The 72089-nt window shown below is 30.2% G+C and overlaps 1 non-coding gene across 1 annotated transcript; it reads right to left on the bottom strand.

The window, feature by feature from the left end:
* Positions 1-55621: 55621 nt before the first annotated feature.
* TRNAC-GCA (transfer RNA cysteine (anticodon GCA)) lies at positions 55622-55692 on the bottom strand. The gene has a single exon. It is a non-coding gene; the product is annotated as a tRNA-Cys (tRNA).
* Positions 55693-72089: the final 16397 nt, after the last annotated feature.

Below are 72089 nucleotides of genomic sequence, written 5' to 3'. Positions count from 1 at the left end.
AAAAAAAAATTCGAAACTAGTCAACTCAAGTCAACCATGGTTAAATCTGGTCATCTTTTGGTCAAACTTGATCTTTGCGTATGTGAATATGAGCAAATGTGAGTATGAATTCCAACAACAATTTGATGCAAATTCTCATTCAACCTTTCAAAATGAAGAGATGGGGGTCTCTTAAATAGACTTTCTTGGAATTGATCAACGGTTGAGATCGATTTCAATCAGCGGTCAGGATTAAAGGCGAAGTTCAGTCATAAAGAGAGATTTTCAAATTAAAGGGAGTTAACATATTTAATTTGAGTAAAATAAGCAGTTAACTGATTCAATTTGAGTAGAGAAAGGAGTCAACTGATTTAACTCATTTTTGATCAATAGTGAACTGGAAATTTTCCTTTTTGAACTGAAGAGAGATTTTATTGAGATATTTAATTTAATAAATGGAGATATGCTCTCATAATTACTTTTTCTATTTAATTAAATAATCTTTAATTAATTAGATACACTTTTCTTATTTAATTAAATAACTTCATTTAATTAACTAGGAATGACTTCTCATTCAATTAAATAACATTGTTTAATTAATTAGAAGTAAGTACTCCATTTAATTAAATAATTTCGTTTAATTATTTCAAAAAAAAAATTGAAACTAGTCAACTCAAGTCAATCTTGGTTAAATCTGGTCACATTTTGGTCAAACTTGAACTTTACGTATGTGAATATGAGCAAATGTGAGTATGAATTTCAGCAACAATTCAATGCAAATTCTCATTCAACCTTTCAAAATGAAGAGATGAGGGTCTCTTAAATAGATTTTTCTAAAATTCATCAACGGTTAAGATCGATTTCAATTAACGGTCAGGATTTGAGGTGAAGTTCAGTCATAAAGGGAGATTTCCAAATTAAACAGAGTTAACGGATTTAATTTGAGTAAAATAAGGAGTTACCTAATTCAATTTGAGTAGAAAAAGGAGTTAACTAATTTAACTCATTTTTGATCAATAGTGAACTAAAAATTTCCTTTTTTGAACTGAATAGAGATTTTGTTGAGATATTTAATTTAATAAATTGAGATATGCTCTCATAATTACTTTTTCTATTTAATTAAATAATCTTTAATTAATTAGAGACACTTTTCTTATTTAATTAAATAATTTCATTTAATTACTTAAGAATGGCTTCTCATTTAATTAAATAAATTTGTTTAATTAATTAGAAGTAAGTACTCCATTGAATTAAATAATTTCATTTAATTATTTCAAAATTCTTTTCAAAACTAATCAACTCAAGTCAACCGTGGTTAAATCTAGTGAACTTTTGGTAAAACTTGATCTTTGCGTATGTGAATATGAGCAAATGTGAGTATGAATTCCAACAACAATTCGATGCAAATTCTCATTCAACCTTTCAAAATGAAGAGATGAGGGTCTCTTAAATAGACTTTTCTTGAATTCATCAACGGTTGAGATCGATTTCAATCAACGGCTAGGATTAAAGGTGAAGTTCAGTCATAAATGGAGTTTTCCAAATTAAAAGGAGTTAACAGATTTAATTTGAGTAAAATAAGGAGTTAACTGCTTTAATTTGAGAAGAAATAAGAGTTAACTCATTTAACTCATTTTTGAACAATAGTGAACTGAAATTTTTTCTTTTTGAATTGAAGAGATATTTTTTTGAGATATTTAATTTAATAAAATGAGATAAGCTCTCATAATTACTTTTTCTATTTAATTAAATAATCTTTAATTAATTAGAAATACTTGTCTTATTTAATTAAATAACTTTATTTAATAAATTAGAAGTACTCCATTTAATTAAATAATTTCATTTAACTATTTCAAAATTCTTTTCGAAACTAGTCAACCGTGGTCAAATTTGGTCAACTTTTGGTCAAACTTGATCTTTGCGTATGTGAATATGAGCAAATGTGAGTATGAATTCTAGTAACAATTTGATGCAAATTCTCATTCAACCTTTCAAAATGAAGAGATGAGGGTCTCTTAAATAGACTTTCCTGTAATTCATCAACGGTTGAGATTGATTTCAATCAACGGTCAGGATTAAAGGTGAAGTTCAGTCATAAATGGAAATTTCCAAATTAAAGATAGTTAACGGATTTAATTTCAGTAAAATAAGGAGTTAAATATTTCAATTTGAGTAGAAAAAAGAGTTAACTCATTTAACTCATTTTTTATTAATAGTGAACTGAAAATTTTTCTTTTTGAACTGAAGAGAGATTTTGTTGAGATATTTAATTTAATAAAATGAGATATGCTCTCATAATTACCTTTTCTATTTAATTAAATAATCTTTAATTAATTAGAGACACTTTTCTTATTTAATTAAATAACTTCATTTAATTAATTAGGAATGACTTCTCATTTAATTAAATAACTTTGTTTAATTGATTAGATGTAAGTAATCCATTTAATTAAATAATTTTGTTTAATTATTTCAAAATTCTTTTCGAAACTAGTCAACTCAAGTCAACCGTGGTTGAATTTGGTCAACTTTTGATCAATTTTGATCTTTGCGTATGTGAATATGAGCAAATGTGAGTATGAATTCTAGCAACAATTCGATGCAAATTCTCATTCAACCTTTTAAAATGAAGAGATGAGGGTCTGTTAAAAGGACTTTACTGTAATTCATCAATGGTTGAGATCGATTTCAATCAACAGTCAGGATTAAACATGAAGTTTAGTCATAAAGGGAGATTTCCAAATTAAAGGGAGTTAACGGATTTAATTTGAGTAAAATAAGGAGTTAACTGATTCAATTCGAGTAGAAAAAAGAGTTAACTCATTTAACTCATTTTTTTATCAATAGTGAACAGAAAATTTTCCTTTTTGAACTGAAGAGAGATTTTGTTGAGATATTTAATTTAATAAAAGGAGATATGCTCTCATAATTACTTTTTCTATTTAATTAAATAATCTTTAATTAATTAGAGACACTTTTCTTATTTAATTAAATATCTTCATTTAATTAATTAGGAATGGCTTCTCATTTAATTAAATAACTTTGTTTAATTAATTAGAAGAAAGTACTCCATTTAATTATTTCAAGATTCTTTTCGAAACTAGTCAACTCAAGTCAACCGTGGTTAAATCTGATCAACTTTTGGTCAAACTTGATCTTTGCGTATGTGAATATGAGCAAATGTGAGTATGAATTTCAACAACAATTCGATACAAATTCTCATTCAACCTTTCAAAATGAAGAGATGAGGGTCTCTTAAATAGACTTTCCTGTAATTCATCAACGGTTGAGATCGATTTCAATCAACGGTCAGGATTAAATGTGAATTTCAGTAATAAAGGGAGATTTCCAAATTAAAGGGAGTTAATGGATTTAATTTGAGTAAAATAAGGAATTAACTGATTCAATTTGGGTAGAAAAGGGAGTTAACTAATTTAACTCATTTTTAATCAATAGTGAACTGAAAATTTCCCTTTTTGAACTGAAGAGAGATTTTGTTGAGATATTTAATTTAATAAAATGAGATATGCTCTCATAATTAATTTTTCTATTTAATTAAATGATTTTTAATTAATTAGAGACACTTTTTTTATTTAATTAAATAATTTTATTTAATTAATTAGAAATGGCTTCTCATTTAATTAAATAACTTTGTTTAATTAATTAGAAGTAAGTACTCCATTTAATTCAATAATTTTGTTTAATTATTTCAAAAAAAATTTCGAAACTAGTCAACTCAAGTCAACCGTGGTTAAATCTGGTCAAATTTTGGTCAAACTTGATCTTTGCGTATGTGAATATGAGCAAATGTGAGTATGAATTCCAGTAACAAGTCAACGGTTGAGATCGATTTCAATCAACGGTCAGGATTAAAGGTGAAGTTCAGTCATAAAGGGAAATTTTCAAATTAAAGGGAGTTAATAGATGTAATTTGAGTAAAATAAGCAGTTAACTGATTGAATTTGAGTAGAAAAAAGAGTTAACTAATTTAACTCATTTTTGATCAATAGTGAATTAAAAATTTTCCTTTTCGAACTGAAGAGAAATTTTGTTGAGATATTTAATTTAATAAAATGAGATATGCTCTCATAATTACTTTTTCTATTTAATTAAATAATCTTTAATTAATTAGAGACACTTTTCTTATTTAATTAAATAACTTCATTTAATTAATTAGGAATAACTTCTCATTCAATTAAATAACTTTGTTTAATTAATTAGAAGTAAGTACTCCATTTAATTATATAATTTCATTTAATTATTTCAAAAAAAAATTTGAAACTGGTCAACTCAAGTCAACTGTGGCTAAATCTGATCAACTTTTGGTCAAACTTGATCTTTGCGTATGTGAATATGAGCAAATGTGAGTATGAATTCCAGTAACAATTTGATGCAAATTCTCTTTCAACCTTTCAAAATGAAGAGATGAGTGTCTCTCAAATAGACTTTTTTGGAATTCATCAACGGTTGAGATCGATTTCAATCAACGACCAGGATTAAAGGTGAAGTTTAGTCCTAAAGGGAGATTTTCAAATTAAAAGGAGTTAACAGATTTAATTTGAGTAAAATAAGGAGTTAACTGATTCAATTTGAGTAGAAAAAAGAGTTAACTGATTTAACTCATTTTTTATCAATAATGAACTTAAAATTTTCTTTTTTGAACTGAAGAGAGATTTTGTTGAGATATTTAATTTAATAAAATGAGATATGCTCTCATAATTACTTTTTCTATTTAGTTAAATAATCTTTAATTAACTAGAGACACTTTTCTTTATTAATTAAATAACTTCATTTAATTAATTAGAAGAAAGTACTCCGTTTAATTAAATAATTTCGTTTATTTATTTCAAAAAAAATTTCGAAACTAGTCAACTCAACTCAACCGTGGTTAAATCTGGTCAACTTTTGTTCAAAATTGATCTTTGCGTATGTGAATATGAGCAAATGTGAGTATGAATTCCAGCAACAATTCGATGCAAATTCTCATTCAACCTTTCAAATTGAAGAGATGAGGGTCTCTTAAATAGACTTTCCTGGAATTCATCAACGGTTGAGATCGATTTCAATCAGCGGTCAAGATTAAAGGTGAAGTTCAGTCATAAAGGGAGATTTCCAAATTAAAGGGAGTTAACAGATTTAATTTGAGTAAAATAAGGAGTTAACTGATTCAATTTTTGTAGAAAAAGAAGTTAACTGATTTAACTGATTTTTGATGAATAGTGAACTGGAAATTTTCCTTTTTGAACTGAAGAGAGATTTTGTTGAGATATTTAATTTAATAAAATGAGATATGCTCTCATAATTACTTTTTCTATTTAATTAAATAATCTTTAATTAATTAGAGACACTTTTCTTATTTAATTAAATAATTTCATTTAATTAATCAGGAATGGCTTCTCATTTAATTAAATATCTTTTTTTAATTAATTAGAAGTAAGTACTCCATTTAATTAAATAATTTTGTTTAATTATTTCAAAATTCTTTTCGAAACTAGTCAACTCAAGTCAATCGTGATTAAATCTGGTCAACTTTTGGTCAGACTTGATCTTTGCGTATGTGAATATGAGCAAATGTGAGTATGAATTCTAGCAGCAATTCGATGCAAATTCTCATTCAACCTTTCAAAATGAAGAGATGAGGGTCTCTTAAATAGACTTTCCTGGAATTCATCAACGGTTGAGATCGATTTCAATCAATGGTCACGATTAAAAGAGAAGTTTAGTCATAAAGGGAGATCTCCAAATTAAACGGAGTTAACAGATTTAATTTGAGTAAAATAAGGAGTTAACTGATTCAATTTGAGTAGAAAAAGGAGTTAACTGATTTAACTCATTTTTGATCAATAGTGAATTGGAAATTTCTCTTTTTGAACTGAAGAGAGATTTTGTTGAGATATTTAATTTAACAAAATGAGATATGCTCTCATAATTACTTTTTCTATTTAATTAAATAATCTTTAATTAATTAGAGACACTTTTCTTATTTAATTAAATAACTTCATTTAATTAATTATGAATGGCTTCTCATTTAATTAAATAACTTTGTTTAATTAATTAAAAGTAAGTACTCTATTTAATTAAATATTTTGTTTAATTATTTCAAAATTCTTTTTGAAACTAGTCAACTCACGTAAACCATGGTTAAATCTCGTCAACTTTTGGTCAAACTTAATCTTTGTGTATGTGAATATGAGCAAATGTGAGTATGAATTTCAACAAAAATTTGATGCAAATTCTCGTTCAACCTTTCAAAATGAAGAGATGAGGGTCTCTTAAATAGACTTTCCTGGAATTCATCAATGATTGAGATCGATTTCAATCAACGATCAGGATTAAAGGTGAAGTTCAGTCATAAAGGGAGATTTCCAAATTAAAGGGAGTTAACAGATTTAATTTGCATAAAATAAGTAATTAACTTGAAGATAGTCTTTATGTGGAGAAGCATTGGCTGCCGGCTGGGCTAGGATTTTTCCCCTAGCCTGTTCTTGGTGTTTGATCTTTACTATTTTTCTGTTCTGTTTGGATTGCTAGCTACTGGACATAATTTGCGTCGGTGTTTTTGAAAATCTTCTGCAATCAATTTTGGATTGGGGTTTTATTTTTTGCATGGCAGGGCCTGGGATTTCTTCTACGTTGGTGAGAACAGATGGTTCTTCTCCAACTATGCATGCAATGCGATCTGAATCGTTTTATTCAAGGGAGAGCTCCAAGTTGAAAAAAGTTAATGGTTGTTTTCCGCGTAGCCATGATCACCCTGTTCTGGTTATTCCTCCAACGGCTGTAATGGAGGACATTGATTATTGGACCAAGCATGCTTTGATATGCAAATTTTTTGGAATCCAGATTTCCCTATCCGCTCTTGAGGCATGGATCCGCCGCTCATGGCAGGTGGAAGGTGATATGGAGATTATGTTGGCAGGAAATAGTTATTTTTTTGTTGTATTCTCTTGCATGTCTGATCGGGATCATGTTTTTGAAGGAGACCCTTATTTTTACAACCATGTGGGGTTATTTGTCAAACCTTGGCATTCAGGTTTTAATTCTGCTGAGGATCTCCCTTCAACAGTGCCAGTTTGGGTTCGCTTGCCTCGTCTTCCCTTGGAATTTTGGCGTAAAGACATCCTTCGACAAATTGCTGCTTTGTTGGAGAAGCTGGCTGCAATCGCACATGAATCCCTTGATAAAAAGGTTATTTCTTATGCTAGAATTTGTGTTGAAATTAATTTGAATAACCCATTACCAGATTCTTTGGAAATTTGTATGGGGGATTTTTCTTGGGTGCAGCAGTTAGATTATGAATTTCTCCCTTTCCATTGCCAAATTTTTCATGAGTATGGTCATTTACTGCGTCGGTGCCCCCGTAACTCAAGTTTCAAAAGAGTGGATGGTTCTACAACTGGCAATACTGGTGGTTTGGTAGATACTACAGGGAAAGGACAATCTCAAATGGCTAATACTACCAAGGGGATGAATCCGCAAGATGCTACAGGTAAGGGTAAGGCTCAAATGCAGGATAAGGATGGATTTACCCCTGTTCGCCCTCGTGCTAAGGGCCTTGGTCAAAAGAGGCCTTTGAAAGAAAGATTATCAGATTAAGGTTTTAACCGCTTTGAGGTGTTGGATAGTATGGTTCTAGAGGAGGGTATTCCTCCTCCTATCTCTTCTGATCCAGTTTGCCCAGATGAGAGATCTATTCCTAATGATGCTTATGGGGCATCCCAAGTTGTAGTATATCAAAACTGTGAGGGCCTTGTAGCTCCTGTGACAGAGGCTCTGGTGACTCCTGCAGTGTTGGAGGATAATGATGTTGTTTTAGCTGACTTGGTTAAGGATGTGCTACCATCAGGTAAGGGCAAGGGTTATCCTCTCCCCTTGGGGTTGATGTCTCGACCCTTTAAGCGAGCTTCTTCTACTCCTCCTCTAAGGAGTGGGCACAAAATAGACCAAGAGAAGATTAAACTCACAGGCGATATATTGATTGAGTCTGGTTCAGTGAAACCTTTGGATTCTCATTTTCCCAATTCTACCCAATGATGATTATTCTCTCATGGAATGTAAGGGGGTTGAATAGCATCCCTAGACAAAAGGCTATTCATAACTTGGTGGTTGATCATAGCCCTGATATTTTTTGTATCCAAGAGACTAAGCTCTCTGTGGAGTCTATGGTCCAACATGCCTCTAGTATTTGGTCTCGTGGCCAATGCCAGTGTGTTGGGGCAATAGGCAGTGCAGGTGGTTTAGCTATATTTTGGGATCCTCAAAAAATTTCTCCTCTTGGCTGGATGTCTTCTCGCTCAGCTCTCTCTATGGTAGCTTCTGCTCTAGACTCAGGAGAGGTAATCATGGTTACTAATGTGTATGCACCTATTGATCTTGTGGGAAAGGAGGAACTTTGGGAACATATTCAATATGTTAGAAATTGTCATCCTTATCATCCTTGGGTGTTAGCAGGGGACTTCAATTCAATTTTAAGTCTGGAGGAGAAGCATGGTGGTTTGGCTAGATTGGGGCCTTCTTCTGCTCTTCTTCGACAACATATATCTCTTTTGCATCTCTCTGATGTTAAGCCTTCTAATGGTCTCTATACCTGAAATAATCGCAGGACTAGTGTTGCTACTATCTCAGAACGTCTGGATAGATTTCTTGTTTCTTGCTTCTGGGTTAGTGGCACCCTTACTATCTCTTCAAAAATCCTTGATTGGAGGGGTTCAGATCATTGGCCAATCAAATTTTCCACTATAGGGGCTTATGTTCCAAAGCATCCTCCTTTTAAGTTCCAGTTGATGTGGCTTCGGGACTCCTCTCTTCATGATTGTGTTTTCTATTGGTGGAAAGATGGTGCTCCTGCATATGGTACTGCAATGTTCTCATTTTCTAAAAGGCTTCAATATGTTAAAAGGAAGCTCAAGATATGGAATAGGGAATGCTTTGGGAACCTTCACTTTATGAAAAGGCTTGCTCAAGATGATCTTGATGTCATCACAAGGGAGATTAGAGATCAAGGTTTCTCAGAGGATTTTGGCAAGGCTGAATCCCTTGCTTCTAGAGCTCTAGAAGAATGGGAACTTCGAGAGAAATTTTTTTGGAAGCAAAAGGCTAGAGTTGATTGGCTCCAGGAAGGTGATCGTAACACTGCCTTTTTCCATAAAACAGTGCAATCTTGCCGGAATCAGAGCACTATCTCTTCTTTGGTTAATTCTCAAGGTATCCAATTGAATTCCTTGCCAGCTTTGTTCTAGGAGGCTATTTGGTACTTCTCTACCCTCTTCTCTGAGGACTCTCCTCGTGCTGATAATGAAGAAAATCTTATTTTGTCATGTATTCCTTCCCTTATCACTCAAGAAATGAATGATTATCTCATGCGTCCTATTTCTTTAGAAGAGCTGGAGGAGGTGGTCTTTGGCATGCCTAAGGGGAAGGCTCCTGGTCCTGATGGCTTTTCAGTTGAATTTTTTCAGGAATTTTGGGACTTCATTAATCATGATTTGTTGGAGGTGGTTAAAGAATCCTATGCTAGCAAGCAGATGCTTCGAGCTTTGAACTCTACATTCTTGACTCTTATTCCTAAGAGAGAGGGTGCTAATCAATTGGAGTGTTGTAGACCAATTGCCTTATGTAATGTGTTTTACAAAGTTATTACTAAGTTGATTGTTGAGAGATTGAAAAGGTGGCTTCCCATTATTATCTCAGAAGAACAAGGTGGTTTTGTTGTTGGCAGACAAATTTTGGATGGGGTGGTTATTCCTACTGAGTCTATTCACTCTATAGCTACTTCAAGGGAGAGAGCCATGTTTGTTAAGTTGGATATGGCTAAGGCCTACGATAGAGTTAAATGGAGCTTCCTAAGGAGTATTCTTCTTTCTTTTGGATTTAGCTCTGACTGGGTGAGTTGGATTATGAGTTGTGTTACTTCTGCCTCTTTTTCAGTTCTTATTAATGGTCAACCTTCTCAACTATTTGGTGCTTCTAGAGGCCTCCGCCAGGGTGACCCTCTCTCCCCATATCTATTCATCATCATGGCTGAAGGCTTGGGCAGATTCATTAAGCATCAGGTGTCCCAGAATTCTATTCAAGGTTGGCGGTGGGGTAATGGCTTACCTTCTCTTTCCTATCTTCAATTTGTTGATGATTCTGCTCTTGTTGGTCTTGCTAGGATCAAGGAAGCTAAAGCCTTTCGACATGCTTTGGATGTTTATTTGGTAGCTTCAGGTCAGAAAGTTAGTGAGCACAAATCTTCCATTTACTTTTTTAACACTCCTAATTCTATTCAGCACAGGATTGTTAGTATCCTATGGTTTCAGATAGGATCACTTCCTTTGACTTATCTTGGCATCCCTATTGCTATTTCCAGGAAGCCACATCTCTTCTGGAAAAATTTGATTACCAAGCTTTAGGATAAGGTAAATCATTGGAGTCATAGATGGCTTTCTATTGCTGCCCGGGTTACTCTTCTTCAAGCTATTATCCAAGCTCTTCCTACTTATCGAAGCATGGTTCACGGTGCACCTATTTACTTTCTCAAGGAGTTTGATGCTCTTTCTCGACAATTCCTTTGGAGTGGTAATTTGCGTAGTACTAAATGGAGCTTGGTTAATTGGGCAACTATTTGTAAGCCTAAAAAGGAGGGTGGTCTTGGTCTTTGATCTGCTCTATTGAGTAGTCAAGCTTTGGCTGCTAAACTTTATTGGCAATGGTGCTCTGGACAACATCAACTTTGGGCTTGTATTATCACTCATAAATATTTTCATGGTGTTGATCCTTGCTTTGTTTCTGCACTTCCTCTTGAAGGTCGTGGCTCAATGGTTTGGCATACTTTGAAGACAAGTGCGATGTTGGTAAAGAGGGGTCTGTTTTGGATATGTAAAGGAGGTTCTCAGGCTTTGTTTTGGTTTGATGCTTGGGATGGATTCCCTTCCATTTTATCCATATACCCTCATCTTCAGCCTCTTTGTGACTCTTTTCTTGCCGCTGGATGGGATAAAGTGGCTCATTACAAGACTCCTTATCAATTGGGACCTGTTGTTGGTTACAGATGGAAGCATTCTTCTGATTAGCCTCCTGGAGGTACAGACATGGATCGTCAGGAGCTTTCTCAAATTTTGGCCTCTAGAGAGTGTTCTTCTTTGCTTGGTCCAGATGTTTTGGCTTGGGGCGGTACCTTGTCTGGTAAATATCATGTCTCTACTGGGCATCAGGAGATAAATAGACAATTATTTGGGGATGCTGAGGTCCCTTGGTGGAAGCAAGTTCGGAATAAAGTTTCTTGGTCCAAGTGAAATTTTTTCATGTGGCTAGTGGCTCACAACTGTTGTCTTACCTGGGATAATCTTTGTAAACGTGGATTTCAGGGCCCCTCTTATTGTGTTTTGTGTAGTAATGGAGAGGAGTCTGTCTCCCATCTGTTCTTCCATTGCTCCTATTCTACTCAGATATGGCACCTTTGGTGGAGTGCTTGGGGTTGCTCTTGTCGGCATGCTTCCTCTTTGCCTAAGTTTTGGGCCCACTTGGGTACTGCTCCCTCCAAGTCTTCTTTTCTCCATGCTGCTTGGATTGCTGGCCCATCTTTAATGCTTTGGCATATCTAGTTGGAGAGGAATCATCGCATATTCCAAGATGTTCGGCTTGGTGTTTTGCATCTTTGGTGGAAAATATCACATTCTCTTCAGGAAACTATTCTTGTGAAGTGTGAGCTTGATGGGGGTATGGATCTGGTTGATCTTGCTATCTGTAATCGCCTCAATTTTCATCTGCAGGATGGGGCTGCATCTCATAGGTTTCCTTCTATGTCCAAGCAGCTTCACCATTAGAGGAAGGGTTGGGTTAATCGGGATGGGCACTAGACTCCTCCTTGTGGAGTTCTGAAAATTAACACTGATGGTTCTTCCCGTGGGAATCTTGGTCTGACTGGTATTGGCGGAGTAGCTCGTTGTAGTTCTGGGGATGTTAAATTTTTCTTCTCAGTTCATAAGGGTGATTATACTAACAATCTCATGGAAGCTCAGGCTATTTTATATGCTGTGGAACAGTGCTGCTTGCGGGGATGGAGTAAGATTATCTGTGAGTCTGATTCCCAGGAGGTGGTGACCATGCTTTCTTCGCAAGAAATTGAGGATGTTAGTTGGCAGTTGGCCACTATTGTTAAGCAGATTCTTTTCTTCTCTTCCTCTTTTCAGTTCATTAGGTTCATGTATATTCCTCGTGAATGGAATAGAACTGCTGATTGTTTAGCCAAATGGGCATCTAGTCATGATCCGGGTTGGAATATTAGGGAAGGGAGGCTACTGTCCTTTGAGATGGTGCAAGAATTTGATGATCTTGTTGCTTAGGATCGAGCTCCTTGTTGAGCTCTCCTTGTTGTATTTCTTTCTGTCTTAATAAATATTTACCCCTCTTTTTGCAAAATTAGGAATGGCTTCTCATTTAATTAAATAACTTTGTTTAATTAATTAGAAGTAAGTACTCCATTTAATTAAATAATTTCGTTTAATTATTTCAAAATTCTTTTAAAAACTAGTCAACTCAAGTCAACCGTGGTTAAATTTGGTCAACTTTTGGTCAAACTTGATCTTTGCGTATGTGAATATGAGCAAATGTGAGTATGAATTCTAGCAACAATTCGATGCAAATTCACATTCAACCTTTCAAAATGAAGAGATGAGGGTATGTTAAATAGACTTTCTTGGAATTCATCAACGGTTGAAATCGATTTCAATCAACGGTCAAGATTAAAGGTGAAGTTTAGTCATAAAGGGAGATTTCCAAATTAAAGAGAGTTAACAGATTTAATTTGAGTAAAATAAGGAGTTAACTGATTCAATTTTAGTAAAAAAAGGAGTTAACTGATTTAACTCATTTTTTATCAATAATGAACTGAAAATTTCCCTTTTTGAACTGAAGAGAGATTTTGTTGAGATATTTAATTTAATAAAATGAGATGTGCTCTCATAATTACTTTTTCTATTTAATTAAATAATCTTTAATTAATTAGAGACACTTTTTTTATTTAATTAAATAACTTCATTTAATTAATTAGGAATGGCTTCTCATTTAATTAAATAACTTTGTTTAATTAATTAGAAGTAAATACTCCATTGAATTAAATAATTTCATTTAATTATTTCAAAATTCTTTTCGAAACTAGTCAACTCAAGTCAACCATGGTTAAATCTAGTCAACTTTTGGTCAAACTTGATCTTTGCGTATGTGAATATGAGAAAATGTGAGTATGAATTCCAGCAACAATTCGATGCAAATTCTCATTCAACCTTTCAAAATGAAGAGATGAGGGTCTCTTAAATAGACTTTTCTTGAATTCATCAACGGTTGAGATCGATTTCAATCAACCGCCAGGATTAAGGGTGAAGTTTATTCATAAAGGGAGTTTTCCAAATTAAAAGGAGTTAACGGATTTAATTTGAGTAAAATAAGGAGTTAACTGCTTCAATTTGAGTAGAAAAAAGAGTTAACTGATTTAACTCATTTTTGATCAATAGTGAACTAAAAATTTTCCTTTTCGAACTGAAGAGAGATTTTGTTGAGATATTTAATTTAATAAAATGAGATACGCTCTCATAATTACTTTTTCTATTTAATTAAATAATCTTTAATAAATTAGAGACACTTTTCTTATTTAATTAAATAACTTCATTTAATTAATTAGAATTAAGTACTCCATTTATTAAATAATTTCGTTTAATTATTTCAAATTTTTTTTCGAAACTAGTCAACTCAAGTCAACCATGGTTAAATTTGGTCAACTTTTGGTCAAACTTGATCTTTGCGTATGTGAATATGAGCAAATGTGAGTATGAATTCTAGCAACAATTCGATGCAAATTCTCATTCAACCTTTCAAAATGAAGAGATGAGGGTCTCTTAAATAGACTTTCCTGAAATTCATCAATGGTTGAGATCAATTTCAATCAACGATCAAGATTAAAGGTGAAGTTCAGTCATAAATGGAGATTTCCAAATTAAAGAGAGTTAAAGGATTTAATTTGAGTAAAATAAGGAGTTAAATATTTCAATTTGAGTAGAAAAAAGTGTTAATTGATTTAACTCATTTTTTATCAATAGTGAACTAGAAATTTCTCTTTTTGAACTGAAGAGAGATTTTGTTGAAATATTTAATTTAATAAAATGAGATATGCTCTCATAATTACTTTTTCTATTTAATTAAATAACTTCATTTAATTAATTAGAAATGGCTTCTCATTTAATTAAATAACTTTGTTTAATTAATTAGATGTAAGTACTCCATTTAATTAAATAATTTCATTTAATTATTTCAAAATTCTTTTTCAAACTAGTCAACTCAAGTCAACCGTGGTCAAATCTGGTCAACTTTTGGTCAAACTTGATCTTTGTGTATGTGAATATGAGCAAATGTGAGTATAAATTCCAGCAACAATTCGATGCAAATTCTCATTCAACCTTTCAAAATGAAGAGATGAGGGTCTCTTAAATAGACTTTCTTGGAATTCATCAACGGTTGAGATCGATTTCAATCAACGGTCAGGATTAAAGGTGAAATTCAGTCATAAAGAGAAAATTTCAAATTAAGGGGAGTTAATAGATTTAATTTGAGTAAAATAAGGTGTTAAATGATTCAATTTGAGTAGAAAAAAGAGTTAACTCATTTTTGATCAATAGTGAACTGGAATTTTTTTTTTTTTGAACTGAAGAGAGATTTTGTTGAGATATTTAATTTAATAAAATGAGATATGCTCTCATAATTACTTTTTCTATTTAATTAAATAATCTTTAATTAATTAGAGACACTTTTCTTATTTAATTAAATAACTTCATTTAATTAATTAGGAATGGCTTCTCATTTAATTAAATAACTTTGTTTAATTAATTAGAAGTATGTACTCCATTTAATTATATAATTTTATTTAATTATTTCAAAATTCTTTTTGAAACTAGTCAACTCAAGTCAACCGTGGTTAAATCTGATCAACTTTTGGTCAAACTTGATCTTTGCGTATGTGAATATGAGCAAATGTGAGTATGAATTCCAATAACAATTCGATGCAAATTCTCTTTCAACCTTTCAAAATGAAGAGATGAGTGTCTCTCAAAAAGACTTTCTTGGAATTCATTAACAGTTGAGATCGATTTCAATCAACGACCAGGATTAAAGGTGAAGTTCAGTCCTAAAGGAAGATTTTCAAATTAAAAAGAGTTAACAGATTTAATTTAAGTAAAATAAGGAGTTAACTGATTCAATGTGACTAAAAAAAAAGAGTTAACTGATTTAACTCATTTTTGATCAATAGTGAACTGAAAATTTCCCTTTTTGAACTGAAGAGAGATTTTGTTGAGATATTTAATTTAATAAAATGAGATATGCTCTCATAATTACTTTTTTTATTTAATTAAATAATCTTTAATTAACTAGAGACACTTTTCTTATTTAATTAAATAACTTCATTTAATTAATTAGAAGAAAGTACTCCATTTAATTAAATAATTTCATTTAATTATTTGAAATTTCTTTTTGAAATTAGTCAACTCAAGTGAACCGTGGTTAAATCTGGTCAACTTTTATTCAAACTTGATCTTTGTGTATGTGAATATAAGAAAATGAGTATGAATTTCAGCGACAATTTGATGCAAATTCTCATTCAACCTTTCAAAATGAAGAGACGAGGGTCTCTTAAATAGACTTTCCTGGAATTCATCAACGGTTGAAATCGATTTCAATCAGCGGTCAGAATTAAAGGAGAAGTTCAGTCATAAAAGGAGATTTCCAAATTAAAGGGAGTTAACAGATTTAATTTGAGTTAAATAAGGAGTTAACTGATTCAATTTTTGTAGAAAAAGGAGTTAACTGATTCAACTCATTTTTTATCAATAGTGAACTGGAAATTTCCCTTTTTGAACTGAAGAGAGATTTTGTTGAAATATTTAATTTAATAAAATGAGATATGCTCTCATAATTACTTTTTCTATTTAATTAAATAATCTTTAATTAATTAGAGACACTTTTCTGATTTAATTAAATAATTTTATTTAATTAATTAGGAATGGCTTCTCATTTAATTAAATAACTTTTTTTAATTAATTAGAAGTAAGTACTCCATTTAATTAAATAATTTTATTTAATTATTTCAAAATTCTTTTTGAAACTAGTCAACTCAAGTCAACCGTGGTTAAATCTGGTCAACATTTGGTCAAACTTGATCTTTGCATATGTGAATATGAGCAAATGTGAGTATAAATTCCAGCAACAATTCAATGCAAATTCTCATTCAACCTTTCAAAATGAAGAGATGAGGGTCTCTTAAATAGACTTTCCTGGAATTCATCAACGGTTGAGATCAATTTCAATCAACGGTCACGATTAAAAGTGAAGTTCAGTCATAAAGGGAGATCTCCAAATTAAAGGGACTTAACAGATTTAATTTGAGTAAAATAAGGAGTTAACTGATTCAATTTGAGTAGAAAAAGAAGTTAACTGATTTAACTCATTTTTGATCAATAGTGAACTGGAAATTTCTCTTTTTGAACTAAAGAGAGATTTTGTTGAGATGTTTAATTTAATTACTTTTTCTATTTAATTAAATAATCTTTAATTAATTAGAGACACTTTTGTTATTTAATTAAATAACTTCATTTAATTAATTACGAATGGCTTCTTATTTAGTTAAATAACTTTGTTTAATTAATTAGAAGTAAGTACTCCATTTAATTAAATAATTTCGTTTAATTATTTCAAAATTCTTTTCGAAACTAGTCAACTCAAGTCAACCGTGGTTAAATCTGGTCAACTTTTGGTCAAACTTGATCTTTGCGTATGTGAATATGAGCAAATGTGAGTATGAATTCCAGTAACAATTCGATGCAAATTCTTTTTCAACCTTTCAAAATGAAGAGATGAGTGTCTCTTAAATAGACTTTCTTGGAATTCATCAACGGTTGAGATCGATTTCAATCAACGGTTAGGATTAAAGGTGAAGTTCAGTCCTAAAGGGAGATTTTCAAATTAAAAGGAGTTAACGAATTTAATTTGAGTAAAATAAGGAGTTAATTGATTCAATTTGAGTAGAAAAAAGAGTTAACTGATTTAACTCATTTTTGATCAATAGTGAACTGAAAATTTTCCTTTTTGAACTAAAGAGAGATTTTGTTGAGATATTTATTTTAATAAAATGAGATATGTTGTCATAATTAATTTTTATATTTAATTAAATAATCTTTAATTAATTAGAGACACTTTTCTTATTTAATTAAATAACTTCATTTAATTAATTAGGAATGGCTTCTTATTTAATTAAATAACTTTGTTTAATTAATTAGAAGTAAGTACTCCATTTAATTAAATATTTTCATTTAATTATTTCAAAATTCTTTTCAAAACTAGTCAACTCAAGTCAACCGTGTTTAAATTTGGTCAACTTTTGGTCAAACTTGATATTTGCATATGTGAGTATGAGCAAATGTGAGTATGAATCTCAGCAACAATTCGATGCAAATTCACATTCAGAATTTCAAAATGAAGAGATGAGGGTTTGTTAAATAGACTTTTCTGGAATTCATCAATGGTTGAGATCGATTTCAATCAACGGTCAGGATTAAAGGTGAAGTTCAGTCATAAAGGGAGATTTCCAAATTAAAGAGAGTTAACGGATTTAAATTGAGTAAAATAAAGAGTTAACTGATTCAATTTGAGTAGAAAAAGAAAGGAGTTAACTGATTTAACTCATTTTTTTATCAATAGTGAATTAGAAATTTTCCTTTTTGAACTGAAGAGAGATTTTGGTGAGATATTTAATTTAATAAAATGAGATATGCCCTTATAATTACTTTTTCTATTTAATTAAATAATCTTTAATTAATTAGAGACACTTTTCTTATTTAATTAAATAACTTCATTTAATTAATTAGGAATGGCTTCTCATTTAATTAAATAACTTTGTTTAATTAATTAGAAGTAAGTACTCCATTGAATTAAATAATTTCATTTAATTATTTTAAAATTCTTTTCGAAACTACTGAACTCAAGTCAACCGTGGTTAAATTTGGTCAACTTTTGGTAAAACTTGATCTTTGCGTATGTGAATATGAACAAATGTGAGTATGAATTCCAGGAACAATTCGATGCAAATTCTCATTCAACCTTTCAAAATGAAGAGATGAGGGTCTATTAAATAGACTTTTCTTGAATTCATCAATGGTTGAGATCGATTTCAATCAATGGTCAGGATTAAAGGTGAATTTTAGTCGTAAAGGGAGTTTTCCAAATTAAAAGGAGTTAACGGATTTAATTTGATTAAAATAAGGAGTTAACTGATTCAATTTGAGTAGAAAAAAGAGTTAACTCATTTAACTCATTTTTTATCAATAGTGAATTGAAAATTTTCCTTTTTGAACTAAAGAGAGATTTTGTTGAGATATTTAATTTAATAAAATGAGATACGCTCTCATAATTACTTTTTCTATTTAATTAAATAATCTTTAATTAATTAGAGAGACTTTTCTTATTTAATTAAATAACTTCATTTAATTAATTAGAAGTAGGTACTCCATTTAATTAAATAATTTTGTTTAATTATTTCAAAATTCTTTTCGAAACTAGTCAACTCAAGTCAACTGTGAGGCCTCGCCCCGACCCATCATAGCACAGTGATACATTACTATTATTTTGATATTCACAACTCGAGATGTCAAGACATTATATGATGCTTAGAACATACTTTATTATTTCATGTTGTGTGATGTTATTTTCAGATATATTTGATGATTGTCATTTAATGTTTCATGTATATGTATGTTGATGGAATCAGTAAATGTAGGATTGAGACTTTGATTTAAGAGATTTTAAATGATTAAGAATTAAGTAGGATGAAGAAACCCTGATTGATGTATGTTTTAACTTATGTGAAATTTTGAATATGTATACATTTATGTACATGTGATTTTACGGGACTACTGATGTGTGTAATGGGTGTGCAGATATTTAGCCAAAAAACCCTACGGAGGAACAGAACTGATCCCTTTGTGCTAATTTTAGAAACCTTGTTGTTCGTAATTCACGTATTGTATTGTGAGATATATGTATGTATCTTCTTTGTTCAGTGAATGTTAATGCTCGTAATTATGTTCTTTTAGTGTCGCTTAGGGTTAATTGTTTAACTTTTGGACCAAGTTGGTTTAAGTTAGTGTCATTTTTCTATTAGGTTCTGAATTGAGGTTAGTCATCCCTAATCTGGATTAGTGCTTATTTGCATGTTAGAGTAGTTAGAAGGTGCTATTTTATTCCTAGATTTTATTTGGCTCTAAACCTCTTTCCTAAGGCTTAAATCATGAAATTATTATACCCAAAGGGTATGGTTATGGGTTAGGGGTCTTTTCCAACCCCTAAGCCCCTTTTATTGACTTATGAGGTCACTCAAAAAGTCCTTTTTTGCCTTTGTGCGAAAATTGACCATGGTTATCTTGAGTTACCTCACCTCATCTCCACTTAGGGTTTAACCATGGTGTAGGTTGAGTTAGGAGTTTCTAGAATTGCTAGTGGGTGGTAATAGTTATTGCTCCTTTTGGGTGGTTGAGTTGGAGGCTTATTTAGAGGCCCTTCTTGGACTTGTAGAGGTTGTTACCCAATCTCTACATTTTAGAGAGGAATTCTTGAAGGTTGAAGGAGGAAAAAGGGATACTCTACTCAAACTTGTTCATTTCCATTACCTCTTTGTGAAGGTAGGAAATTCTCATCTCCCTTATTTAGTTTTTATGTTTTGTTTCATGTTCATGTTACCTTGTTGTTTTTCACTGTTTGTATGGTTGTGGGTATGTTGGGAAGATTTAAAAACTATTTTATTTTGGTTGTTTTCCTTTCATGTTTATGTTGCAATTATTTTTGAGTTTTTCCTTGCATGGGTGTTTTGGTATTGCTCACCCTTGGAGAGGGCAGAAGTGACCAATTTTGGGAAAGGTCTGTTTAGTTGGACTCCAACTAGTGTAGAGTCTCTTCTCAGGATGAGAAGAGGGAGAAAGGGTAGGGTGTTATGGGCCCTTACTCATCAACACAAACCTGGTATGAGTATGGCATGTTTAAATGACAGAACATAAGTTCTTGGTTAATAGCCTCGATTGGGCATCTGATTTGGTGTTGTGCTTGACTTCTCCTAGTTGGAAGAATCCACCTTTCCCTAGTGTTGATTCATTGTGAATCTTTTTGTGAAAACCTTGTATGAACATTCATGTTTGGAGGTGTTCTTGGTCATGCTTTTGGGTCACCTGATTAGATTTTGCTTCCTCCTTGGTTCTAGAAATGTATTGCAGAAAACATTATAATCCCTTGATGAGGATCATGGAGAAAATTCTATTAAATTGTTGGGATTTGGGATTGAGATCCTATTGTAAATTGTATTTTAAACTTATTGTAAATGGCAACGAAGCTGGATTTTCTTCCTGATTCTTTCCCGGCTGAGCCTTGAATCAGGTTTGCCAATAAAATTGGTGTTGAGAATAATTTTTTTGTCATGTGAATTATTCGTGGTTTAAATTTAGATGGATGAATCTCAAAAAAAAAAAAAGAGATGGAATTGAGGATGTCAATTTGGTAAAATTTCAAGTTTACCTCTATGTTAAAAATGGAAATTATATCATGGATGTAGATTCAAATTGATTGAGCAAATTTTCAAGTTCTTTACATGTTCCTTATATGTTCATAATGAAAATCAAGTTCAGGAAGGAAAATAACATCTAGGGTTGATACATTGCAATTCAAAATTCGTAGGAGATCATACTAATTATGGTATTATTATACCTCAAACTATTGTACCCATGTTTTAATTCTATTAAAAAAAAAAGAAATTAAAAAATAATAATAATAATATATCATACATTGCCCTTGAAACTCTATACTTAGAATAATTTTCAAAAAAATTACACTCCCAGGAGCAAAATTGCTCACTGGAAATTGTATGGGAGAACTTTTTAATTTGAAGGGGAGCAACAGAGAATATTTCTTTAAAATATTCTTTTCATTTAAATTTTATGGCAAAACAAAATCAGGTTAAGGCAAGATTTACATGATAAAGTTTTAAAAGAAATTCAAATATATATATTTAATCTCATCCTCTCCTCACCTATAAAACTTTATGAGTTATTGCTTGCCATTTGGCCTTGGACATCAATTTTAAAATGAATTAAAAATGTTATTTTTCCTATCTCTATGCAAAGTTGTCTTGATGGGAGAGTGACGTCATCCTGCCACCCTGTCCCATCAAGATCTCCTCCATTTCTAGCGGCCAGTTTGGGAAGGTTCCATATTTATGTTGAAAGTAAGTTAGATAGTTGTCTTTACCTTTTAAGCTCCTTTTTCTTGGTCTTTGCTCACGTGCCACGAATTGGGATGCACTTTCCTTCCTCTTGGGCTGTGTGGGTTGGAGGGAGAGTACTTCCATGTCAGTGTCATGATTTATTTTAGGTCCTTGGTTTAAGTTTAGGAGTTTGTAGTAAAGTTTGCAATGAAATCTTCTTTTAAAACTTCATCTCCTCCATGCTCTTGCGTACCTTTATTTGATGTGAAGGCTTGGGTTTGCGTGGGGCCTAGGAAGAGGTGTAGGGAGAGGTCAAATTGACCTGACTAGTGGCCAAGTGGGTGATAGGGGTAGAGTAGGTGTCTTAGGGTAAGTAGTTGGTAGTTAGTTAGGTTTAATTTATGTTTTTTTTAAAAATGTATTGTTAGTTAATATTACTTTTAAGTTTAGGATTAGTTAATTAATTGGGTTTTAGTTTAATTAGATTTTGTTAGTTAGTTAGTTTATTAGTTTTATTATTATTAAGTTTTGGTTTTAGTAAGTGGTTTTAGTATTTAATTTAAATTAAGTTTAAAACTGTAAACTTGTTAAAGTTATTTTGTTTAAAGTTCATTTATATTTCTTGATTAATATTAGATTTATTTCATGTTTCCATTAGATAGTTTTAATTTTATTTGAATTATAAAGTTAAGTGCTATTTAAAGTTTAGGCATTCAGTTTGTGCACGGTTAGATCGATTTTAGATTCAATTAGTTAGTTGTTAGTAAACTAATTTAGGACTAGTGTAGATATCACATTAATAACCTCTAAATTAAGTTATGGGATTAATGTTTTAAGATCGTCCTAAGTAGATAAAGTATGAAAGGTTAATTGACTATTTGTTATAGGTTTAAACTTGAGTTTATTTGATTGGATTTTGTGAATAATCTAAACCCTTTTTTTTTTTAGATTGTTATTTAAATAATTTTCACATGATTGTTTAAACCATGTAATAACGAATCAAGTAAACATTGATATCAATCTAATAACGAAGTACTTCAAAATCCTGACGATGTATTCCTCTAAAAAAGTTTTAAAACAAGGATGTCGTAGAGAAAATTTTCTTAAACTGTAATCAATCATTTCCAAAATCTAGAGCAAATTAATAAATTTTTTAAAAAATAATATTTGTGTGTTTTTTCCTCGTAGTTTGGGCATGACATTTTGGTATCAGAGCCCATGTTTCAACACTAGGAACCTTAAACCATTGTGCTTCCTAAACTTAACTCAAACTTTTAATTGTGTAGATGTCGCCTGTTACTCGTAGCCGGCGAGGCAGAGGTCGTAGGACTAGGGGTGGTAGAGCGGGACAGGAGGATGGACCACCACCACCTCCACCACATATGTGAATATCAGCAAATGTGAGTATGAATTCCAGCAACAATTCGATGCAAATTCTCATTCAACCTTTCAAAATGAAGAGATGAGGGTCTCTTAAATAGACTTTCCTGGAATTCATCAACGGTTGAAATCGATTTCAATCAACGGTCAGGATTAAAGGTGAAGTTCAGTCATAAAGGGAGATTTCCAAATTAAAGGGAGTTAACAGATTTAATTTGAGTAAAGTAAGCAGTTACTTGATTCAATTTGAGTAGAAAAAAGAGTTAACTGATTTAACTCATTTTTTATTAATAATGAATTGGAAATTTTCCTTTTTCAACTGAAGAGAGATTTTGTTGAGATATTTAATTTAATAAAATGAGATATGCTCTCATAATTAATTTTTCTATTTAACTAAATAATCTTTAATTAATTAGAGACACTTTTCTTATTTAATTAAATAACTCCATTTAATTAATTAGAAATGGCTTCTCATTTAATTAAATAACTTTGTTTAATTAATTAGAAGTAAGTACTCCATTTAATTAAATAATTTCATTTAATTATTTCAAAATTCTTTTCAAAACTAGTCAACTCAAGTCAATCGTGGTTAAATCTGGTCAACTTTTGGTCAAACTTGATCTTTGCGTATGTGAATATGAGCAAATGTGAGCATGAATTCTAGTAACAATTTGATGCAAATTCTAATTCAACCTTTCAAAATGAAGAGATGAGTGTCTCTTAAATAGACTTTCTTGGAATTCATCAACGGTTGAGATCGATTTCAATCAACGGTCAAGATTAAAGGTGAAGTTTAGTCACAAAGGGAGATTTTCAAATTAAAAGGAGTTAACAGATTTAATTTGAGTAAAATAAGGAGTTAACTGATTTTATTTGAGAAAAAAAAGAGTTAACCGATTTAACTCATTTTTTATCAATAGTGAACTGAAAATTTTCTTTTTTAAACTAAAGAGAGATTTTGTTGAGATATTTAATTTAATAAAATGAGATATGCTCTCATAATTACTTTTTCTATTTAATTAAATAATCTTTAATTAACTAGAGATACTTTTCTTATTTAATTAAATAACTTCATTTAATTAATTAGAAGAAAGTACTCTATTTAATTAAATAATTTTGTTTAATTATTTCAAAATTCTTTTCGAAACTAGTCAACTCAAGTCAACCGTGGTTAAATCTGGTCAACTTTTGTTCAAACTTGATCTTTGCGTATGTGAATATGAGCAAATGTGAGTATGAATTCCAGGAACAATTCGATGAAAATTCTCATTCAACCTTTCAAAATGAAGAGATGAGGGTCTCTTAAATAGACTTTCCTGAAATTCATCAACGGTTGAGATCGATTTCAATCAGTGGTCAAGATTAAAGGTGAAGTTCAGTCATAAAGGGAGATTTCCAAATTAAAAGGAGTTAACACATTTAATTTGAGTTAAATAAGGAGTTAACTGATTCAAATTTTTTAGAAAAAATAGTTAACTGATTTAACTCATTTTTTATCAATAGTGAACTGAAAATTTCCCTTTTTGAATTGAAGAGAGATTTTGTTGAGATATTTAATTTAATAAAATGAGATATGCTCTCATAATTACTTTTTCTATTTAATTAAATAATCTTTAATTAATTAGAGACACTTTTCTTATTTAATTAAATAACTTCATTTAATTAATTAAGAATGGCTTCTCATTTAATTAAATAAATTTGTGTAATTAATTAGAAGTAAGTATTCCATTTAATTAAATAATTTTGTTCAATTATTTCAAAATTCTTTCGAAACTAGTCAAGTTAAGTTAACCATGGTTAAATCTGGTCAACTTTTGGTCAAACTTGATCTTTGTGTATGTGAATATGAGCAAATGTGATTATGAATTCTAGCAACAATTCGATGCAAATTCTCATTCAACCTTTCAAAACGAAGAGATGAGGGTCTTTTAAATAGACTTTCTTAGAATTCATCAATGGTTGAGATCGATTTCAATCAACGGTCAGGATTAAAGGTGAAGTTCAATCATAAAGGGAGATTTCCAAATTAAAGAGAGTTAACGGATTTAATTTGAGTAAAATAAGGAGTTAACTGATTCAATTTGAGTAGAAAAAAGAGTTAACTGATTTAACTCATTTTTTATCAATAGTGAACTGAAAATTTTCATTTTTGAACTGAAGAGAGATTTTGTTGAGATATTTAATTTAATAAAATGAGATATGCTCTCATAATTACTTTTTCTATTTAATTAAATAATTTTTAATTAATTAGAGACACTTTTCTTATTTTATTAAATAACTTCATTTAATTAATTAGAAATGGCTTCTCATTTAATTAAATAACTTTGTTTAATTAATTAGATGTAAATAATCCATTTAATTAAATAGTTTTGTTTAATTATTTTACAAAAATTTCAAAACTAGTCAACTCAAGTCAACTATGGTTAAATCTGGTCAACTTTTGGTCAAACTTGATCTTTGCGTATGTGAATATGAGCAAATGTGATTATGAATTCTAGCAACAATTCGATGCAAATTCTCATTCAACCTTTCAAAACAGAAAGATGAGGGTCTCTTAAATAGACTTTCTTGAAATTCATCAACGGTTGAGATTGATTTCAATCAACAGTCAGTATTAAAGGTGAAGTTCAATCATAAAGGGAGATTTCCAAATTAAAGGGAGTTAACAAATTTAATTTGAGTAAAATAAGGAGTTAACTGATTCAATTTGAGTAGAAAAAGGAGTTAACTCATTCAACTCATTTTTTATCAATAGTGAACTAGAAATTTCCCTTTTTGAACTGAAAAGAGATTTTGTTGAGATATTTAATTTAATAAAATGAGATATGCTCTCATAATTACTTTTTCTATTTAATTAAATAATCTTTAATTAATTAGAGACACTTTTCTTATTTAATTAAATAACTTCATTTAATTAATTAGGAATGTCTTCTCATTTAATTAAATAACTTTTTAAAATTAATTAGAAGTAAGTACTCCATTTAATTAAATAATTTCGTTTAATTATTTCAAAATTCTTTTCGAAACTAGTCAACTCAAATCAACCGTGGTTAAATATGGTCAACTTTTGGTCAAACTTGATATTTGCGTATGTGAATATGAGAAAATGTAAGTATGAATTCCAGCAACAATTTCATGCAAATTCTCAATCAATCTTTCAAAACGAAGAGATGAGGGTCTCTTAAACAGACTTTCCTGGAATTCATCAACGGTTGAGATCGATTTCAATCAACGGTCAGGATTAAAGGTGAAGTTCAATCATAAAGGGAGATTTCCAAATTAAAGGGAGTTAACAGATTTAATTTGAGTAAAATAAGGAGTTAATTGATTCAATTTGAGTAGAGAAAAGAGTTAACTCATTTAACTCATTTTTTATCAATAATGAATTGGAAATTTTTCTTTTTGAACTGAAGAGAGATTTTGTTGAGATATTTAATTTAATAAAATGAGATGTGCTCTTATAATTACTTTTTCTATTTAATTAAATAATCTTTAATTAATTAGAGACACTTTTCTTATTTAATTAAATAACTTCATTTAATTAATTAGGAATGGCTTCTCATTTAATTAAATAACTTTGTTTAATTAATTAGAAGTAAGTACTCCATTTAATTAAATAATTTTGTTTAATTATTTCAAAATTATTTTTGAAACTAGTCAACTCAAGTCAACCGTGGTTAAATCTGGTCAACTTTTGGTCAAACTTGATCTTTGCGTATGTGAATATGAGCAAATGTGAGTATGAATTTCAACAAAAATTCAATGCATATTCTCATTCAACCTTTCAAAATGAAGAGATGAGGTTGTCTTAAATAGACTTTCCTAAAATTCATCAACGGTTGAGATCGATTTCAATCAACGGTCAGGATTAAAGGTGAAGTTCAGTCATAAAGAGCTATTTCCAAATTAAAGGGAGTTAACAAATTTAATTTGAGTAAAATAAGGAGTTAACTGATTCAATTTGAGTAGAAAAAGGAGTTAACTCATTTAACTCATTTTTGATCAATAGTGAACTGAAAATTTTCCTTTTTGAACTGAAGAGAGATTTTGTTGAGATATTTAATTTAATAAAATGAGATATGCTCTCATAATTACTTTTTCTATTTAATTAAATAATCTTTAATTAATTAGAGACACTTTTCTTATTTAATAAAATAACTTTATTTAATTAATTAGGAATAGCTTCTCATTTAATTAAATAACTTTGTTTAATTAATTAGAAGTAAGTATTCCATTTAATTAAATAATTTCGTTCAATTATTTCAAAATTCTTTTCGAAACTTGTCAACTTGTAATGCCCCCCAAGAGATCCAAAGAATTTTACTAAGTTTGCCAAAGAATTTTACTTTTTTAAATATGAAAGATAAAACCATTCATAATATTTGTGGAAGCAATAACAACAATTTGAATGAAATTAAACATAACATATATACATAACATGCTACATTCTTTAAAGATCCCTTAACGTTGTATCACATTTAAATTAACTATTCATCTAACATCCCATCCTTATGAAATAACAATGATACATCCAATGTACTTAAACAATATACAAGTGTCTTTTTGTAATTATATTTTAGTTTAGCTCAATCATCCACTGTACATATCACAGGGTATGAAAAGCTTAAAAAAATAAACATCCAAGTAAATAAAGTACATCATCATCATCTAATATTAATCCATGATGCAATAACATAAATGAAACCACATATCATACATGATACATCATCACAAAAGATATAAACATCCATCACAAAAGATAACCATATATCACAAATATAAATAAGTGCACGGTTCCTCCCAACCGTAAATAGCATCATTAGACCATTGTGGATCCTAGCCATCCCTCCGTGCATAACATTCCAAAGCACTAAAGAAACATATAAGAAACATACCAATAAATACATGCATCATAAGGTATATTATCTATCATAATGCTGCAAGAACATAGTGAAGAATAAATACCAACCAAGGATACTCCAGTCATGGTGTCTCGGATGGATCTCAAATGATAAGAGTGAAAATACACTACCACTCGACTACGTGAAACCTAAGTGGTCCACTCCCACCGTGCTGAGGAGATAATCTCAAGTCTCAAATAGGATATCAATTCACGAAACACAAATCTCTATAAGTCCAGGAATCCTAAAAGTATACTAACTCAAAGGTTCCATCACACAAAACCGACATCTAATTCCCAAAGGCACACAAAAATATGTAGGAAACCTACTTTGCAAGCAGGAAAGTGTCATTGCAATTATCACGTACAAGTTACCCTAGTAGTTAGCTAAACTTCACGGGTCCATACTGATCTCATGCGGCCACTAGTATCCTCTCATACTGACGAGGCATACTACGGAATGCACGGTCACAACGATGCGTTCTCACTACTCGCATCCTAGCCTGTACGAGCACTCAAGGCATGGGCGAGAACATCAAAACAATTATCTTCTTAAGTTCATTTAATCCCCATTTAGTGTGTAAATGTTATCACTTATTAACCAAACTTACAATGAGTTACCTTGGCAGCCACTTAAGGCCCCGGCTCCTATTGCAAGCCACTTCCCGACACTACAAGTAGATTACCTACCCTAAGCTCATGGAATCATAAATCTTAAAATCATAAAAGATAATCCATAATAAAATCATCAAATATGCATAAAAGCATTAAATATCCATAATAAGAATCATCAAATCTCCAAGATAAGAATCATCAAATGTCCATGAGTATCTGAAAAAGCATCCATAGAAAATCATGACCACAACAGTTCTCTATTGGCAACTAAAGGCATCACTGATAATCATAAGTATCAATTGGTTCTCAATAACCAAAATATATCTCAAGATAAATGGTTTCCAACAAGCAACCAAGAATATCTCAAAATCATACTGATCGAAGACTCCAAAATGGTTGAGTCAAACATGTCACAGCATGACATCATCAAGAAATAAATCCATATTTTAGTCCCATCATGGCAACTAGAAAATAATCCAAGGATAACTGATCAATGACTCAAAAATGATTAGCTCAAGTGTCTCATATATCTCAGCTTCACACATGAAGACTGATGAATAACAATCAGTAATACAAACATTTGATAGAGCATACGATCACATTACTATGGTTGGGCTTATAAAGATTGAGATCAAGTAAAATCAACATGCCTTCACATCTCATAACTCCGAGCCTCTGGTAACAACTTAGGACTGGTCAACACTAGTTAACCTAAAACCCAAAACAAGAAGCATATAGATTACACGATGCAGACACATGTTTTGGTTTTGCTATCTTACATAGTTGAATCAAGTGTAGGGGTTTCCTCTTTTCTATTTGCAAGTATACTTTCAAGTGTATAAAGTTATCATTTGACCTACAAGTCAACCCATTTGTTCTCCGATAGCATTATTCTTCCATTAATAAAAAATAATACTTTAAGAATAACTTAAAGATAAATATTCACTAAACTGATTATCATTGACTTTTAATTGTTCTCTTGACTTAACTATGATCTATATTCTAATTGATTAACTCTTCTTTAATGTTACTTCAACTTTTCAAGATAATCAAAGATCATTATTCATTATAATATAAGAAAGCCAATTATCAATCTTCGAATAAGTAGAAGACAACTTTATTTATCTCAATCCATTAACATAGGTACACCATCCATGACCTATTAACATTTTATTAGTTTTCAATTAGAAACTTCATTAAGTATTACTAAAGTTTGATTCTTTTAATTTAATCGTTATCATCAATGACAACCATATAATATCTAAAGTCATAATTCAAGTCATAAGACTTATCAACTTTGATATAGATAATTCACAATCTCGTTAAAAAAATTATATCAATTAAATCTCTATTACATAACTTAATTATTAATTAAATCTAATTAACTCTCATTAATTGATTTAATTAATAATTGTATAACCATAGCAACGTTCTAATTAACATCAGTTGACTAATAACTAACTAGAATTCTGTAAGTTAAAAGTCAACTATAATTCAATACTCAAATGATCATATTAATAATTCAATAATAATAACTTGTTAATATTTAATGACAAGCTATATTGGGAATCTTATTATTAAATCTTTAATGATCACATACATCACTCTGCAACAATGTTCTCATTTATATTTTAATAATAACAAGTTATAATAAATCCTCAATACCAAGTATTATTATCTCAATAAGTTTTTTATACGTACTTTGATTCAGTTAACTGATAATCCTCCAAATTATTAACCAATTCAATTTGATTAATATCTTTTACAGTACTTCAATCATTAGCTAATCTCTTCTAGATTAACTCTAATTGTATTAATTGATAACTATTTAAACTATTTATACTATTATGTATTAATAGTTTGTTAAACCCAACAAACATTAATAAATAATAAACTCATCAAAACTATTATTAATCGATCTAGAGAACTTTACATAAGCTTCATTAGTTAATTCTTAATACCATTAAGGTATATCAATAATTATAACGTATTAACAATTCAGATTATAACTAGGTTATTAAATGTTATAACAATGATTTTGACCCTTGTCAATTAAATCCAATATCATTAAAGTCTTCTCATTTAAAAACGTAATATAAAATTACCATTTCTAAATTATTTAATATATATTAAATAGTATTTAATATATATTAAATAGTATTTAATATACATTATAAAAAGTTCACTATATAAACTATATTAAAATCTCTTTTCTTTTAATCCATTTACTTAGATTGACTAATAATTAACTACACTTCTTCTACTATTAACTAATCTTAATTAAATTTGAATTAATTAGATTAGATAATAAACCATATAAAACTAATGCATATTAATAAGATTCTAATAAGGGAAGATTGCAATAATATCTTAATTCATTTCATGCTTAAATATATTATTTTTGTGAAGTTTAAGCATAAAGAACTCTTCGTTATGGGAAATGGAGAAATATCTATTTTTGAATAAAACAGTTTCAGTACGACGGCCATATCTCCCGAATGAACTATTGGATCGGGCTGAAATTTAAATATGTTGAAGAGGGCCAAGTTGTGCCAATTATGACTAGAGCGATCGAATAAATTCGATCATGGTAAAAAGTTATGAATGACTGAGTTCGGATCTATCCAAAGGGCAGCGACAGAACAATCTGTGATGAATTAAGAATTTTTTGTTAAAATAATTGTTCTCTAAATTTAACCATAAAAGGGTTTGTTCATATGCATCTAAAAGTATAATTGATAAAAAGATTACATCTAATCATTTGAATTTTCACCATAAAATTTCTATTTTAATTTCAAATCTTGTCTTTCTAATTTAATATAAATTCGAACCCAAACCCGATTAAAATCTAATTTCTTTCTCATTTGGAACTAGAGTTTTTCTATTGTTTTATTCTCATCTAAATAAAATATCTAGATTTCAATTTCAAATAGTAGATTCAATCACAGAGAGTATTTAGACACTTAAAACAGATATGATGAAGACAGGAAGAGAAAGAGTGCAAAGGGAAAATGAGAATATCACAAGTGCACCTAGACACTGATGCTACTTTGCCATGCTCAGAAGTTTATAGAAAATCCTTTTTTTTCTATCATTCGCAATTCTTTCAAGAATCCAAGCCGATCAAATCTTCCAAGTGATTAGAAGAGCTAGAAGGAGCATAGAAGCAAGTAGAAAATATATGAGCATATGAATCTTCTCTCATGCATATAAGCTTTGAAGCTTCTATTTTAGCTTGTAGCTCGTGGCTTCCATTAAGCTTTTCATTTAAGCTTCTATGAATGCTTGAATATCAAGAGCTCTCAAGAAATTTTTGGAATGCTTCTTGAAACCGCTAAAAGGTGTCACCAACTAAGCATGGGTCTTTTCCAAATTTTTTTGATGAGTTATAGAATTTTAGACACTTTGTGCTTAATTGATGCACTAATCCTCGTATTGTTGACACATGTTAATTCTCATGCAAGCTTATAACTCCAATTTACTTTACTCTTTCCAATTTAATTAATTAATTTATTAAATCTCATGCACTAACTTTAATATTTCCACTTTTCAATCTTAATATATTTATATTTTAATCATATGAGATTTATAATCTTTTAATAATTTAAAATATATTTTCCACTTTTAAATTTCATTTTCTAAAATTTTATTGCTAAAATATTTATTAGCTTTAATAATAATATTATTTAGTCATTTATTTAAAAATGAGCTCCAAATATATATAAATATTGTCACATTTCAAATTTAAACTTTTAACTTTTATTCTCAAATTTAATTATTTTATTTAATTAATTTTTTAATTAATTAAATAAAATAAATATTAAAATATCATATTAATTTTCTATTAAATTAAACCATTAATTAAATTTTTTAATTAGACTTAATTAATAGAAAATACATAAAAGACTCACAAGGTAAAAATATGAAAATTCGTCATAGCCAAAATACATACAAAATCAAACCAAGGGTTAATATCATGAATTATGTCATCCGACATATTCGAAGGGTACTCAACTCGGATACTTGTCTTAATTTTTCAATTAGAACAAATGGCTTAAAGGGTTGAGATTTGGACTTGAGAATTTATCTCTCCTCTCTTATCATTGAGATAGTGTGATAGGGTACGCTCATCTTGGCAATTCAGGGAAGTCGATACCCGATACTTGCAACCTGCATAAAAATCATACATGTACAAGCACAATATATACTAAACTAAACATGCAATGACAGGAAGTGGTGCATCGTGTAGATTTTGACTAGCAGGTGACTACGACTCCCTTCCTTAACCACATCAGACACGCCATACAAAAGCAAACACGCAAGGCAAACACATACACCATACACATGCAAGTATGGGGTAAGTATATATAAGAAAGCATATATGATAATAAATCATCTTACTAATCATCATTAATAATTGAAAGCAATGTAATAATCATCATCAATAATTGTGAACACTAAAAATAATCATCATACATACATGAAATGTAGAGTCTAAGTAATCTCATCACATAATAAACTGAATCCATAGCACAATATCTAATAATCTCAAAAGAATGTTGCTAACCAACAACATAAAACTAGTTCTAAAAGAGTTCAGCAATGATAACAAAATGTGAACTAGGGGCAGGCACTACATACACCCCCCTTGGGATTAGGCTTACTCTTGGAAGCCTACAAGAATGAAAAACTAAGATACTCACTATGTGGGTTCCATTGAACCCTTTCCCTATGTTTCCATTGAGGATATTACAACACCCTTAGAGCAATATGATTCTGGTTTAATGGTAAATCGAAAACCATATCGATCCAACATTCATTCTTTTAACAACTGCTAAAATAGATTCCTTAATTCATTCTAAACAAGAGCAACTTAATGATTGCAAAGATAAACAGAGGTTTACTACCTTACAACATAGATAAAAGATACATGTTTTGCAGCTAGAATAAGGTTTCAATTTTCAATTTTGCCTTCATTTAAGTTTTTAGTAAAATTTTCAATTTTGAAAGCTAAGTGTTGAAGTATGAAAAATATGCAAGTAATAATTTCAAGTTCTGTTTCAGTTCACCTAGTCTTCAAGTTTTTAGTTTGAAAAAGATACACATAATAGTTCAAAGTTTTTGTTTTGTTCAACTAGTTAACAACTAGTGACATTCCAATATACCCAGAGCTCCCAATGTTGAAACTTCGGCTCTAATACAACTCAAATCAACCGTGGTTAAATATGGTCAACTTTTAGTCAAACTTGATCTTCGCGTATGTGAATATGAGCAAAATGTGAATATGAATTCGAGCAACAATTCGATGCAAATTCGCATTCAACCTTTCAAAATGAAGAGATGAGGGTCTCTTAAATAGACTTTCCTGAAATTCATCAACGGTTGAGATCGATTTCAATCAACGGTCAGGATTAACGGTGAAGCCCAGTCATAAAGGGAGATTTCTAAATTAAAGGAAGTTAACAGATTTAATTTTAGTAAAATAATGAGTTAACTGATTCAATTTGAGTAGAAAAAGGAGTTAACTGATTTAACTCATTTTTTATCAAAAATGAACTGAAAATTTCCCTTTTTGAACTGAATAGAGATTTTGTTGAATTATTTAATTTAATAAAATGAGATATGCTCTCATAATTACTTTTTCTATTTAATTAAATAATCTTTAATTAATTAGAGACACTTTTCTTATTTAATTAAATAACTTCATTTAATTAATTAGGAATGGCTTCCCATTTAATCAAATAACTTTGTTTAATTAATTATAAGTAAGTACTCCATTTAATTAAATAATTTCGTTTAATTATTTTAAAAAAAAATTCGAAACTAGTCAACTCAAGTCAACCGTGGTTAAATCTGGTCAACTTTTGGTCAAACTTGATCTTTGCATATGTGAATATGAGCAAATGTGAGTATGAATTTTAGCAACAATTCGCTACAAATTCTCATTCAACCTTTCAAAATGAAGGGATGAGGGTCTGTTAAATAGACTTTTTTGGAATTCATCAACGGTTGAGATCGATTTCAATCAACGGTCAGGATTAAAGGTGAAGTTCAGTAATAAAGGGAAATTTTCAAATTAAAAAGAGTTAACAGATTTAATTTGAGTAAAATAAAGAGTTAACTGATTCAATTTGAGTAGAAAAAGGAGTTAACTCATTTAACTCATTTTTTATCAATAGTGAACTGAAAAATTTCTCTTTCTGAACTGAATAGAGATTTTGTTGAGATATTTAATTTAATAAAATGAGATATGCTATCATAATTACTTTTTCTATTTAATTAAATAATCTTTAATTAATTAGAGACAATTTTCTTATTTAATTAAATAATTTCATCTAATTAATAAAGAATGGCTTCTCATTTAATTAAATAACTTTGTTTAATTAATTAGAAGTAAGTACTCCATTTAATTAAATAATTTCATTTAATTATTTCAAAATTCTTTTCGAAACTAGTCAACTCAAGTCAACCGTGGTTAAATATTGTCAACTTTTGGTCAAACTTGATCTTTGCGTATGTGAATATGACCAAATATGAGTATGAATTCTAGTAACAATTTGATGCAAATTCTCATTCAACCTTTCAAAATGAAGAGACGAGTGTCTCTTAAATAGACTTTCCTGAAATTCATCAACGGTTGACATCGATTTCAATCAATGGCCAGGATTAAAGGTGAAGTTTAGTCACAAAGGGAGATTTTCAAATTAAAAAGAGTTAACAGATTTAATTTGAGTAAAATAAAGAGTTAACTGATTCAATTTGAGTAGAAAAAAGAGTTAACTGATTTAACTCATTTTTGATCAGTAGTGAACTGGAAATTTCTCTTTTTAAACTAAAGAGAGATTTAGTTGAGATATTTAATTTAATAAAATGAGATATGCTCTCATAATTATTTTTTCTATTTAATTAAATAATCTTTAATTAATTATAGACACTTTTCTTGTTTAATTAAATAACTTCATTTAATTAATTAGGAATGACTTCTCATTTAATTAAATAACTTTGTTTAATTAATTAGAAGTAAGTACTCCATTTAATTAAATAATTTCGTTTAATTATTTCAAAAAAAAAATTTGAAACTAGTCAACTCAAGTCAACCGTGCTTAAATCTGGTCAACTTTTGGTCAAACTTGATCTTTGCTTATGTGAACATGAGCAAATGTGAGTACGATTTTCAGCAACAATTCGATGCAAATTCCCATTCAACCTTTCAAAATGAAGAGATGAGGGTCTCTTAAATAGACTTTCCTGGAATTCATCAACGATTGATATCGATTTCAATCAACGGTAAAGATTAAAGGCGAAGTTCAGTCATAAAGGAAGATTTTCAAATTAAAGGGAGTTAATGGATTTAATTTTAGTAAAATAAGGAGTTAACTGATTCAATTTGAGTAGAAAAATGAGTTAACTGATTTAACTCATTTTTTATCAATAGTGAACTGAAAATTTCTCTTTTTGAACTGAAGAGAGATTTTGTTGAGATATTTAATTTAATAAAATGAAATATGCTCTCATAATTACTTTTTCTATTTAATTAAATAATCTTTAATTAATTAGAGACACATTTTTTTATTTAATTAAATAACTTCATTTAATTAATTATTAATGGTTTCTCATTTAATTAAATAACTTTGTTTAATTAATTAGAAGTAAGTACTTCATTTAATTAAATAATTTTGTTTAATTATTTCAAAATTCTTTTCGAAACTAGTCAACTGTTGCTAAATTTGGTCAACTTTTGGTCAAACTTGATCTTTGCCTATGTGAATATGAGCAAATGTGAGTATGAATTCTAATAACAATTCGATGCAAATTCTCATTCAACCTTTCAAAATGAAGAGATGAGGATCTCTTAAATAAACTTTCTTTGAATTCATCAACAGTTGAGATCGATTTCAATCAACAGTCAGGATTAAAGGTGAAGTTCAGTCATAAAGGGAGATTTTCAAATTAAAGAGAGTTAACAGATTTAATTTGAGTAAAATAAGGAGTTAACTAATTCAATTTGAGTAGAAAAAAAAGTTAACTGATTTAACTCATTTTTTATCAATAGTGAACTGAAAATTTTCTTTTTTGAACTGAAGAGAGATTTTGTTGAGACATTTAATTTAATAAAACGAGATAAGCTGTCGTAATTACTTTTTCTATTTAATTAAATAATCTTTAATTCATTAGAAACACTTTTCTTATTTAATTAAATAACTTCATTGAATTAATTAGGAATGGCTTCTCATTTAATTAAATAACTTTGTTTAATTAATTAAAAGTAAGTATTCAATTTAATTAAATAATTTCGTTTAATTATTTCAAATTTTTTTCGAAACTAGTCAACTCAAGTCAACTGTGGTTAAATCTGATCTACTTTTGGTCAAACTTGATCTTTGTATAAGTGAATATGAGCAAATGTGAGTATGAATTTTAGCAATAATTCGATGCAAATTCTCATTCAACCTTTCAAAATGAAGAGATGAGTGTCTCGTAAATAGACTTTGCTAGACTTCATCAACGGTTGATATCGATTTCAATCAACGGTCAGGATTAAAGGTGAAGTTCAGTCATAAAGAGAGATTTCTAAATTAAAGTGAGTTAATAGATTTAATTTGAGTAAAATAAGGAGTTAACTGATTCAATTTGAATAGAAAAAGGAGTTATCTGATTTAACTCATGTTTGATTAATAGTGACTTAGAAATTTTTCTTTTTGAAGTAAAGAGAGATTTTGTTGAGACATTTAATTTAATAAAATGAGATATGCTCTCGTAATTACTTTTTCTATTTAATTAAATAATCTTTAATTCATTAGAGACACTTTTCCTATTTAATTAAATAACTTTATTGAATTAATTAGGAATGGCTTCTCATTAAATTAAATAACTTTGTTTAATTAATTAGCAGTAAGTACTCCATTTAATTAAATAATTTCTTTTAATTATTTTAAAATTCTTTTCGAAACTAGTCAACACAAGTCAACCGTGATTAAATCTGGTCAACTTTTTGTCAAAATTGATCTTTGCGTATGTGAATATGAGAAAATGTGAGTATGAATTCCAGCAACAATTCTATGCAAATTCTCATTCAACCTTTCAAAATAAATAGATGAGGGTCTCTTAAATAGACTTTCCTACGATTCATCAATGGTTGAGATCGATTTCGATGAACGGTCAAGATTAAATGTGAAGTTCAGTCATAAAGGGAGATTTCCAAATTAGAATAAGTTAACAGATTTAATTTGAGTAAAATAAGGAGTTAACTGATTCAATTTGAGTAAAAAAAGGAGTTAACCGATTTAACTCATTTTTGATCAATAGTGAACTGGAAATTTTCTGTTTTAAACTGAAGAGAAATTTTGTTGAGATATTTAATTTAATAAAATGAGATATGCTCTCATAATTACTTTTTCTATTTAATTATATAATCTTTACTTAATTATAGACACTTTTCTTATTTAATTAAATAACTTCATTTAATTAATTAGGAATGACTTCTCATTTAATTAAATAATTTTGTTTCATTAATTAGAAGTAAGTACTCCATTTAATTAAATAATTTCATTTAATTATTTCAAAAAAAATTTCGAAACTAGTCAACTCAAGTCAACCTTAGTTAAATTTGATCAACTTTTGGTCAAACTTGATCTTTGCGTATGTGAATATGAGCAAATGTGACTATGAATTCCAAAAACAATTTGATGCAAATTCTCATTCAACCTTTCAAAATGAAGAGATGAGGGTCTCTTAAATAGACTTTTTCTGAAATTCATCAACGGTTGAGATCGATTTCAATCAACGGTCAGCATTAAAGGTGAAGTTCAGTCATAATGGGAGATTTCCAAATTAAATATAGTTAACAGGTTTAATTTGAATAAAATAAGGAGTTAACTAATTCAATTTGAGTAGAAAAAAGAGTTAACTGATTTAACTCATTTTTTATCGATAGTGAACTGGAAATTTTCTTTTTTGAACTGAAGAGAGATTTTTTTGAGATATTTAATTTAATAAAATGAGATATGCTTTGGTAATTAATTTTTCTATTTAATTAAATAATCTTTAATTAATTAGACACTTTTCTTATTTAATTAAATAACTTCATTTAATTAATTAGGAATGGCTTCTCATTTAATTAAATAACTTTGTTTAATTAAATAAAAATAAGTACTCCATTTAATTAAATAATTTTGATTAATTATTTCAAAAAAAAATTCGAAACTAGTCAACTCAAGTTAACCGTGGTTAAATCTGGTCAACTTTTGGTCAAACTTGATATTTGCATATGTGAATATGAGAAAATGTGAGTATGAATTCCAGCAACAATTCGATGCAAATTCTCATTTAACCTTTCAAAATGAAGAGACGAGGGTCTCTTAAATAGACTTTCCTGTAATTTATCAACGGTTGAGATCGATTTCAATCAACGGTCAGGATTAAAGGTGAAGTTCAGTTATAAAGGGAGATTTTCAAATTAAAGGAAATTAAGAGATTTAATTTGAGTAAAATAAGGAGTTAACTGATTCAATTTGAGTAGAAAAAGGAGTTAACTGATTTCACTCATTTTTGATCAATAGTGAACTGAAAATTTTCATTTTTGAATTGAAGAGAGATTTTGTTGAGATATTTAATTTAATAAAATGAGATATGCTTTCGTAATTACTTTTTCTATTTAATTAAATAATCTTTAATTAATTAGAGACACTTTTCTTATTTAATTAAATAACTTCATTTAATTAATTAAGAATGACTTCTTATTTAATTAAATAACTTTATTTAATTAAATAATTTTATTTAATTAAATAACTTTATTTAATTAATTAGAAGTAAGTACATCATTTAATTAAATAATTTCATTTAATTATTTCAAAATTCTTTTCGAAACTAGTCAACTCAAGTCAATCGTGGTTAAATTTGGTCAATTTTTGGTCACACTTGATCTTTGCGTATGTGAATATGAGCAAATATGAGTATGAATTTCAACAACAATTCGATGCAAATTCTCATTCAACCTTTCAAAATAAAGAGATGAGGGTCTCTTAAATAGACTTTTTTGGAATTCAACAACGGTTGAGATTGATTTCAATCAACGGTCAGGATTTAAGATGAAGTTTAGTTATAAAGGGAGATTTCCAAATTAAAGGGAGTTAACAGATTTAATTTTAGTAAAATAACGAGTTAGCTGATTCAATTTGAATAGAAAAAGGAGTTATCTAATTTAACTCATTTTTTATCAATAGTGAACTAAAAATTTCTCTTTTTGAACTGAAGAGAGATTTTGTTAAAATATTTAATTTAATAAAATGAGATATGCTCTCGTAATTACTTTTTCTATTTAATTAAATAATCTTTAATTAATTAGAGACACTTTTTTTATTTAATTAAATAACTTCATTTAATTAATTAGGAATGGCTTCTTATATAATTAAACAACTTTGTTTAATTAATTATAAGTAAGTACTCCATTTAATTAAATAATTTCGTTTAATTATGTCAAAATTCTTTTCGAAATCTGTCAACTCAAGTCAACTGTGGTTAAATTTGGTCAACTTTTGGTCAAACTTAATTTTTGCGTATGTGAATATGAGCAAATGTGAGTATGAATTCCAGCAACAATTCGATGCAAATTCTCATTCAACCTTTCAAAATGAAAAGATGAGGGTCTCTTAAATAGACTTTCTTGGAATTCATCAACGGTTGAGATCAATTTCAATCAACGGTCAGTACTAAAGGTGAAGTTTAGTCATAAAGGAAGATTTCCAAATTAAAGGAAGTCAACGGATTTAATTTGACTAAAATAAGGAGTTAACTAGTTCAATTTGAGTAGAAAAAGGAGTTAACTGATTTAACTCATTTTTTATCAATAGTGAACTGAAAATTTTCCTTTTTGAACTGAAGAGAGATTTTATTGAGATATTTAATTTAATAAAATGAGATATGCTCTCATAATTACTTTTTCTATTTAATTAAATAATCTTTAATTAATTAGAGACACTTTTTTTATTTAATTAAATAACTTCATTTAATTAATTAGGAATGGCTTCTCATTTAATTAACTTTGTTTAATTAATTAGAATTAAGTACTCCATTTAATTAAATAATTTCATTTAATTATTTCAAAATTGTTTTCGATACTAGTCAACTCAAGTCAACTGTGGTTAAATTTGGTCAAATTTTGGTCAAAATTGATCTTTGCGTATGTGAATATGAGCAAATGTGAGTATGAATTTCAGCAACAATTCGATGCAAATTCTCATTCAACCTTTCAAAATGAAGAGATGACGGTCTCTTAAATAAACTTTCTTGGAATTCATAAACAGTTGAGATCGATTTCAATCAACGGTCAGGATTAAAGGTGAAATTCGGTCATAAAGGGAGATTTCCAAATTAAAGGAAGTTAACAGATTTAATTTGAGTAAAATAAGGAGTTAACTGATTCAATTTGAGTAGAAAAAAGAGTTAACTGATTTAACTAATTGATGATCAATAGTGAACTGAAAATTTCTCTTTTTGAACTGAAGAGAGATTTTGTTGAGACATTTAATTTAATAAAACGAAATATGCTCTCGTAATTACTTTTTCTCTTTAATTCATTAGAAACACTTATCTTATTTAATTAAATAAGTTCATTGAATTAATTAGAAATGGCTTCTCATTTAATTAAATAACTTTGTTTAATTAATTAGAAGTAAGTACTCAATTTAATTAAATAATTTCGTTTAATTATTTCAAAATTCTTTTCGAAACTAGTCAACTCAAGTCAACCATAGTTAAATTTGGTCAACTTTTGGTCAAACTTGATCTTTGCGTATGTGAATATGAGCAAATGTGAGTATGAATTCCAGCAATAATTCGATGCAAATTCTCAGTCAACTTTTCAAAATGAAGAGATGAGTGTCTCTTAAATAGACTTTGCCAGAATTCATCAACGATTGATATCGATTTAAATCAACGGTCAAGATTAAAGGTGAAGTTCAGTCATAAAGGGAGATTTCCAAATTAAAGGGAGTTAACAGATTTAATTTGAGTAGAATAAGGAGTTAACTGATTCAATTTGAGTAGAAAAATGAGTTAACTGATTTAACTCATGTTTGATCAATAGTCTTTCTTAAATAAACTTTCTTGTAATTCATCAACGATTGAGATCGATTTCAATCAACAGTCAGGATGAAATGTGAAGTTCAATCATAAAGGGAGATTTCCAAATTAAAGGGAATTAACAGATTTAATTTGAGGAAAATAGGGAGTTACCTGATTCAATTTGAGTAGAAAAAAGAGTTAACTTATTTAATTTATTTTTGATCAATAGTGAACTGGAAATTTCTCTTTTTGAACTAAAGAGAGATTTTGTTGAGATATTTAATTTAATAAAATGAGATATGCTCTCATAATTAGTTTTTCTATTTAATTAAATTATCTTTAATTAATTAGAGACACTTTTCTTATTTAATTAAATAACCTCATTTAATTAATTAGGAATGGTTTCTCATTTAATTAAATAACTTTGTTTAATTAATTAAGAGTAAGTACTCCATTTAATTAAATAATTTTGTTTAATCATTCAAAAAAAAAATTCGAAACTGGTCAACTCAAGCCAACCGTGATTAAATCTAGTCAAATTTTGGTCAAACTTGATCATTGTGTATGTGAATATGAGCAAATGTGAGTATGAATTCTAACAACAATTTGATGCAAATTCTCATTCAACTTTTCAAAATGAAGAGATGAGGGTCTCTTAAATAGACTTTTTTTGAATTTATCAATGGTTGAGATCGATTTTAATCAACGGTTAGGATTAAAAGTGAAGTTTAGTCATAAAGGAAGATTTCCAAATTAAAGAGAGTTAACGTATTTAATTTGAGTAAAATAAGGAGTTAACTGATTCAATTTGAGTAGAAAAAGGAGTTAACTAATTTAACTCATTTTTTATCAATAGTGAACTAGAAAATTTTTCTTTTTGCATTGAAGAGACATTTTGTTGAGATATTTAATTTAATAAACTGAGATATGCTCTAATAATTATTTTTTCTATTTAATTAAATAATCTTTAATTAATTAGAGACACTTTTCTTATTTAATTAAATAATTTTATTTAATTAATTAGGAATGACTTCTCATTTAATTAAATAACATTGTTTAATTAATTAGAAGTAAGTACTCTATTTAATTAAATAATTTCATTTAATTATTTCAAAATTTTTTTCGAAACTAGTCAACTCAAATCAACTTTGGTTAAATCTGGTCAACTTTTAGTGTACCTAAATCTTTGCGTATGTGAATACGAGCATATGTGAGTATGAATTTCAGACACAATTCGATGCAAATTCTCATTCAACCTTTCAAAATGAAGAGATGAGCATCTCTTAAATAGACTTTTCTGAAATTCATCAACGGTTGAGATTGATTTCAACCAACGGTCAAAATTAAAGGTGAAGTTCAGTCATAAACGGATATTTCCAAATTAAAAGCAATTAACAGATTTAATTTGAGTAAAATAAGGAGTTAACTGATTCAATTTGAGTAGAAAAAGGAGTTAACTCATTTAACTCATTTTTGATCAATAGTGAACTTAAAATTTTCCTTTTTCAACTAAAGAGGGATTTTGTTGAGATATTTAATTTAATAAAATAAGATATGCTCTCCTAATTACTTTTTCTATTTAATTAAATAATCTTTAATTAATTAGAGACACTTTTCTTATTTAATTAAATAACTTCATTTAATTAATTAGAAATGGCTTCTCATTTAATTAAATAAATTTGTTTAATTAATTAGAAGTACTCTATTTAATTAAATAATTTCATTTAATTATTTCAAAATTGTTTTTAAAACTAGTCAACTCAAGTCAACCATAGTTAAATTTGGTCAACTTTTGGTCAAACTTGATATTTGTGTATGTGAATATGAGCAAATGTGAGTATGAATTCCAGCAACAATTTGATGCAAATTCTCATTCAACCTTTCAAAATGAAGAGATGAAGGTCTCTTAAATAGACTTTCCTAGAATTCATCAATGGTTGATATTGATTTCAATCAACGATCAGAATTAAAGGTGAAGTTCAGTTATAAAGGAAGATTTCCAAATTAAAGGGAGTTAACAGATTTAATTTGAGTAAAATAAGGAGTTAACTGATTCAATTTGAGTAGAAAAAGGAGTTAACTAATTTAACTCATTTTTTATCAATAGTAAACTAGAAATTTCCCTTTTTGAACTGAAGAGAGATTTTGCTGAGATATTTAATTTAATAAAATGAGATATGCTCTAATAATTACTTTTACTATTTAATTAAATAATTTTTAATTAATTAGAGACACTTTTCTTTTTTTATTAAATAACTTCATTTAATTAATTAGGAATGGCTTCTTATTTAATTAAATAACTTTGTTTAATTAATTAAAAGTAAGTATTCCATTTAATTAAATAATTTTTTTTAATTATTTCAAAATTAGTCAACTCAAGTCAACTGTGGTTAAATCTGGTCAACTTTTGGTCAAACATGATCTTTGCGTATGTGAATATGAGCAAATGTGAGTATGAATTCTAGCAACAATTCGATGCAAATTCTCATTCAACCTTTCAAAATGAAGAGATGAGGGTCTCTTAAATAGACTTTCTTAGAATTCATCAACGGTTGAGATTTATTTCAATCAACGGTCAGGATGAAAGGTGAAGTTCAGTAATAAAAGAAGATTTTCAAATTAAAGGGAGTTAACGGATTTAATTTGAGTAAAATAAAGAGTTAACTGATTCAATTTGAGTAGAAAAAGAAATTAACTGATTTAACTCATTTTTTATCAATAGTGAACTAGAAATTTCCCTTTTTGAACTGAAGAGAGATTTTGTTGAGATATTTAATTTAATAAAATGAGATATGCTCTCATAATTACTTTTTCTATTTAATTAAATAATCTTTAATTAATTAGAGACACTTTTCTTATTTAATTAAATAACTTCATTTAATTAATTAGCAATGGCTTGTCATTTAATTAAATAACTTTGTTTAATTAATTAGAAGTAAGTACTCCATTTAATTAAATAATTTCGTTTAATTATTTCAAATTTTTTTTTCGAAACTAGTCAACTCAAGTCAACCATGGTTAAATTTGGTCAACTTTTGGTCAAACTTGATCTTTACGTATGTGAATATGAGCAAATGTGAGTATAAATTCCAGTAACAATTCGATGCAAATTCTAATTCAACCTTTCAAAATGAAGAGATGAGGGTCTCTTAAATAGACTTTCTTAGAATTCATCAACGGTTGAGATCGATTTCAATCAACGATCAGGATTAAAGGTGAAGTTCAGTCATAAATGAAGATTTTCAAATTAAACGGAGTTAACGGATTTAATTTGAGTAAAATAAGGAGTTAACTGATTCAATTTGAGTAAAAAAAGGAGTTAACTGATTTAACTCATTTTTTATCAATAGTGAACTGAAAATTTCTTTTTTTGAATTGAATAGAGATTTTGTTGAGATATTTAATTTAATAAAATGAGATATGCTCTCATAATTACTTTTTCTATTTAATTAAATAATCTTTAATTAATTAGAAATACTTTTCTTATTTATTTAAATAACTTTATTTAATTAATTAGGAATGGCTTCTCATTTAATTAAATAAATTTGTTTAATTAATTAGAAGTAAGTACTCCATTTAATTAAATAATTTTGTTTAATTATTTAAAAATTCTTTTCGAAACTAGTCAACTCAAGTCAAACATGATTAAATCTGGTCAACTTTTGATCAAACTTGATCTTTGCTTATGTGAATATGAGCAAATTTAATTTAACTCACTTTTGATTAACAGTGAAATTGAAATTTCCCTTTTTGAACTGAAAAGAGATTTTGTTGAGATATTTAATTTAATAAAATGAGATATGCTCTTATAATTACTTTTTCTATTTAATTAAATAATTTTTAATTAATTAGAGACACTTTTTTTATTTAATTAAATAAATTTATTTAATTAATTAGAAATGACTTCTCATTTAATTAAATAACTTTGTTTAATTAATTAGAAGTAAGTACTCCATTTAATTAAATAATTTCGTTTAATTATTTCAAAATTCTTTTCGAAACTAGTCAACTCAAGTCAACCATGGTTAAATCTGGTCAACTTTTGGTCAAATTTTATCTTTGCGTATGTGAATATGAGCAAATGTGAGTATGAATTCCAGCAACAATTCCATGCAAATTCTCATTCAACTTTTAAAAATGAAGAGATGAGTGTCTCTTAAATAGACTTTCTTGGAATTCATAACGGTTGAGATCGATTTAAATCAACAGTCAGGATTAAAGGTGAAGTTCGGTCATAAAGGAAGATTTCAAAATTAAAGCGAGTTAACAGATTTAATTTGAGTAAAATAAAGAGTTAACTGATTCAATTTGAGTATAAAAAGGAGTTAACTCATTTAACTTATTTTTGATCAATAGTGAACTGAAAATTTCCCTTTTTGAACTGAAGAGAGATTTTGTTGAGATAATTTAATAAAATGAGATATGCTCTCATAATTACTTTTTCTATTTAATTAAATAATCTTTAATTATTTAGAGACACTTTTCTTATTTAATTAAGTTATCGTTGCTGAACTCTTTTAAAACTAGTTTTATGTTGTTAGTTAGCAGCATTCTTTTGAGATTATCAGATATTGTGCTATGGATTCAGTTTATTATGTGATGAGATTACTTAGACTCTACATTTCATGTATGCATGATGATTATTTTCAGTATTTGCAGTTATTAATGATGATTAGTAAAATGATTTAATATCATATGTGTTTTCTTATGGATACTTACCCCATACTTGCATGTGTATGGTGTGCGTGTTTGCTTTTGTATGGTGTGTCTGATGTGGTTAAGGAAGAGAGTCGTAGTCACCTGCTAGTCGAAATCTACACGATGCACCACTTCCTGCCATTGTCTGTTTAATTTAGTATATATTGTGCTTGTACATGCATTGTTTTTATGCAGGTTGCAAGTACCGGGTATCGATTTCCCTGAATTGCCTGGATGAGCGTACCCTATCACAATATCTCAATGATAAGAGAGGGGAGATAAATTCTCAAGTCCAAATCCTAACTTTTTAAGCCATTTGTGCTAATTGAAAAATTAGGACAAGTATCTGAGTTGAGTACCCTCCGGATACGTCAGATGACGTAATTCGTAATTTAAACCCTTGGTTTGATTTTGTATGTATTTTGGTTATGATGAATTTTTCGTATTTTTACCTTTGTGAGTCTTTGGAGTATTTTCTATTAATTAAGCTTAATTAAAAGATTTAATTAATGGTTTAATTAAATGAAAAAAATTAATATGATATTTTAATATTTATTTTATTTAATTAATTGAAAAATTAATTAAATAAAATAATAAAAGTTGAAAGATAAAAGTTATGATATTAAATTTGGAATGTAACAATATTTATATATATTTGGAGTTCATTTTTAAATAAATGACTAAATAATATTATTATTAAGCTAATAAATATTTTAGCAATAAAATTTTGAAAAATAAAATTTAAAAGTGGAAAATATAATTTAAATTATTAAAAGATTCTAAATCTCATATAATTAAAATATAAATATATTAAGATTGAAAAGTGGATATATTAAAGTTAGTGCATGAGACTTAATAAATAAATTAATTAAATTGGAAAGAATAAAGTAAATTAGAGTTATAAGCTTGCATGAGAATTAACATGTGTCAAGAACACGGAGGTTAGTGCATCAATTAAGCACAAGGTGTCTACAACTCTACGACTCATCAGAAAGAATTGGAAAAGACCCATGCTTAGTTGGTGACACCTGTCAGCAGTTTCAAAAAACATTCCAAAAGTTTCTTGAGAGCTCTTTATATTCAGGCATTTATAGAAGCTTAAATGAAAAGCTTAATGGAAGCTACAAGTTTAATAGAAGCCACGAGCTACAGGCAAAGAAAAAAAGAAGCTTTAAGCTTACATGCATGGGAGAAGATTCATATGCTCATATATTTTCTACTTGCTTCTATGCTCCTTCTAGCACTTCTAATCACTTGGAGGATTCAATCGGCTTAGATTCTTAGAAAAATTGCAAATGATAGAGAAGGAAGGAATTTTCTATGGACTTCTGAGACATGAAAAATTAGCATCAGTGTCCAGGTGCACTGGTGATATTCTCATATTCCCTTTGCACTCTCTCTTCCTGTCTTCATCATATCTGTCTTATGTGGCTGAATACTCTCTGTGATTGAATCTACTATTTGAAATTGGAATCTAGATATTTTATTTGGATGAGAAGAAAATAATAGAAAAAAATTTTAGTTCCAAATGAGGAAGAAATTAGATTTTAATCGGGGTTGGGTTCGAATTTATATTAAATTAGAAATACAAGATTTGAAATTAAAATAGAAATTTTATGGTGAAAATTTGAATGATTAGATGTAATCTTTCTATCAATTATATTTTTAGATGCATATGAACAAACCCTTTTATGGTTAAATTTATAGAATAATTATTTTAACAGAAAATTCTTAATGCATCACAAACTACCCTGTCGCTGCCCCTTGGATAGACCCGAACTCAGTCATTTATAACTTTTTATTGTGATCAAATTTATTCGATTGCTCTAGTCAGAAGTGGTGCAATTTGGCCCTCTCCAACATATTTAAATTTCAGCCCGATCCAATGGTTCATTTAGGAGATATGGCCATCGTACTGAGACTATTTTATTCAAGAACAGATATTTCTCTATTTTCCATAACCAAGAGTTCTTTATGCTTTAACTTCATAAAAATAATATATCAAAGCATAAAATGAATTAAATATATTATTGTAATCTTTCCTTATTAGAATCTTATTAATATGCATTAATTTTATATGATTTATTATCTAATCTAATTAAATCAAATTTAATTAAGATTAGTTAATAGTAGAAGAAGTGTAATTAATTATTAGTCAATTTAAGTAAATGGATTTTTAAGTGAGAAAAAATTAAAAGAAAAGAGATTTTAATATAGTTTATATAGTGAACTTTTTATAATGTATATTGAATACTATTTAATATATATTAAACAATTTTAGAGTTGTTTAACGAAGATTATAATGTTAAGAATTTGGAGATTATTCATGTTAAAATTTACAATGAGTTTTATTGGTTTGTGATAGGGATCTTTTTCAAACAACATTTATATAGACAAAATATTATTAAAACAATTAGAAAATGGAGTCTAATGGTTGATTTTAGTATTGATTAAATAATTGTAAGATGATAATTTATATTATGTTGATTTAAATTTAGAAACTCTGAATGATATTGGATTAAGACTGAATTATTATGTTATTGCTTAATACGTTTGAATACTTTAATGGAGTTAAGAGTTAGCCAAATATTAACTAATGAGTTTATGGAAAGATTCTATAGATTGAGTATTTATAGTTTGAAGAGTTTATTATTTATTAATGTTTGTAAGGACTAGCAAACTATTAATAAATAATGGTTTAAATAGACATCAACAAATTTGATTAGAGTTAATCTAGTGGAGATTATTTAATGATTAAAGTTTTGTAAAAAGATATTAGTTTTTGATTTGAAGTATGATTGATTTTTAATCAATATTCATTGAGTTATGTGATTGAAATTTATCTTGAGATGACTATCATTAATACGAATTAATTAAGAAAACATTAGTATTCATAAAAATTGATGAATGAGATTTATTAGTAAGATTTCCAATATAGCTTGTCATTGAATATTAGCAAGTTATTATTATTGAACTATGAACATGAATATTTGTGTATGGCTGACTTTTAGTTATTAGTCAATTAATATTCATTGGGTTGATGGTTTGGTTGTGAAATTATTAATTAAATCAATTAACTAAAGTTAATTAGATTTAATTAATATTTAAGTTATGTAATGGAGATTTAATTCTTTTAATAAGATAGTAGAAATATTGATATCAAGTTGATAGGTCTTATTCTTATGACTTGAATTATGACTTTAGATATTATATGGTTGTCAACGATATTAATGATTAAATTAAAAGAATCAAACTTTAGTAATACTTAATTAAGTTTCTAATTGAAAACTAATAATATGTAATAGGTCATAGATGGTGTACCTATGTTAATGGATTGAGATAAATAAAGTTATCTCCTTCTTATTTGAAGATTGATAATTGGTTATTTTATAAATGAATAATGGTCATTTGATTATGTTGAAATGTATAAGTAACATTAAGGAAGAGTTATCCAATTAGTACTATGGATCTTAGCAAATAAAGAAAATTATTTAATGAGTAAATATTTATCCTTAAGTTATTCTTAGAATGTAATTCTTAATAATAGAAGGATAATGCTATCGGAAATCAAATGGGTTGATGTGTAGGTCAAATGATAAATCCTATACATTTGAAGTATACTTGCAAATAGAAAACTAAAAACCTCTACACATTATTCAACTATGTGAATTTAGTAAACCAAAACATGTGTTTGCATCGTGTATTCTATATGCTTCTTGTTTTGAGTTTTAAGTTGACTAGTGTTGACCAGTCCTAGGCTGTTACCAGAAGCTCGGAGGTTATGAGATGTGTTGTCATGTTGATCTTATTTGGTCTCGATCTTTATAAGCCCAACCATGGTAATGTGATCGTGTACTCTATGAAATGTTTGTATTTACTGATTGTTATTGTTCATCAGTCTTCATGTGTGAAGCTGAGAGGTATGTGTATGAGACACTTGAGCTAATCATTTTTGAGTCATCGATCAGTTATCTTTGGATTATTTTCTAGTTGCCATGATGAGACTGAAGTGTGGATTTATTTCTTGATGATGTCATGTTGTGACATGTTTGACTCAACCATTTTAGAGTTTTCGATCAGTATGATTTTGAGATATTCTTGGTTGCTTATTGAGAACCAATGGATATTGTAATTTATTTTGAGATATATTTTGGTTATTGAGAACCAATGGATACTTATGATTATCAGTGATGCCTTCAGTTGTCAATAGAGAACTGTTGTGGTCATGATTTTCTATGAATACTTTTCGGATGCTAATGGAGATTTGATGATTCTTATCTTGGAGATTTGATGATTCTTATTTTGATTATTTGATGCTTTTATGCATATTTGATGATTTTATTATGGATTATCTTTTATGATTTTGAGATTTATTATTCTATGAGCTTAGGGTAGGTAATCTACTTGTAGTGTCGCGAAGTGGCTTGCAATGGGGGTCGGGGCCCTAAGTGGTTGCCAGGGTAACTCATTGTAAGTTTGGTTAATAAGTGATAACATTTACACACTAAATGGGGATTAAATGAACCTAAAAAGATAATTGTTTTGATTTTTTCGCCCATGCCTTGAGTGTTTGTATAGGCTAGGATGAGAGTAGTGAGAACGCATAGTTTCCACCGTGCATTCCGTAGTATGTCTCATCAGTATGGATCCATGGAGTTTAGCTAACTACCAGGGTAACTTGTACGTGATAATTGCGATGACACTTTCCCATTTGCAAAGTAGATTTTCTACATGTCATTGTGTGCCTCTGGAAATTAGATGTCAATTTTGTGTGATGGAACCTTTGAGTTAGTATACTTTTAAGATTCTTGGAGTTATAGAGATTTATGCTATCTGTATTGATATCCTGTTTGGAACTTGAGATTATCTCCTTAGCACAGTGGGAGTGGACCACTTAGGTTCCACGCAGTCGGGTGGTAGAGTATTTTCACTCTTATCATTTGAGATCCGTTCGAGACACCATGGCTGGAGCATTATGATAGATAATATACCTTATGATGGATGTATTTACTGGTATGTTTCTTATACTGATCATTTTCTTTACTTTACATATGTTAGTTGATGATTTATTATGCTTTACTTTGCATGTTAGTAGGATGTTTTAGGAGTGACATTCCTATTATGTTAATACCGATGATCTCTTCGATGCTTTGGAATGTTATGCACGGAGGGATGGCTAGGATCCACGATGGTCTAATGATGCTATTTACGATTAGGAAGAACCATGCACTTAGTTATTTATGTTTGTGATATATGGTTATTTTTTGTGATGGATGTTTATATCTTTTGTGATGATGTATCATGTATGATATGTGGTTTTATTTATGTTATTGCATCATGGATTAATATTAGATGATGATGATGTACTTTATTTACTTGGATGTTTATTCTTTTAAGCTTTTCATACCCTGTGATATGTACAATGGATGATTGAGCTAAACTAAAATATAATTACAAAAGGACACTTGTATATTGTTTAAGTACATTGGATGTATCATTGTTATTTCATAAGGATGGGATGTTAGATGAATAGTTAATTTAGATGTGATACAACGTTAAAGAATCTTTAAAGAATGTAGGTTGTTATGTATATATGTTATGTAAGTAAGTATGTAATGAGCTTGAGTTTAACGAGCATTCCAAAAGTTCCATATCTGGTGAACAGGAAAAGAAAAAAAGGAGAAAAAGGAGAAAAAGGAGAAAAAGGAGAAGACTACCAAAACGAAGAAGAAGACCAAAATGGAGAAGACTACCAAAACGAAGAAGAAGACCAAAACAAAGAAGAAGACCAAAACGAAGAAGAATACCAAAACCCAAAAGAATACCAAAACCCAGAAGAAAATCCAAACCCAGAAGAAGAAAAACCAAACCCAGAAGAAAAAAAACCAGAAGAAGAAAACGTCCAAGAAGAGGAAATGTGGGTGGAAATATATTACAGACTCTTTTTTGGAAGATACCTTTTTTTAGGTAGAGCGCTAGAAAAACAACCTGCTGACCAAATAATGAAATGCATGATTTATTTAAATCAAGAAGATCAAACAAAAGACTTCATGTTTTTTATTTCCTGTCGAGGTGGAGGAATGCTACAGGGAGTAGCTATTTATGATGTTATGCAATTCGTAACAGGGGAGGTATCTACAACAGGCTTCGGGTTAAATGCTTCAATGGGAGCTTTCCTTCTACACGGGGGGGCGTTTACTAAACGAGTATTAAGCGAAAACGGTCATATGATGATTCATCAACCTCATATGTCTCTTTATGATCGTCGTCGCCACGACGAATCCGGCTCCGATGCAGAGTTTATGAGCCTATTGCGGACTTATATTTTGGAAACTTATATAAGAAGGACAAGGCAAGAACCCAAACTAATTGAAAGTCTCTTAGAAAGAGATATTTTTTTGGAACCAGAGGACGCAAAAGGTGTTTGTCTTATCGATGAAATAGGCATAGAAGGAATGGAAAATCTATGGTCTTTTTATGGCAATTATGATGACCACAAAATGGGCTCTGGCAATGATGATATCTATGATCATATCTATCAAATTGGTCAGGACAATGATTATAGTGAGGATAACTATGAAATTGGTTAGGACAATGATTATAGTGAGGATAACTATCAAATTGGTCATGATGATGACTTTGAAAATTGTCATGATGATGACCATGAAATTGGTCATGACAATGACGAAAGTTTTCATCATCATCGTAAAGACCCCAAGGATCGTGAGTATCCTACTAGGCCTTCCTGGCCTGAGCAGCCTTTATCCCCTCAAAAGTTAGTTATGGGTTTCAGAGCAGAAGGATTTGAACCTACGACCTCCACCATCCCCAAGTGGCATGCTACCAAACTGCGCCATACTCTGTTATAATGACCAACATCGAAGTTGGGACAACTAGGCTATTTTTGTTATTAGCAGTCTCGCAAACAAGGATAGACGAATATAGGTCAGACAGAATATATTAGATATATGAGAAAAAAAGCTGCCATGGTGAAATTGGTAGACACACTGTTCTTAGGCAGCAGCGCTAGAGCATCTCGGTTTGAATCCGAGTGGCAGCATTATTGTTTAATAAAATACTATAGTTTAGTATCCCTTCCATATCTAATATCTATAGATATCTATTATATATGGAGTACCTATATAATAAATGACTATCATTGTTCAATCTATGTCAATATGATTTATTACATATCAATCGATTTTATCTTTTTCTTACGAAACGAATCCTATATTAAAATTAAAAAATAAATGGGTTTATTATGATATTTATAACTCTAGAACATATATCAGCTCATGTCTCTTTTTCTCTTACTTTTGTGATTACTCTTATTTATTCGGGAACCTTAATTTATAAAAGTGAAAAACTAAGTAATTCAGGAGGAAAGGGCATGATAGTGACGTGTATTTGTATAACGGGAGTATTAGTTTCCCATTCGCTCTATTCAGGGCATTTACCATTAAGTAATTTGTATGAGTCATTCATGTTCCTTTCATGGACTTCCTCCATGATTCATATAGTTATACAAATACGGGGCCAGTATGCTTGGTGGTTAGGTGCAATCACCGTGCCAAGTGCTATGTTAACTCATGGTTTTGCTACTTTAGGTCTTCCGGATAAAATGCAAAAATCTGCAATGTTAGTACCTGCTTTACAATCTCATTGGTTAATGATGCATGTAAGTATGATATTGCTCAGTTATGCAACTCTTTTATGTGGATCCCTATCATCCATATCTTTATTGGTCATTGCGTCCCAAATAAATCAAAAGATTTTTCTTAATGTGAAAAATTCTTTTTTCTTCAATATGCCTACGCTGGTTCAAATCCAGCTCAGCCCAATACCAACTTGATAGATTGAGATAGATATTTATCTATCAGATAAGAAAGGTAATTGGTTTTTGAATCCCCTACCCTACTGTATAGAGAAAGAATCGGAACTATAGAGAAAGAATCGGAACGAACAGTTTTGATATATAAATTTGAAAGATAAAAGTTTTACAAATACGACTTGGCACAATTTTTTTTATGACAGTTTAGTCAATAAACTGTACCTAGTGGGATTGTAGTTCAATTGGTTAGAGTACCGCCCTGTCAAGATGGAAGTTGCGGGTTCGAGCCCCGTCAGTCCCGATTCAATAAATTGAACAATTGTTTGAGCGATTCCTACCCCAAACAAGAGCAAAAAAGGGAAATAGAGTAGACTAGAATAGATTTGACATCTTTTTTACACATTTTGTGTGTGGATTCGCCGAATTATTAGATCTGCAATCTTTTTTTCCTTGAGAAATAAAAAAGGCGTAGTAAGATAGATCTGTGTTAGGAAGAATACCGTGCATAGATTTACGCTCTGTGTTCATCTCTCATATTTTTGTTTGCTCATCAATTTTTTACTAGACCCTTTTTGGTTTTTGACTATTATCAAAACCATCTATCTCTATATAGATAGATCCTGTTCTAATATATAATAGACATTAACATAAAAAAGAAATATTTGATTGAGACAAACATTAATAAAAAAAAATTTTTACAAAAAAAAGAGATACTCTATGAGATCAAATCTCGAGTTATTTTAAAACGAAGCGAAAATCAATCATGGAAGTAAATAACCTTGCATTTATTGCTATTCTATTATTCATTATAGTGCCCACTGCTTTTCTAATCATCATTTACGCGCAAACGAAGCCTCAAAGTGAACTAGAGTGATTACTTAGAATCTAGAATTAGTCTAAATCGTCACTATAAAAAATTTATAGCGGTCAGTAGATTTTTTTGAGAAGAAGTAGTTACAAAAAAATTTTCGTTTATACCACTTATATACAGATTTTGGATAAGTAGATCTAAATTATAATTTGTCTCATGGGAACTAGACATAATTTCTTACATATCTCTGGAAAAATTGATGTAAATAAAAACATAGGTGTTATTTTGATTTGAATAATATTTTCAAAAATATTGATAATACGAATACACATTGTTTACTATTCCATAGTAATATACAAAATTGTATATCGTAAAGGCAAAAAATTGATATGGAAAAGACAGAGCAATAATGCTCCATATTCTTTAACAGATGTATAGTGAAAAATAGTATGGTTCGCTATATAAAACTCTACTTCATATTTTCTAAATATGAAGTAGAATTTTATTTCTAACATGATCAATTTGATATTATAAATCATTTCGTTGATAATTTAATTTAACGATAGATAAATAATTAATGATAGTAATGATTTAATCATCGTAATAATCATTGTTTATTTGTTTTTAACAGAACGATTAAACACAGAAGGACTATTCAAATTCTATTAAATTCCACTTCTACCCCATACTACGAGTGAAAGAGAAAAAGTAAAAACTACCATTAGAGAAGCCCAAGCGATACCGACTATATCCATACGAATCCCTCTCTTTTTAAAAACTTAAAAAAAAGTAAAAAAAAACAAATAATAATATCATTATTGATTCTTGATGATAATGGAACTATTCAAAATAGTGCAAAGTGGGAATCTTCTACCTTCCTATTCTGAAAGGATGAGTCGATAGTAGAGGCTTCTCAAAAAAATTTATTGTAACTAATAACTATAAACTACCTATCAGATTAGACATTAACGATAAAATTCAATTTTATTTGCTATATTAGCAATAGCACCTGAAGCTACACAAGTTGTCTCCAAAAGACATGGATACAAATAGAGACTTTTGTATTTGTTTAGACTACCAAGGCGACACCCAGATTTGAACTGGGGATCGAGGATTTGCAGTCCCCTGCCTTACCACTTGGCTATGTCGCCATCCCCATATCTAGTTTATCCTAAGGTAAAACTATATTTTGCTTTATTTATCAGAGATGATATGTAAGGTATTTCACGTATTCTTGTTTATCACTCGGATATGCCATTTAACCAATTTATAGTCCCCAGGTCTAATAGGGGATTTAGACTTTTCAAATAGGAAAAAGAGGGATTGGTTTTCAATTATCTTATTAAAATGGAACCTATAACCTATTAATATCGGTTAGGAATTGAAGTTCCTGCCTTTAGTATAGAATAGGAATTTAGAGTACCCAATTAAGTATACTAAATCCACTTTTATCTGTCAATAACTAGAGAATTTACAACTATAGAAATATTTACATCATATATCATTTGTTTAATAATAAAAGAAAATAGCTTCCTTTTTTTCTTTTTTTCTTTTTTTGATATAGTGAACAAAACATGTCAATTTTTTGTCAAATTTATTCGTCTAGATTAATGGGGAATACAATATCAAAATATAAAATTGACTATAGAAATATAGGATAGCAAACATTCAATGCGATTAGAAGAAAATAAAGGAATATTGACAATTCCCCAATTTGGTAAAATACAACTTGAAGGATTTTTTCGTTTTATCAATCAAGGCTTAATAGAAGAAATCAATAACTTTTCAAAAATTGAAAGCTCAAATAAAAAGATAAAAATTATTCTTTTTGGTTCTGAATATAAATTAACAGAACCTTTCATTAAAGAGAGAGATGCTGTATATATGTTTGTTACATATAACTGTCAATTATATGTACCAGCAAGATTGATTAAGAAAACTAAGAAAACTTGTGAAATACAGGACCAGATTTTATATCTGGGAGATATTCCTTTGATGAATTCTAAAGGAACTTTTGTAATAAATGGAAATTATAGAGTCGTGGTCAATGAAATAGTAAGAAGCCCCGGTATTTATTACACTTGGAAACGAAAACCGTCGGGAAACATTATCTGGATTGGCACAATAATTTTAGATTGGGGAAGAAGATCAAGATTAGAGATTAATAAAAAAAAAGAAAAGATATGGATTCGTATAAAAAAAAAAAAAAATCTCTTTTACTTTTTTTATTGGCTATGGGTCTAAATTTCGAAGAGATTTTTAACTATAAGAATGTTAAAGCATTTTTTCGATATTCGAAGGAGTATTATACTTGGTATGGCGTATTTTAAAACTTTATAAAAAACTGTACATAAGTGACGAAAATGAAGAAGGAGAAGAAGAAGAAGAAGAAGAAGAAGAAGAATTGGATTTTGAGTCTATAGATGAAAAAGTAACAACATTTTTTCGAACGAAATGTTTATTAGGAAAGATGGGTCGACGAAATCTGAATAAAAAACTAAGTCTTGATGTATCCGAGAATGAAATTTTATTATTACCGTATGATATATTGGCTGCTGTGGATTACCTTATCAAAGTGCAATTTGGAGCAAGTACACTCGATGATATAGATCACTTGAAAAATCGGTATATTCATTTTGTAGCAGATTTATTACAAGAACAATTACGATTAGCTCTATATGATTTCAGAGAAGTAGTTGAAAAAAATATATTACCTGGTATATCAATCAATGTTAAAAAGAGAATAACTCTTATTAAATTGGAAACTTTCATTTCATTAACGGGTACTTTTCAAAAAAAATTTGGGTTACATCCCTTATCACAATTTTTGGATCAAACTAATCCGTTGGCAGAAATAGTTCATAGTTGAAAAGTGAGCTCTTTGGGCCCTGGAGGATTGACAAGTCGAACGTCTACTTTTCGTACACGGGATATTCATCCTAGTCATTATGGACGTATTTGTCTGATTATGACATTCGAAGGAATAAATGTTGGGCTTATTGGATCGTTATCTATTTATGCAACGCTTGGTCATTACGGCTCTTTAAAAAGTCCATTCTATAGGCTATCTGAGAGATCGAACAAAGACCATATGGTTTATCTATTACCGGGAGAAGATGAATACTATCGGATAGCTATAGGAAATTCTCTGGCATTAAATCAAGGGGTTCCAGAGGAACAATTGACTGCAGCTCGATTTCAGCAAGAATTTTTATTTTTTGCATGGGACCAAATTCATTTCAGAAGTATTTTCCCTTCCCAATATTTTTCCGTTGGAGTTTGTCTTATTCCTTTTATCGAACATAATGATGTGAATCGTGCTTTAATAGGTTCTAATATGCAGCGTCAAGCACTTCCACTTGTTCAACCTGAGAAGTGTATTGTTGGAACTGGATTGGAGGGTCAAGTAGCTCTAGATTCAGGAAGTGTAGCTATAGCCAAGCAAGGGGGAAAAATAAAGTATATTGATGGTGAAAATATAATCATAACTTCATCTGTTGCTCGAGACAATATAGAAACAGAATTGATTCTATATCAACGTTCTAATAGTGATACTTGTATGCATCAAAAACCTCGAGTTCGCCAAGGGGAATATGTAAAGAGGGGACAAATTATAGCAGACAGTGTAGCTACAGCAGGGGGAGAACTTTCTTTGGGAAAAAAAATTTTAGTGGCCTATATGCCATGGGAAGGATACAATTTTGAAGATGCAATACTTATTAGTGAACGTCTGGTATATGAAGACATTTTTACTTCTTTTCAGATCGTAAGATACAAAATTGGAGTTTATTTTACGGACTAGGGCCCTGAAGTAATAACTAGAGAAATACCTCATTTAAATGCTTACTTACTCCATCATCTGGACGAAAATGACATTGTAATGATAGGATCTTGGATAGAAATAGGTGATATATTAGTAGGTAAATTAATACTGGAAGCAGAAGAAGACTCACTAATAAATACTCCAGAAGGAAAATTATTACAAGCTTTATTTGATATTAAGGCACCTACTAGAAAAGAAAATTGTTTCAGAGTCCCTAAAGGTGTAAAAGGTCGAGTTATCGATGTGAGATGCTTTTAGGAGTTCGAGGAGGAGGAAGACGATTATCTCAGAGATATTATAGAAAAAGTTCATGTATATATTTTACAAAAACGTAAAATACAAGTGGGTGATAAAGTAGTGGGAAGGCATGGTAATAAAGGTATTATTTCAAAAAATTTGCCCAGGCAAGATATGCCTTATTTACAAAATGGAACACCAGTGGACATGGTATTAAATCTATTAGGGGTACCTTCACGAATGAATGTAGGACAGATCTTTGAATGTTTACTTGGTTTAGCAAGAAAACTAATGAACAAACATTATAGACTTCCACCTTTTGACGAAAGGTACGAGCGAGAAGCTTCTAGAAAACGAGTGTTTTCTGAGCTTTATAAAGCTAGCGAGCAAACAGCTAATCCATGGGTATTTGAAACTGATAATCCTGGAAAACATAGATTAATTGATGGAAGAACAGGAAAGGTTTTTGAACAACCTGTTACAATAGGAATAGCTTATATATCGAAATTGTGCCATCAAGTTGACGACAAAATTCATGCACATTCCCGTGGGCCTTATGTGTTGGTTACACAACAACCTCTAAAAGGAAAATCCTCCAGAGGAGGACAACGAGTAGGAGAAATCGAAGTTTGGGCTCTAGAAGGTTTTGGTGTTGCTTATATTTTACACGAGATACTTACTTTAAAATTTGATCATATGGACACTCATGAAAAAATATTTGGTGCCATTTTCAACAGAGAACCAATGCCTAAACCTACCACTTTTACAGAATCTTTCCGATTGCTCAGTCGAGAACTACGATCTTTAGCTCTAGAATTGAATCATACTACTCTATCTGAGATAGACTTCCAGATAGATAAGAAGGAAGTTTGATAAAAATGAATCAAAATTTATTTATTATGAATGACTAGAATAAACACGAACAACTCCAAATTGGATTAGTTTCTCCTGAGCAGATTCTCGCTTGGTCTGAAAGAATATTACCTAATGGAGAAAGAGTCGGACAAGTGACTGCAGAACAAATTTTAGATTATAGAACTTATGAACCAATAAGAGGTGGATTACTTTGTGAAAGCATATTTGGACCTAGGAAAAGGGGAGTTTGTTCTTGTGTAAAACCTCCAATGATAGAAAATGAGAAGGAAAACTACGACTCCAATTTTTGTACTCAATGTGGAGTTGAACTTGTTATTGATCCTCGAATTCGAAGATATTGAATGGGATACATTAAACTGGCATGTCCAGTTGTTCATATTTGGTATTTCAAACGACGTCCCAGTTATATCGCGAATCTATTAAATAAGAATCATAAAGAATTAGAAGGCCTAGTATACTACGATGTGTGACTTGATCACAAGCTCCGATTATACAGATCCATAGGAACTGTCATCCTATTCAATCTAATTGGGATGCCCTTAGCTCTGACACGTCCCTCGGCAAGAGGGACATGAAGCTCAGAATTAGAACCATGTTGATAAAGAGGAATGAATCTAGGGTTAATATCTTGAGTAATATATTAATTTAAATTACTAATTGGACTTCGTAAAAATACTTCTTTTATCAGAAACAGAAACAAAATGGAATCAAAAATCTATTTCATTTTTCTTTTTATTCTAGACCAAAGAGAAAATATGGTTATAGGAGTCTATTCATCGTACATATGCTTCAAATAGTATTGTAACCATCGAAGTAAAACAGAAACCTACAGGATCAATTAATAAAGAGATAGAGACAAGTAAATCCCATATGAATTTCACAATAAATTAAAGATCTTTCACAAAGAAATGTATCGTTCAAAAGGGAGAAGACTGCTCATTAATTACGTATTTATGTCATAATACGAATTGTAAACCAATAATCGAATTCACTTGGCACTTGAGCAAAGAGTAACTATTTAGTTTTATCACTTGGGGACGAAAACCGTTGGGAAACATTGTCTGTATCAGAGAGCAAAAAACATTTTTTGCATAATGATACATAATCACTTTCCATTTGGGTATAGTTACTTGAGCCGAATGAGAGGAAACTTTCATGTCCGATTCTGAGGGGGGGAAAAAAGATTGTAAAACCTATCCAAATGTTTTTATTACTAGGCCCACAGTTAACAAGCCAACTTTATTGCGATTTCAGGGAAAACTTCGTGAATATGAGTCTAAATCTTGGGCAAAAGATATTGCTTCTTATCTCTCTTGGGATTTTGCGCTATTTCAAGAGCGAGAAATTGCCACTGGAGGAAAAGCTATCAAAGAACAATTAGCTGGTCTAAATCTGCAAATGATTATAGATCATTCATATATAGAATGGAAGGAAATAGATACGAAAATATCTATATTATTGGGGTTGGGGATACAACCCCAATTTTTGGACTCTCCTTTGAAAAAACTATATTATAGTATCAAGAAAAAACTTATTTCACTTCAAAGAAGAAAGGATCACCTGGTTCGACGGATGAAATTTGCTCAATATTTTATTCAAACAAATGTAGAACCACAATGGATGGTTTTATGCCTATTACCAGTTCTTCCTCCCGACCTGAGGCCAATGTATAAATTAAATGAAGGTGGAGTGATTACTTCGGATCTCAATGAACTTTATCTAAAAGTTATCCTTCGAAATAATAATCTTTTAGCATCCATAGAATGGACTCGTGCATTTCTAATACCAAATTTATTGTTTGATCAAAATAAATTAGTCCAAAAAGCTGTAGATGCACTTCTTGATAACAGTATAGGCGCGCAACCGGTGAAAGATAGTAAGGATAGACCTTATAAATCGTTCTCAGATTTCCTCCAAGGGAAAGAAGGAAGATTTCATGAAAATTTACTTGGAAAATGGGTCGATTATTCAGGTTGTTCTGTTATTGTGGTAGGTCCCCATCTCTCATTGTACCAATGTGGATTACCCCAAGAAATCACAATAGAACTTTTTCAAGCATTTTTAATTCGTGATCTAGTTGAACGACAGATTGCTCCCAATCTAAGAACTGCTAAATTTTTAATTTGAGATAGGAAACCTATTATATGGAATGTACTTAAACAGACTATCCAAAGACATCCCATATTGTTAAATCGAGCACCCACCTTACATAGATTAGGAATACAAGCATTTCTACCCATTTTAATAAAAGAACATGCCATTTGTTTACACCCATTGGTTTGCGCAGGGTTTAATGCAGACTTTGATGGAGATCAGATGGCTGTTCACGTACCTTTATCTATGGAAGCTCAAGTAGAAGCTCGTTTACTTATGTTTTCTCATCTCAATCTTATCTCTCCAACTATAGGAGACCCTATTTGTGTACCGACTCAAGATATGCTTCTAGGCCTTTATAGGTCAACTATTCAAAAAAAACCAGGGCATTTATGAAAATAGATACCACCCGAATAATTCAAAAAAGAAGATCGTCTCACCTTCGTTTTATAGCTATGATGATGCGCTTAAAGCTTATGAACAAAAAAAAATTGATTTAGACAGTCCTTTATGGCTCCGATGGAGGAGAGATATAGATACCTCTATTATTAATTCAGTAAATCGAGAACTTCCTATCGAAGTTCAATATAAATCTTTTGGTACCTTCTATGAAATCTGTGATCATTTTTGAATAAGAAAATGTAGAGTGGGGGAAATACTTAATAAATACATTTGAACGACCGTTGGTCGTATTCGTTTTAATCGAGAAATAGAAGAAGCTATAAAAGGCTTGTGGACTTATGATATCTGACAAGAACTGTCACTATTCAGAATTTAATGTTATTAATCTTATGATCCTTTCATTGATGCAGAGATAAAGATTAAAGGAGCTTTGGAGCTTAAACCCATTACTGATTCCTACTCCCCAACCCAAAATGGGGAGATTTTATCCAAAATGGAAATATTTTATTGATACAACCTAAATTGAAAATACCTTCTTTTTATGATACAACCTAAATTAAAAGTACCCTTTCCTTTTGAAGTGCCCTTTTTTAATAAAGGGATGGATAAATTTGTTATGAAGCACCTTATTAAAAGATTCGTAAATCAATTTGGAATGACATATACATCACATGTATTAGATCAACTAAAGATTTTAGGTTTCCAGCAAGCTATCGATGCAACTATTTCATTAGGAATTGATGATCTTTTAACAACACCAGCTAAACTATGGCTTATCCAAGATGTGCGGCAACAAGGGTTTGCTTTGAAAAGACATCATGATTATGGAAATGTACATGCAGTGGAAAAATTACGTCAATTGATTGAGATATGGCATGCTACCAGTGAATATTTGAAACGATGCCATTTGTTTACACCCATTGGTTTGTGCAGGGTTTAATGCAGACTTTGATGGAGATCAGATGGTTGTTCACGTACCTTTATCTATGGAAGCTCAAGTAGAAGCTCATTTACTTATGTTTTCTCATCTCAATCTTATCTCTCCAACTATAGGAGACCCTATTTGTGTACCGACTCAAGATATGCTTCTAGGCCTTTATAGATCAACTATTCAAAAAAAACCAGGGCATTTATGAAAATAGATACCACCCGAATAATTCAAAAAAGAAGATCATCTCACCTTCATTTTATAGCTATGATGATGCGCTTAAAGCTTATGAACAAAAACAAATTGATTTAGACAGTCCTTTATGGCTCCGATGGAGGAGAGATATAGATACCTCTATTATTAATTCAGTAAATCGAGAACTTCCTATCGAAGTTCAATATGAATCTTTTGGTACCTTCTAAGAAATCTGTGATCATTTTCGAATAAGAAAATGTAGAGTGGGGGAAATACTTAATAAATACATTCGAATGACCTTTGGTCGTATTTGTTTTAATCAAGAAATAGAAGAAGCTATAAAAGGCTTGTGGACTTATGATATCCGACAAGAACTGTCACTATTCAGAATTTAATGTTATTAATCTTATGATCCTTTCATTGATGCAGAGATAAAGATTAAAGGAGCTTTGGAGCTTAAACCCATTACTGATTCCTACTCCCCAACCCAAAATGGGGAGATTTTATCCAAAATGGAAATATTTTATTGATACAACCTAAATTGAAAATACCTTCTTTTTATGATACAACCTAAATTAAAAGTACCCTTTCCTTTTGAAGTGCCCTTTTTTAATAAAGGGATGGATAAATTTGTTATGAAGCACCTTATTAAAAGATTCGTAAATCAATTTGGAATGACATATACATCACATGTATTAGATCAACTGAAGATTTTAGGTTTCCAGCAAGCTATCGATGCAGCTATTTCATTAGGAATTGATGATCTTTTAACAACACCAGCTAAACTATGGCTTATCCAAGATGTGCAGCAACAAGGGTTTGCTTCGGAAAGACATCATGATTATGGAAATGTACATGCAGTGGAAAAATTACGTCAATTGATTGAGATATGGCATGCTACCAGTGAATATTTGAAACAAGAAATGAATCCGAATTTTAAGATGACTGATCCTCTTAATCCAGTACATATGATGTCCTTTTCAGGAGCTAGAGGAAGTATATCTCAAGTTCACCAATTAGTAGGTATGAGAGGATTAATGTCAGATCCTCAAGGAAAAATTGTCGATCTACCCATTCAAGGAAATTTACGTGAAGGAATTTCCTTAGCAGAATATATTATTTCCTGTTACGGTGCTCGTAAAGGAGTTGTAGATACTTCTATACGAACAGCAAATGCTGGATATCTCACACGTAGACTTGTTAAAGTAGTACAACACCTCGTTGTACGTAAAGTAGATTGTGGTACTATACAAGGTCTTTTTGTAAATCTTATTCAAGATCAAGAAACAATCAAAAATCAATTTGTTCTACAAACACTCATTGGGCGCGTATTAGCAAATGATGTATATATAAAGGGAAGATGTATTGCCACACGCAATGAAGATATTGGAATTAAACTTGCCAATCAATTCTATTATTTCCAAATACAACCAATATATATACAAACCCATTTTACTTGCAAAAGTATATCTTGGATTTGTCAATTATGTTATGGTCGGAATACTACTCATAGTAACTTAATCGAATTAGGAGAAGCAGTTGGCATTATTGCAGGCCAATCAATTGGAGAGCCGGGAACTCAACTAACATTAAGGACTTTGCATACTGGTGGGGTATTTACGGGTGATATTGCAAAACATATACGAGTCCCGTTCACCGAAAAAATGGAATTCAACGAAAATTTCATTTTTCCTACCCGCACCCGTCATGGGCACCCTGCTTATATATGCCATAATAGTTTAGACGTGACTATCGATAATCAATATGAAGTACAAAACTTAACGATTCTACAAGAAAGCTTGCTATTCATTCAGAATAATCAACTTGTGGAATCAGAACAAATAATTGCTGAGATTTGTGCAAAAAAACCCCCTTTTAAAGAGAAAGTAAAGAAATCTATATATTCTGGCCTGACAGGAGAAATGCACTGGAATATCCCTATGCTGTCTAATTTAATAGAAAAGACAACTTATTTATGGGTATTATCGGGAGGGATATATGAATCCGCTTTTCATAAAGATCAAGATCAAGTGGATATTATAGAGCTTCTCCTTTACAAACATAAATCACTTTCGAATTATTCAGTGGATCAGGTGAAACACGAATCAGTTGACTCAAACTATTTTGAAAGAGGGAAAAAAATCTTCAATTATCTCGAAACTGATCGAACCATAGCTAACGAACATCAAGACTCTATCGATTGCACCATTCTTTTTGAAAATACCAACAATATGAGGGTAAAAAATGAACTCATCGTACCATTATGGTGTGATAAACAATCGGGGAAGCGAAGAATCCCTTGTCCTCATTTAATTCTTAGAATGCCTATAGAATCTATTTTCTATAAAAATGAAAATAACAATATTTTTGCTTTTTTGAATGACCCTCGTTCAAAAATGATAAAATATGGGAATATTCTCGGGGGTTATTCAATTGGAAAAGAAAGGAATTTTCTTGAAAATCAATTAGACGGAAGGCCCAGATTAAAAATAAAAAAGGCTTATATTTCTCTCATTTCAGTAAGAACAAATAAGATCATTATCAATATGATTCAAATTAGCTTTTTGAAATACCCTTCTTTTAATATGGCAAGTTCTCCATTTTTGTTTCATAACAAATTAGGTCACACTAATTCTTTTTTTTCGAATGATCAAAGTAAATTACTTAGTAAGGGAACTATTCGTTCAGTACCTAATGAGAATAAAAAAGATCAATCTTTTATTATTCTGTCTACTTCTAATTTTTTGCAAATCGTTTTGTTTAATGATTCTTTAAAAAGCTTAAATATAGTAAAAAATTTGGATGCAAATAAAAAAATGGCATTGTCAGGTTTCCTGGGTTATTTACATAGTATTTCTAATCGTTTTCCATACTGTCGTTTGATGACTTATAAAAAAGTATTACTAAATGAACATTCAATTTCTAACAATGACTCGAATACTTTTCAAGTAGCTAAATGCTATTTTATGGACGAAAAGAAGGAAATTTATAAATTTGATTCATGCAAAAATATTCTTTTCAATTTTCATTTGTACTTTTCCCTATCCAATTTTTTTGAAAAAACATTTCCAGTAGTCAGCCTTGGACAATTTTTTTGCAAAAGTATATGGATATTCGAAGATAAACAACTCCAAGAATCTGGTCAAATTGTAGTTGTTTGTGAGGGATCTTTTATCATTAGATTAGCTAAACCCTATTTGGGTACTCGAGGAGCAACTCATAATAGTTATTATGGGAAAATTCTTTACGAAGGAGATACATTAATCACCATGTCATACGACAGATTAAAATCCGATGATATAATTCAAGGTCTTCCTAAAGTTGAACAATTATCAGAAGCCCGCTCGAATACTTTAATATCGAAAAATCGAAAAAAAAATTTAAAGAATTGAACAGACACCTGGCAAGATTTTTTGGAAACTTTTGGGGGTCATTCACCAGTGTTAGAATAACTATGGAGGATAGTCAGAATCAGTTGGTCAATGAAATTCAAAAGATTTATCGATCCCAGGGGGTACAAATTTCTGATAAGCATATAGAAATTATTGTGCGCCAAATTACATCGAAAGTTTTAGTTGTAGATGTCGAAAAGTCCAAAAATAAAAATTTGGAAAATGGACTAAATAGTCTTTTTTTACCCGGAGAACTCATTAGATTATCACAAGCACAAAGAATGGATCGTGCTCTCGAAAAAAGAATAAACTATCGAACCATTTTATTGGGAATGAAAAATGCATCTCTGAATACTCAAAGTTTTCTATCGGAAGCGAGTTTTCAGGAAACTGCTCGGGTCTTAGCGAAATCTGCTCTTCAAGGTCACATTGATTGGTTGAAGGGCTTGAAGGAAAATGTTATTCTCGGGAGAATGATACCTGTTGGTACTTGATTCAACCGTTTGAAAAAACAGAGTAAAATAGATCCGAGAATGAGTAAGAAAAATATATTTCCAATAAAAGTGAAAGATTTTTTCTTTAAAGTTTTATTGCAAAAACAAAAACAAAAGTTCTAAAAAAATTAGTCAAAATAAAGAAAAAATCAAAACGAGTAGGAGTAGTAAAAAAGAAATTTATAAAGAAAGAAATCTAACAATTTTCTTTATTGTATAAAAATAAAAATAAAAATCAAATGAATACTTGTACCAAGTAGGCTACGGCAAGCAATTTAACCCATTCCATTGGAATGTAGGTATTCCAGTTCATATTAAAAAGCAAAAAAAGAAAATGATGAAAAAAAATTGGAACATCAATTTGAAAGAAATGGTAAGAGTAGGAGTTCATTTTGGTCATGAGACAAAAAAATGGAATCCTAAGATGGCACCTTACATTTTTAAAGAACGTCAAAATAGTCATATTATAAATTTGACTTATACCGCTCATTTTTTATCAGAAGCCTGTGATTTTGTGTTTGATGGAGCAAAAAGAGGAAAACAATTTATGATAGTTGGTACAAAACATCAAACGGCTGATGCAGCTAAATTAGCTGCTTTAGCAGCTCGATGTCATTATGTAAATAAAAAATAGCTCGCGGGTATGTTAACTAATTGGTTTACTACAGAAGCAAGACTTGAAAAATTCAAAAATTTAATGAAAAAAAAAATGGGAGGATTTGATCAATTTACGAAGAAAGAAGCATCAATACTCAGAAGAGAATTGAACAAATTACAGGAAGATCTGGGAGGTTTTAGATACATGAAAAAATTACCCAATATTGTAATAATTCTCGATCAAAAAGGAGAATATACTGCTATTCGGGAATGTAGAACTTTGGGTATTCCCACAATTTGCTTAGTTGATACAGATTGTGACCCGGATCTCGTGGATATCCCAATCCCAGCCAATGATGATGGTAGAGGACCAATCCGACTAATCCTAAATAAATTAATTTTAGCAATTCGCATGGGTAAAGCATTGTAATTCTATAAAAAGTAGATGATATAAGGTACCGAAATAACTCATTTAAATTAAAACCACTAAGCCTTGTTATACAGAAGCTAATAGCAAACATTCTTTACTTACAGCTAGTAAGGAATCAATTAGAGGAATTGGATTCTACAATGATGGATGATTTTATTTATAAGGAAGAAGACGAAGAATCATTTGAGAGAAAAAATATATATATGTTACCATTTTGAATAATGTTTATCGATTTTGTTTTTTATTTCTTTTCAATAGAAGTCGGTTCGGTTACAATATCTTAAAAACATAATTTTCTATGCAACTAGAGTATCATATATAAGTATAGTTTAATTCTATTTATTGAACTATAATAAAGCTGGATATAGGCATTTGTATTTTTATTTGTAAATGATAGCAAAGGAGAAATATTTATGTATGAAGTTCAATGTCTAGATTTCGTACTTACAGAGAAAAGTGTTAATCTATTTGAGAAAAACCAATATATTTTAAATGTTGATTCGGGATCAAATAAAACAAAGATCAAAAATTGGATTGAACTTTTCTTCAATGTTAAAGTAATAGGAGTCAATAGTTATTGACCTCCGCAAAAGAAAGAAAAAAGAGGAAATAGAAAACAAATAATGAAACATAGAATGCATTATAAATGTATTATTATTACACTAAAACCAGGTGATTCTATTCCACTTTTTCTTTCAAAATGAAACTTATTGGAATTGTCAAACATGAACACCCATTCATACAGGACTTTGATTTCGGGCACACGTGATAAATCTCTATCAAATTTTGATGAAAAAGTCCAATCTCATCCACAAAAGAAATTGACTTCTGGCCGGCATCGTTGTGGGAAAGGTCATAATAACAGTGGAATTATTACCATACATCATAGAGGAGGAGGTCACAAGCGTCTGTATCGTCAAATTGATTTTCGACGGAATGAAAAAAACATACTGGGAAAAATTGTAACAATAGAGAGTGACCCTAATAGAAGTGCATATATCTGTCTTGTGCACTATAGAAATGGTAAAAAGACATATATTTTTCATTCGAGAGGGATTATGATTGGAGATACTATTATTTCCGGTGCAAGAGCCCCCATATCAATGGGAAATGCCCTACCTTTGAGTGCGGTTTTAATTATTAATTGTACGTAATCAGAAATAACCGATTGGGTTTACAAAAAAACCTTAAAATCTATCACTGATCCAACTAAAATACTTTGATGGGATCAATCCAAAAGGGAAACTAAGGATAAAGAACAGCGGGTGATTGAGTTCAATAGTTTCTGAATTAATTATTGACTCCAGAGATATGATAATATGGAGAAGACTTAATTGTCTGAAGCAGAAACAACTAAGGTAAAGGAACCCTTGTTCTAAAGAAAAAAAACAAGTAACTCACATTTGATTTGATGGTCAAAGGCAGATTCGAAGCTGAACAGTGACAAATAGTTTTTTTATCAAAAAAAATTTATATTTCAAATGCCTCCTACATTATCCGGAAGATGCAAAAGCATTAACGTAATTTAATAAAGTCATTCATTCTGAATGCTACATGAAAAAATAACATAAGCCAGATGATGGAATAAAGAAACCTAGGATGTACAGAATAAGGACATAAGGAATTGAAAGTATGCCCTTCATCTTAAGCCTCTATATAAAATAGATTCATAATAATCATATTCTATTCACATCCAGAAATTTGTATGCCCTGAGAGAGGCTTGTACAGTTTGGGAAGGGATTTTGACAAATTAAGGATCTACTTCAACCAATATACCTTTAGGCACGACTATACATAATGTCAAAGTACAAGTCAGAAAAGGTGAACAATTAGCTAGAGTAGCAGGTGCTGTGGCAGAATTGATCGCAAAAGAAGGTCGATTGACCACATTAAGATTACCATCTGGAGAGGTTCGTTTAATATCTGAGAACTACTCAAAAACAATTGGACAAGTAGGCAACGTTAAATGGAAAAATCAAACTTTAAGTAAAGCTGGGTATAGGTGAATATATAGCCTACAGAAAAGTGAGCTAATCCAACTAATCATGCTTGAACAATGGAAAGAGCTACCGGCTTATCTCTCCATCAAACTAAATTAGCCAGAGGTGTGCGTTCATGAGCCCATGCAAGAGTTTCAATTAGTTCTTGCCAATATCCACGCCAAGAAATAAGAAACATAAATCCAGTAGCCCAAACAAGATGTCCAAATAAGAACATCCAAGCCCAAACAGATAAACTGTTCATACCAAAAGGATTGTATCCATTAATTAGTTGTGAAGAATTTAGCCAAAGATAATCTCTTAACCACCCCATTAAATAAGTGGAAGACTCATTAAATTGAGCTACATTTCCCTGCCATAAGGTTATATGTTTCCAATGCCAATAGAAAGTAACCCATCCAATGGTATTCAACATCTAGAAAACTGCTAAATAAAAAGCATCCCAGGCCGAAATATCGCAAGTATCGCCCAGTCTTGGACCATCGCAAGGAAAACTATAACCAAAATCTTTCTTATCAGGCATTAGCTTAGAACCGCATGCATCTAAAGCACCTTTTACTAAAATCAATGTAGTCGTATGCAAACCTAGAGCAATAGCATGATGAACCAAAAAGTCTTCGGAACCAATTGTTAAGAAGAGTGAATTTTTATTATCGTTAATAGCATTCAACCAACCAGGTAACCATAAGCTTTTTTCGGCATTGAATGCTGGATCATTTGCTAAAGATAAGAGCACATCAAAGCCATATAAGGCCTTACCATGAGCAGATTGTATCCATTGAGAAAATACAGGCTCAATCAATATTTTCTTTTCTGGAGTACCAAAAGCGAGCATAACATCGTTATGAACATAAAGTCCCAAGGTATGAAAACCTAGGAATAAACTAACCCAACTCAAATGAGATATTATGGCTTCCTTATGCTCCAACATTCTCGCCAATACATTATCCTTATTTTGTTCTGGATTATAATCTCTAATGAGAAATATAGCTCCATGAGCAAATGCCCCCGTCATAATGAATCCGACAATGTATTGATGATGAGTATATAAAGCAACTTGAGTAGTAAAATCTTGTGCTATGAATGCATAGGCAGGCAAAGAATACATGTGTTGAGCTACTAAAGAAGTAACAACTCCCAAAGAAGCTAGAGCAAGACCTAATTGAAAGTGAAGAGAGTTATTGATTGTTTTGTAAAGACCCTTATGCCCGCGTCCTAATAAGCCTCTCGGAGGAACATGTGCTTCTAAAATATCTTTTATGCTGTGTCCAATCCCAAAGTTGGTTCTATACATATGACCAGCAATGAAAAACACAAATGCAATAGCTAAATGATGATGCGCGATATCAGTTAGCCACAAACTTTGAGTTTGTGGATGGAATCCCCCGAGAAGAGTTAGAATAGCAGTTCCTGCCCCTTTAGCGGTACCAAATAAATGACTACTGGAATCAGGATTTTGAGCATAAAGATTCCACTGACCTGTAAAAAGTGGTTCCAACCCTTGGGGATGTGGTACTACATCTAAAAAATTATCCCACCTTATGTGCTCTCCTCTTGATTCAGGAATAGCCACATGAACTAAATGCCCCGTCCAAGCCAAAGAACTGACTCCGAAGAGCCCTGATAAATGATGATTTAGACAAGATTCAACATTTTTAAACCATGAAACACTTGGTTTCCATTGAGGTTGTAGATGCAACCAACCCGCTGTTAAAAAGAGAGCAAAAAGAAATAGCAAGAAAAGAGCTCCAATATAAAGATCTTCATTAGTGCGTAAACCAATTGTATACCACCACTGATAAACACCGGAATAAGCAATATTTACTGGACCGGAAGCACCTCCTCGGGTAAAGGCTTCTACGGCCAGTTGACCAAAATGAGGATCCCAAATTGCATGAGCAATAGGTCTTATATGTAAGGGGTCGTGGACCCATGCTTCGAAATTGCCTTGCCAAGCTACGTGGAACAAATTACTAGAGGTCCACAGAAAGATTATAGCTAACTGACCAAAGTGAGAAGAAAAAATCTTTTGATAAAGGCGCTCTTCGGTAATATCATCATGACTCTCAAAGTCATGTG

Source organism: Cupressus sempervirens, chromosome 2, assembly GCF_028749045.1.
Source record: "Cupressus sempervirens isolate cs-2001-9-10 chromosome 2, ASM2874904v1, whole genome shotgun sequence".
Lineage (NCBI taxonomy): Eukaryota > Viridiplantae > Streptophyta > Pinopsida > Cupressales > Cupressaceae > Cupressus > Cupressus sempervirens.
Note: the sequence above shows the minus strand (reverse complement) of the source record. Positions and strands in the feature narration are given on the sequence as shown.